At 47.7% G+C, this 70,817-nt stretch overlaps 6 protein-coding genes across 6 annotated transcripts in view; 2 read left to right on the top strand and 4 right to left on the bottom strand.

Moving 5' to 3' along the window:
* Positions 1-7,169, top strand: part of LOC102449304 (olfactory receptor 52E4-like) — a 13,709-nt gene extending 6,540 nt beyond the window's left edge. Inside the window, exons 2-3 of the mRNA XM_075939343.1 lie at positions 6,037-6,337; positions 6,653-7,169. Of these exons, the coding sequence (XP_075795458.1) occupies positions 6,037-6,337; positions 6,653-7,169 (818 nt within the window). The remainder of the gene's footprint in view (positions 1-6,036; positions 6,338-6,652) is intronic.
* A 16,931-nt stretch (positions 7,170-24,100) lies between these two features.
* LOC142830951 (olfactory receptor 52P1-like) lies at positions 24,101-24,739 on the bottom strand. The gene has a single exon (XM_075939259.1). The coding sequence runs from the start codon at positions 24,737-24,739 to the stop codon at positions 24,101-24,103; it is 639 nt and encodes a 212-aa protein (XP_075795374.1).
* Positions 24,740-31,432: 6,693 nt separating this feature from the next.
* LOC102449775 (olfactory receptor 52E4-like) lies at positions 31,433-32,341 on the top strand. Its single transcript, XM_075939153.1, has 2 exons — positions 31,433-31,689; positions 31,825-32,341. Exons 1-2 carry the CDS (start codon positions 31,433-31,435, stop codon positions 32,339-32,341), a joined length of 774 nt encoding a protein of 257 aa, XP_075795268.1.
* Positions 32,342-37,039: 4,698 nt separating this feature from the next.
* Positions 37,040-37,678, bottom strand: LOC102450029 (olfactory receptor 52B2-like). Its single transcript, XM_014575845.2, has one exon. It carries the CDS (start codon positions 37,676-37,678, stop codon positions 37,040-37,042), a length of 639 nt encoding a protein of 212 aa, XP_014431331.2.
* Positions 37,679-47,885: 10,207 nt separating this feature from the next.
* LOC102450268 (olfactory receptor 52E4-like) lies at positions 47,886-48,884 on the bottom strand. Its single transcript, XM_006127838.2, has one exon. It carries the CDS (start codon positions 48,882-48,884, stop codon positions 47,886-47,888), a length of 999 nt encoding a protein of 332 aa, XP_006127900.2.
* Positions 48,885-59,757: 10,873 nt separating this feature from the next.
* Positions 59,758-60,699, bottom strand: LOC102450500 (olfactory receptor 52L1-like). The gene has a single exon (XM_006127839.2). The coding sequence runs from the start codon at positions 60,595-60,597 to the stop codon at positions 59,758-59,760; it is 840 nt and encodes a 279-aa protein (XP_006127901.2). The 5' UTR covers positions 60,598-60,699.
* Between the last annotated feature and the right edge of the window lie 10,118 nt (positions 60,700-70,817).

Genomic DNA, 70,817 nt, shown 5'->3' with positions numbered 1-70,817 from the left:
GAGCAAATTGCTTCATGTAACCCATCAGTCCTCATGTCCAATCCACTGGGTCTGTTCATGTTACTTCAGTGCAGGTACCATCCTTGTGTGTAAAGATAGCTTTATGGAGTCTGGAATGGTTTGTGGTTTTAAATGTGCCTAGGCAAGCCACCAAAGGTTTTTCCCTCAAGGTCTGGTCAGCTGTAAATGGCCCATTTTGTCCTTCAAGTCTTAGCAGTGGTTGGTCCTAGGAAGTCATGTGATCTCCTTAACTAATAGGGGCTGGCCAGCTAACTTCCCACCGAAGGGTGGGATGTAGAAACAGAATTCCCACCCTAAGTGGAAATCTAGAAAACAATGGGAAACGAGCCGTTTCTTTGTCTTTGGCTGGTGTGGCACACCCAAGAAGATAACTGAAGATCCAGGTATCATGAACAGGGAGAGCACTGACTGGCATCCAGTGACTAAGGGGTTAACTCAGGTACCTAGCAAAGGTGTGGGCCAAGGGGCTGGGAGAGCCAATCAAGATAGGGGGTTCAAATTTGAATTGGATCTAGGTTCCCTGCCCACTTTCTTTGTGTGGGAGAGAGAAACCAGGAGTTGAGACACACAGAATGACTGAAACCCAGACAAGACTGCCAGGCCTCCATAGAATTCAAGGCATGGAAGTGGACTGAACAAAGAGAAAATCAGAAGTAAGTAGCAGGGGAAAGTGAATCCAGCCACGTTCAGGGTCATTTTTCTTTATTTTGGGGTTTGGTTTGAACTGTTCTGTGTGAAACTCTGCCTCCCCTCCCCCTTTGCCATCTAAGCATTATTCCAGAGTTTTTTTCTCTGTTTTCATTTGCTTTCCTTAGTTGCTTTGTAACATCTAGTAAGCAAGTCTGCTGCATCAAGTTTATCTTATCTTTTCTAATAAACATCTTTTCAGGTGATGATTTGATTCTTGTGTCCTGGAAGGTCTGTGTGTGTGTGTGTGTGTGTGTGTGTGTGTGTGTGTGTGTGTGTGTGTGTGTGTGTGTGTGTGTGTGTGTGTGTCTGCAGGCATCTGAGGCTACAGCTACACTGCTGTTTTTTTCTGAAAGAGGCTATTCAAATCATGCTCTCGTTTGCATATCTTTTTCCGATTCTTTTTGAGGAAGAGATTTTACCAGTATTTGGCCCCATATAGACAGGGCGAAATGTCAGAAACCCCTCCTTCTTTTGCAAGGTTTATAGGGTCTTGCGAAAGACGGGGGTTGTTTGACATTTGTCCCCATCTACACGGGGCCAAATACTGGAAAAACTTCTTCCACAGAAAGAATCAGAAGAAGATATGCAAATAAGAGCAGGATTTGAACATCTTCTTCCAGAAAAAAACCCAGCAGTGTAGCCACAGCCTGATGGAGGGGTCAGCTACCAGTCACTGCTGCTTGTTTTTCTCTTTTCTTTTTTCAAGTTCTTTTGGGGCAAAGACCTTGGGGTACCACTGGGGGGTGGGCTCAAGTGACCACCCCTAGTTTTAGGGATAAAAAGAACATGGAGAAGGCAGCAATTCCCCAAAATCTGTGTATTAGGATTCTGAGGGGAAGTTTTTGTAACCGGAGCCTGTAGAGGCAAAGGTTTGAGCTCTTTGCGGGACCCCAGCTTCTGCACTCGGAGGGCAAGTCGACATTGCCCATGGCTTTCGAAAGAAGATATGCAAGTTTAGTGCGAATTTGCATCTCTTCTTCTGATCCCTTTCTCAGAAGAGTATTTTTCGAAAAAAAACCAGAGTAGATCGGGGTTTTCAAAAAAAGCCCCCCTTTTTTCGAAAGAACACTTCTCTCTGAAAAAATGAAGTTTACAGGGTTCTTTTGAAACCCCCTGTCTAGACTGCTTTTTCTTTTTGAAAAAAACTCTTCCAAAAAAGGGATCAGGAGAAGCGATGCAAATTTGTGCGGAGGAAAAAGGAGACTTCCCTGGTTTTTGAGGCTTAGCTGGAACAAGAACCATTTTTGTGGGGCTTTGTAACAAGCAAAAGTGTATGTTAGAATTATCTACGTGGTTTTTGTTATTTAAAACTAGCTGGAGTTACCCGGCGTTGCCCGAGAAACCGGAGGAACGAAATTTAGAAAAACAATAGTCCATTTTCTTTTTTTGAATGGTAGAAAAGGTGCACTGATTTCTATAGGGTTTACAATATATAGACAAAAAATTATGAAACAACCAATTTTACATGTTATCATCAAAAACTTTATCGTAAACTATAGTTGTTGTTCCATTATTCTTAACAAACTAGATAATTAGCCCGTCATAAGATGGGATTTTCAGGTCTCTCCTCCATGTCGGTCTTCTCTCCTGAGCCTCTAGTCTCTCACTCCTTCTCTCTCTCTCTCTTTCTCTTTCCACCTCCTACTGCCTCCCTCCCTCTCTCAGCTCTCCTCCGCCTTCTGCCTCTCTCTCCATCTATCTCTTTCTCTTCTCCCCCTCCTGCCTCTCACACTCCCTTTCTCGTCTCCTCCTCCTCCTGCCTCTCACTCTCTCTCCGCTCCGTCTCTCTCTTTCTCTTCTCCCCCTCCTGCCTCTCACTCTCTCTCTCCGCTCCGTCTCTCTCTTTCTCTTCTCCTCCTCCTGCCTCTCACTCTCTCTCCGCTCTCCTCTGTCTCTGTCGGGGATGCACGCTCATCCAGGCCCCACCCTCTGGGCGTGTACGTTACCACCCTTCCCCCCTTCGCCTCACGCTGTGGTGCTTGGCTGAGTTCTGCGCTGCTCAGTCAGGCCGCCGCAGGGGAGCAAGCGGCCATTTGGGCTCCCCCACGGCAGCCCGGCTCAGTGGCGCAGAAGTCAGCCGAGTGCCACGGCAAGAGGCAACAGTACCCCCCAGAGGCAAAATGTAATGCTACAGCATTACAGAGTCACCGACATTGGGCTACTGTATATATTATGTACAAATTTTTTCCACTTCCCACTCGTGAACACGCAACATAGAAAACTAAGGTGTCTCCAAATCAACTCCAGCTACTTTAAGTGACTGTCCTTGCACTTTGTTTATGGACATTGCAAAGGCGAGTCGTATTGGGAACTGAAGCTGTTTAAATTCGAAGGGCGTATCTGTAGGGATGATTGGTATGCGTAGTATAAATATGTCCTCACCTTTCGCATAAACTGTTAAAATTGTTGCTTCTATTACGTGGGGCATTAATTTTTTGTACACAATCTCGTCCCATTGCATAATCGTGTTGCATCCAGATTCCTTAGAAGAATAATCGCAGAACCAGTTTTAAGCACTAAATTGTGAGGCGGCATCCCAGTAGGTTCAAGAGAGTTTACCTGGCACTACTGTTTTTCTAAATTTTGTTCTTCCGGTTTCCCGGGTAACTCTTGGGGCAGGAAGAGACGTGCCCTGCAGGCTCACGCAGCCACGTGAAGGCATTGCTCAGGGTGACAACCGCTGGGGTGCCTCAAGCCTCCTCCCACTCCTCCTGCCAAGCCTCCCCCCATACACACACACACCCCCCGCCGGGACCTTGCCCACCCCCTCACCTTGCTTGCTGGACCACCCCGCTGCCCTGTCCCTGGGGCTCCCCCACTTCTCCTTGTGTGGCTTGGCCCCGGCAGGGTGGCCGGGCTCAGAGTCCGCAGCCAGGCGGTGGCGGTGGTGATGGTGCTGCTCCTGGTGCGGAGGCTCCTGTGGCAGGCTGAGAGGAGAGACGGTGAAGAGCCCCGCGGCTGCAGCCAGGGGCAGGCCGGGCAGGGCGAATGGAGGCATTGGCCCCACCTGGATGGGCCTCACCAGGAAGGGCTGGCTCAGCTTGATCCATTTGCCTTGGACAGGCTCTCCAACTGGTGCCCACTGCCTCCTGCCGCTCCCCCAGGGATGTCCAGGCCGCTCCCCCGAGGGCAGCAGGGGCGACTCCTCTGGGCCCCAGGATACGGCACGACCTGCAGCAACCTCAGCAGCCATTTCACAGTCTCCCTCACACACATTGAAATGGACCAAACACCAGGCATTAACACATAGTTGCCCCGCGATGCCTCATGGGAAATGTAGTTCCATCAGGTACAGCGAGCCCCCTATAGCACGGCGGGTTAGTTTTTTATTTTTACAGCTTGAGATCAGGCTCGATCGGGTCCAAAAGTACCTTCAAACCTTCTCCTGGAGGAAAGGTTATCCATGCAAAGTTTGGTTGCGATAGCTCTTAGGGTATGTCTACACTGCCACCCTAGTTCGAACTAGGGAGGCTAATGTAGGCATTCAAACTTGCAAATGAAGTTCGGGATTAAAATATCCTGAGCTTCATTTGCATGTTCTTCCTGGGCGCCACCATTTTTAAATGCCCGTAGTTCGAACTACCTGCCCGCGGCTACACGCGGCATGGGCTAGATAGTTCGAACTAAAGCCCCTAATTTGGACTACTGTTACTCCTCATTGCGGCGCCCAGGAACATGCAAATAATGCCCGGGATATTTTAATCCCGGGCTTGATTTGCAAGTTCGAATGCCTACATTAGCCATCCTAGTTCGAACTAAGGTGGCAGTGTAGACATACCCTTATAGTGTCCAAGTTATTAGTGAACAAACATACAAACATTCTCCTTTATATGTTAGGTTTGTAATCTTCTTTGCTCTGCCTGTTTTCACTCACAACCACTTAAATCCTGCTGCCTGTACTTAGTAAATGATCGTTACCTGGAGGAGCAACCAGTGTGCACATTCCCATTTCATTGCCTAACGGACATTGCCTAAATCATTCCTTAGGGGTTCTGATGCCAGTTGGGGAAAGGTGTCGTTGGAAGCTGGGCCCTACACTATAATTTCCTTGGACCTAAAGGGCTCGTCTACACTGGCCCCTTTTCCGGAAGGGGCATGTAAATTTCACCTATCGTAGTAGGGAAATCCGCGGGGGATTTAAATATGCCCCGCGGCATTTAAATAAAAATGTCCGCCGCTTTTTTCCGGCTTTTAAAAAAGCCGGAAAAGAGCGTCTACACTGGCCCCGATCCTCCGGAAAAAGCGCCCTTTTCCGGAGGCTCTTATTCCTACTTCAAAGGAGGAATAAGAGCCTCCGGAAAAGGGCGCTTTTTCCGGAGGATCGGGGCCAGTGTAGACGCTCTTTTCTGGCTTTTTTAAAAGCCGGAAAAAAGCGGCGGACATTTTTATTTAAATGCCGCGGGGGATATTTAAATCCCCCGCGGATTTCCCTACTACGATAGGTGAAATTTACATGCCCCTTCCGGAAAAGGGGCCAGTGTAGACGTAGCCAAAGAGTTTCAGTGTCTCAACTGCGCTTGGGGGCGTAGGGAGTGAGCTCTGCTCGGAGCCAGCCCACAACATTTTGGCACCGGAGGCGAGAAGCTCAAAAGACACACCCATGGCCCCTTGCTTGGACCAAAACTTTGAGAGGTCTCAATGCTGCCTTCTTCCTGTTCTACTCCTCTCATGGTATTGCTCTGATACCTACATATGCACCACCAGCACAAACAATTTTCTACACTCTGGGCCCTAGTGGCACCTCCCCCGCCCCCCACAGTCTGGCACCTGAGGAGGCTGCCTCAGTTCGACTCATGTTAGGGATAGCCCTGGCTCTGCTCTGTGCATTGGCTGGAGGAGACCAGGGAGCTGGCCCAGCAGGATTGGGCAGTGAGAAGCCCCAGAGAGCAAGAAAGTGAGTGTTGGTGAATGTCAGCACTCCAGGAAGCACCTCAAAGGCTCTTCTGTGACCACCTCTGCATCACAACCCCCATTCACTGACAAAGGCCTATTGATAGGACTTTCTGACCGTTGGTCGTTAGCCCGTGTTCAGTGCCTCACAAGGACGATACAGTTGATTGTTCCTTTTGTAGCTGAATGTTTTCTCTGATTCACTGAAATGCCTCAGCTCTGTTGACACCTGTTTTCTCTGTATTGTTCCCTTGGCAAAGCTTTGGTTTCTGTTGTTTTTTTCTTTCTCTCAGATGCTGAGCAATGGGGAGAATGCAGGAGTCCATACAGCTAGTGTGTTTCAGTGTGTGAAGAGCGATCAACCCACTTACTTCACGAGAACAGCCAACACCAGTGCGTGTTGTTTCTCATAGTAACACTCTCTCCATCTTCCAGGCATTTGTGCTTCGAGGATTGCACTAGAACCTGCACATAAAGGAAGTCAGGGTAACGTACGGTACATACTGGAGACACCGTTCTGCTTCAGAGTTGAGTACCTTCTCCACTACGTCATGTCAGATCCCAACACAACCCACTTCACCAACCCCTCCACCTTCATCCTGCTGGGCATTCCCGGCCTGGAGGCGGCTCATGTGTGGATCTCCATCCCCTTCTGCACCATGTACGTCATAGCCCTCCTAGGGAACTTCACCATCCCATGCATCGTGCTGACAGAGCCAAAACTCCATGAGCCCATGTACTATTTCCTCTGCATGCTGGCTGTCACCGACCTGGTCCTGGTGACATCCATCCTGCCAAAAACACTGAGCATCTTCTGGTTCAATTCCAGAGAGATCGAATTCAATGCCTGCCTCATCCAGATGTTTTTCATAAAAGGCTTCTTCATGACTGAATCAGGGCTCTTCGTGGCCATGGCATTGGATCGCTACGTGGCCATCTGCCATCCCCTGAGACATTCCACCATCCTGACAAATCATGTTGTGATCAAGCTCGGTCTGGCCATGCTGCTGCGTGGCAGCATAATTGTCCTGCCCTATCTCCTGTTGGCCAGGCAGTGGTCATATTGCAAAAAAAACATCATCCCCCACACGCACTGTGAGCATGTGGCCATATTGAATCTGGCCTGTGCCGACATCAGCATCAGTAACTACTATGGACTTTTTGTTGTCTTTTTTGTGACCGGTCTGGATGTGGTTTTTATCATTCTGTCCTATTTCCAGATCCTCTGGACCATCTTCAACCTCCCCACGAAAGACGCCCGGCTCAAGACCTTTGGGACGTGCGGCACCCACCTGTGCGCCATCTTAGCCTTTTACATCCCACGTCTCTTCTCCTCACTTGCATCCCGCTTTGGAGAGAACATGCCCCTGTATTTTCATATTCTGAGTGCCAACATGTACCTCCTGCTGCCCCCCACGCTGAACCCCATCATCTACGGGGTGAAGATCAAGCAGATCCGGGACAGGCTGTTCCGCCTCGTCACTCATTGTGGGGGGAATGTTTTCTCCTGGTGCTGTGGCTCTCAGGCAGAGCTGAAAGCTGACAGGGTGCCAGGCCCACTTCCCTGAGACACAGACTGGCCATGGAGACATCAAATCCTTTCCGGACCACACTGTTCTGTGCCAGCAAGAGAAACTCATTAACTCCTAAGGCTGCCAGACTTCCTGTTGCTGGTAACCAAAGCCCTTAGGCCCAGCCTCTTCTCCTCCACTAAGGCTCTGCAATGGTCCATGTCTTCCCTCCATGCACCACTGGCTGGTGGCCTTTTTTCCCAAGGCCCTGCCCCTGTCACTGTCTCCACTTCCGGCCTCCACCATCACTATCTTCATCATCTCTACCATTCCTTTTGTTACCATTTGGCAATGAAATCTACGAAGGGGCTGGAGCGCAGGACTTAGGAGGAGGGAGTTCTGCTGGGCTACACGTGGGTCTGCATTTACATTGTTGAAGTCAAAATCAGGGTGCTCCACCAGGCTGGGGGACAAATACAGGGGGATTTCATCTGTTGCTCTGTCACCAATGCACCATTGCTTGGAATGACCAGACCCGGGGATTCTGTGATTCTATGAGGTCTCTGCCAGCCCTGGGATTCTATGATCCTATGAGATCCCTTTAAGACTGTCATGCAATGTGAGGAAATACTAGTGCGTCTGCCTGCCTGCCCTTCGGGATGCTCCCCCACCCTGTTCTGCTCAGCCGGGCCCTCTGATCTATCCCTGCATTGGTACAGATTTGGGATTACAGCAGACAATGAGATTAGATGAGCTCTGGGAAGACTCAGTTAAAGGGACATGACTCAGTGCCCAGGTTCACGGTCCCAGTGGGTCTAGAAGCCCAGATAAATCCTGTTTACTTTGCTTTAAGTTTAATTCAGAGCAAATTCATAATATGTCCACTCCCTTGATGAGTGAAAGAGGGAGATGCACAGGTACTTGCTCCTCCGTTAACGATTATTTACACTGGATGTGTTGATAAATAAAATTGATTGTAGTAAGTACAAAATGTTGGATTCAAGTGGTTGCAAGTAATAGCAGACACATCAAAGTAAGTCACTAAGCAAAATCAAACCAACCACCCCAGCTAAGTTTAATATTCTAAGACACTTAATACATGTAATTTCTTGCCCTCATGGTATTTCTAAACACCTTTCTTCACAAGCCTCCCAGTCTGTACCTGATTCTCCGCTGGCCCTTGCCACCCCATTCTGTATTAGATGTTTCCAGCAGCCATCTTGGTTGGTTAGCGGAGTTGTCCTTGTATCTGGTAGCTGGCCCTATGGTTCGGTTTCAGACCTTTCTATTCCGAGTGACAAAAGGGGAAATCCTTTCTGTTCAGCTTCAACTTTTCACTCGTTGAGCTGAAAAGTACAATGTCCAAAATGGGTTTGAGTATTAGGCGACCTGGATACATGCCTTGTCAGGACCAACCATATTCAAAGCTTACGGGACAAAACAAGACTATTCACAGGCCAGAGTATCAGGGAATTTAGTTCCTGAGCACAACTAATGGCCCTCAGGTAACACATCTATTTTAATAAAGAAGGTTTTATTGCTGATTTTTTCTACCTTCACATACAGAAATGCGACATGTGCGCAAACAGACATTCAGCAGATAATAAAGTTTCAAACGTTGTGTGACAAGACGTGTTTTGCCTAGAGCATATTCAAGTTCTGTCATAGTCGCACGTGCATATCCATAAAGAGCGTGAGGCGCAGAGAAACACGCGGGATGTCCTGCCAGGTGTCCATAGGAAGGCTGGATTATGGGGGTTGTGCACGTTTCTGGGTATAAAGATTATTGGTGACAGTCTGGTATTATGGGGCAGATCCAGTTAGGGGACGGAGCACTGGTGTGCAGCGTCAGGACACCTTGTTTCCAGCTCATTTGGGGCTTGGAATAAATCGAGTTACCTCTGCGCGGCTCACTCTGTTCATGGGGGAGGAGCGGTAACTCGGCCCAGGGGCCTAGTGACAGAGATCCCAGTCATGACAGATAGCACGATGAAGAGTATACGTTAGATTCAGCTTCACTTCTCAGATTCAACCCCTGGGCAGTGGGTGCCTTGAAGCTCCAGAGAAGGTCCTGTGTGTGGGTATAAATCGCCGGCTCAGGGAGGCTGTGCCATTCATCTCCCACCCTGTGAAATCCTGAATCCACTCCCAGCCTCTGCCCAACATCCCTAACACTGACACTTCTCCTATTGCCTCTCTCATCTGCTGTGCACTTAGCACAAATGCTGATCCCCAAGGCCTGGCTCAAGGCAAAGAGCTCCCAGTCCAAACCGTTTACAGCAATCCTGCCTCCTACAGGCCTCAGCCAGGGGGCACAGATGGAAACTGGAAGCTAAAGACAAATGGGATATGACAGAGTGGAATGAAATCACGAGTGGTGTAGAGAAAATGAATAAGGAAAAGTTATTTACTTATTCCCATAAGAACTAGAAGCCACCAAATGAAATTAATGGGCAACAGGTTTAAAACAAATAAAAGGAAACTCGTTTTACAACAGCGCACACTCAACCTGTGGAACTCCTTGCTGTTAGCCAGGATGAGTAAGGAATGGTGTCCCTAGTCTCTGTTTGTCAGAGGATGGAAATGGTGGCAGGAGAAAGATTGCTTGATGGTGGCAGGAGAAAGACCTGTTTGGTTCATCCCCTCCGGGGCACCTGGCATTGACCACTGTGGGCAGACAGGACACTGGGTTGGATGGATCTTTGTTCTGACCCTGTCTGGCCATTCTTATGTTGAAGACACCCAATAGACTCTTCCCTCAGGAATTCGTAGCTCAGTGTGAGGACTGCAGGGAGCCTGGACTACCCTGCCTGGACAATAAAAGGTGATGTCGGCCTTGGCCACAGGCCACATAAGTAAGAAGCAAAACCCAGGCCTGTCTCAAGTCTGGTGCACATAAGCACGTAGGCGAGGCCGAGGGAGAACCCGTGAGGAAGGAATGTTTTGAATAACAGTGCAGGTTAAGCCTGGTCCGCGAGACCATGTCAGGAACGCAGGACAAGCAGCCCTGTACGGGTACTTCTGTTCCTGATAAGCAATAATTACAGAGGCAGCTGTGAAAGTGTCAACTCCGCACCTAGCAGCAACATCCTGAGTGGGATGTATCCAAACAGGGGCATTGGGTGTACGCTGCACAGTACGTCGTCAATTGGTAAATATTATTGGAACGACCAAGGCTCGCTTTGCTAAAAAATGGACTTAGTAAGGTCAGTCGATGGGAGGGAATGGTCAGGAATGACCCACCCGTCCTACTCGATGTCACTAGAAGTAAATAGGCCCTTCACACTGGCGCCACAGTGCCTGGCGTTCCATCGCGTGGGAAGAAAAGCAACCACAGCCTCCTGCCTGCACTGTGGGTAGCATACGGGTAAAGTGAAAGCAAACTAGGCTTTATTATTGTATCATAGTAGATCTTCTACTCATTGCTTTGGCAGAGCTTGGTATGGTTGTGTCCCACAGATTTTCCTCACTCCACCAGTTTTCAGTGATGCCTATTATGTCAATCTCATCCTTTAATGCGAGGTACTCCAGTTCACCCATCTTGTTAGTCAGACTCCTAGCATTTGTGTACAAGCACTTTAAAAATTTGCCACTGGTTATTTGTCTGCCCTTCCCTGATGCATTGGATTCCTTTGGATGCGGTTGTTTGTCTGCTCTGGCCCATGGTTTGCCCTCTCCCCTCCTCTCTATCCGACTACAGCTTAGAGAATCTCTATCAATGGATTCTCCTCTAAGAGAAGTCTCCCTCCGATTTATGTGCATCTCTGCACCAATCGGCTTTCCCCCATCTCTTTGTTTAAAAACTGCTCTACGGCCTTATTAATGTTTAGTGCCAGCAACCTGGTTCCACCCTGGTTTAGGTGGAGCCCATCCTTCCTGTATAGGCTCCCCCTCTCCCAGAAGTGTCCCCAGTTCCTAATAAATGTAAACCCCTCTTCCCTACACCATCGTCTCATCCACGCATTGAGACTCTGAAGCTCTGCCTGCCTACCTGGCCCTGCGCGTGAAACTGGAAGCATTTCTGAGAATGCCACCATAGAGGTCCTGGATTTCAGTCTCTTTCCTAGCAGCCTAAATTTGGCCTCCAGGACATCTCTCCTACCCTTTTCTACATCATTGGTACCTACATGTACCACGACCACCGGCTCCTCCCCAGCACTACACATAAGTCTATCTAGATGCCTCAAGAAAGCCACCTCGAGAGATGCCTCAAGAGATCTAGCTGCCTCGAGAGATCTAGAGATGATTTAGAAAGTGATGGTGTGGTGCCTTGGAGAACAGGTGCAGAAGTGGGTGAGGCCCCTAGGGAAGACATGTCCCATGGCGGATACTTGGAGGAAGAGAAGAGGCTGGGTGCGGGGGCTTTAGTTACCACCAATAGGAAACATGGCCACCTTAGGCATTAATGACTTTGTCAAGCAGACACAGAACAGTGTGGTCAGGAAAGGATGTAATGTCTTTAACAAGAATGGTTAAAGGTCGAGAGAACATGAAAGAATTGGGTTTATGTGGTTTGAAAAAGCGAAAAATTAAAGACTCAGGGTATGTCTACCCTACCCCGCTAGTTCGAACTAGCGGGGTAATGTAGGCATACCGCACTTGCAAATGAAGCCCGGGATTTGAATTTCCCGGGCTTCATTTGCATAAGCCGGCCGGCACCATTTTTAAATGCCGGCTTGTTCGAACCCCGTGCCGCGTGTAGCCACGCGGCACGGGCTAGATAGTTCGAACTAGCAAGCCATTCCGAACTATCTGTACACCTCGTTCAAACAAGCCGGCTTTTAAAAATGGCGGCGCCGGCTTTATGCTAATGAAGCCCGGGAAATTCAAATCCCGGGCTTCATTAGCAAGTTCGGTATGCATACATTACCCCCCTAGTTCAAACTAGGGGGGTAGTGTAGACATACCCATAGACTTTAAGGTCAGAAGGGACCATTATGATAATCTAGTCTGGCCCCCTGCACAGTGCAGGCCACAAAATCTCACCCACCCCTCCCAGAATAATCCTTTCACCTAGATCTCAGATATTGAAGCCTTCAAATATTTTGAAGACCCCAAGAAGCAGAGAATCCTCTAGCTGTGATCTGTGCCCCATGCTACAGAGGAAGGCGAAAAACCTCCAGGGCCTCTGCCAATCTACCCTGGAGGAAAATTCCTTCCTGACCCCAAATATGGCGATCAGCTAAACCCTGAGCATGTGGGCAAGACTCACCAGCCAGACACCCAGAAAGTTCTCTATAGTAACTCCTATCATCCCTCCATTGACCTATTTCCCACTGGTAGTGAAAGGTCAATTAGTTACCAAGATCCTGTTATCTCATCAAACCATCCCCTTCAGAAACCCATCTAGTTTAATCTTGAAGCCAGATAGATCTTTTGCCCCCACTACTTCCCTTGGAAGGCCGTTCCAGAACCTCACTCCTCTGATGGTTAGAAACCTTCGTCTAATCTCAAATCTAAACTTCCTACTAGCCAGCTTATATCCATTTGTTCTTGTGTCCACATTGGTATTAAGCTTAAATAATTCCTCTCCCTCCCTGGTATTTATCCCTCTAATATATTTAAAAAGTACAATCATGTCCCCCCTCAGCCTTCTTTTGGTTAAAGTAAACAAGCCAAGCTCCTTGAGGACAGCTTTCAAGTAACTAAAAGGGTGTGACAACGAGGAGGGAGAAAAGCTTAAACAAATTGGTCAAAGGCCTAGAAAACATGAGCTAGGAGGGAAAACTGAAAGAATTGTGCTTGGTTAGTTTGGAAAGGAAAAGACGGAGAGGGAACATGAGAGCACTTTTCAGGTATCCAAGGAGGTTTGGGTTGGACATTAGGGAAAACTTCCTACCTGTCAGGGTGGTTGAGCACTGGAATAAGTTGCCCAGGGAGGTTGTGGAATCTCCATCACTGGAGATATTTCAAAGCATGTTGGACGGACACCTGTCAGGAACGGTGCTTGGCCCTGCCGTGAGGCCAGGGAACTGGACGTCGTGATCTCTCCCTGGGAGGTCCCTTGCAGATGTGTGTTTCTGTGATCTATCTTGTGAGTGGCACAGTCACTGGCATATTTCCAACCTCGGTGTAAGCAGATCCCCACAGAACGGAGCCAGCCAGGGAATTCCCACACCCACCATCTGCTGCTGAACACCCTGCTCCCCGAATCCTCCAGCTAATTCACTCCTGTCAAATTGCACAAAACTGATGCTCACCGCACACATTCATGACAAGTGCAGGTTACACAATCATTTGGCAACTTCCTAAAAGCTAGAGGAAAGCTCTGTCTAAACCCCCAGGTGCTCCGCAGAGATGAAATACCCCCAAAGAGCCAGAGGGGAGGCTGAGAGTCCAACGCTGGGGATCCAAGCTCCCTCCAGCCAGGGCACAGCTGGGAAGTCTGACTCAGCCCGGCACATCCCATTCCAGTTCCCCTGGGAGACACGGGGAGGGAATGGACCGAGAGGAAGAGAACAAACCCAACGCCTATGCCCATCTGGCCTCTGGCCATGGGTCTCCCACTTATTCCAGGGCAGCTTTCAGGGCACAGCGAGATCTCTGTCCCCATCCACAGGAGCAGTTGTGTGCGGAGGGTAGGGGGGGTATTTTACTGAGTTTCTTTCCCCTTAAGTGACCCCAAAGACTGTGCTGGGTGGGCAGGTCGCTGAGCAGGAGGCGAAGGGGAGTCTCGGAGTTCACCTCTCCCGGGGGTGGGGAGCTCCCACACTCCAGCTAGTTCTGAGACCCTCGGATTCACCCGGAGAGGATGGGGAAGGCTCAGCCTCCCTCCCCCAGCCTTTCCTCTGCCTCCTGATAATGAGCAGCCCCTGCCGGAGCAGGAGTCCACGTCCCTCTCAGTGTCACAGACCAACAGAGGTTTCTGCCGGGAAGCCCAGGTTCCTGGATCACTCCGTCATCCTGACACTCCTCTGTCTGACCTTGGCCAAATCACGTCTCCCTGTGCCTCAGTTTACCCATGTGTGCCATGGAGATACATGCAGAGTGACTGTCCTGTGCTAGGTGCTTTTACGATCCCTCACTGCAAAGTGCTTCCCAGAGCGATGGTTGTTCCTGAGGAGAATTATTGATCTGTGTTCCCTAAGCCACAGCCTGTGCGCCTGCAGAAGGAATTCCTGTCCCCCCACGGTCAGCTCTCTCCAGAGCTGTCTGTCACTGTCTGCCCATCCCCCTGGGCAGTGACAGGCCGCAGACGCTGTGGAGACCTGGGCATTGTCCCTCGTTTTCTTCCCAATCAACCACACTTTTTAGTTGCACACAAACACCCAGATCCGCCAGTTCCTCCCTGACTCAGCCCAGAGCCCAGGAGTTCTCCTCGCCCTCTGGGAAGAGCCCTTAATTACTGTTTACTACTTACTGCTCTCCAGCCTGTTTACATGCAGATGCTGCTTCTCTGCTAGGGCCTGAGGGAACCCCTCTGGGACGTCCCAGAGCTATATTACACTGCCCAGCCCTGTGCCGGCTCTTGGCACTGGACGGTGCTGCAGACGCTGGGCTGAGAAAGGTGAGGGGCACGGTTGCCTGAGGCGGGTTCCCAGGGAAGATTCGAACATCTGAGCATTCACAGGTACCAGCTCTGGCTGAGATCTGACTTGCCCAACAACTGCAGAGGTTTGTAGCCATGCTGAGATAGAGCAGGTTTTCCACTGATGTGTGTGCCGGTCGTATGCGCCTGCACTTCAGCAGTCGCTGTTTGCTCAGGCCCCTGTGAGGGAAACCTGAGCCAGGAGTGTTCATAGTATCATAGAGCACTTGAGAGGTCCTTAATTCAGCCCCCTGCCCTCATGGCAGGACCAAGCACCGTCTAGATCATCCCTCACAGGTGTCTGTCCAACCTGCTCTTACATATCTCCAGAAATGGAGATTCCACAACCTCCCTGGGCAACTTAGTCCAGTGTTTCACCATCCTGATAGTTAGGAACGTTTTCCTGATGTCCAGCCTAAACCTCCCTTGCTGCCATTTAAGCCCATTGCTTCTTGTTCTATCCTCAGAGGCCAAGGAGAACAATTTGTCTCCCTTCCTCCTTGTAACCCCTTTTGGATACTTGAAAACCGCAGTCGTATCCGTAATGTTGTACTTTAAAGAACTGTGCAGGATCTTCTGTGGGGGGACAAGGGAAGATGCCACCTATATTGGCAATACCTCACTATTGCATGATACACATACAAATAACAGACCCATGTACGCACGCCCACACGGACACACGCTCCGTCAAGTCACGGCTTAGTTACAACTGTGTTACTCTTCATCATGCCCTGGCCAGGAGAGCAAGGTGGAGGGGCTGAGTGAGGACTGTCCGGCCCGATGTGCCCATATTGACTGGTCATGTAATTTTGCTCCCATGCTTTTTGTATGTGTCAGTTCATAGATCTTGTGCCGTCCCATGACCCCAGGACACTGTAGGGCCATGAGTGCTCAGGTACCAACAGATGGGACTCGGATCTTCTCTTGATGGAGCTGGGGTTCTTCTCTTTCTTGGGCGGGTTCTGTCGCAGAGCTCAGTGGCATTGTTCTCCCACCATGAAGGTGATGCTGCCAGGAGGTCTCTAGCCTGGTTGGCTCCAGCGGCTGATCCCTTGACCCACCCCCCCCCCACACACACACATTCACACTTTTACACAGACACACACCTAGCTTTAAACAGAGTTATGGCCGTGCAAAGGGTAAAAAATAGGGTTTCCGTAGCTATCGATTAAAAAAAGTTCCCCCAAAAAGCCAGATTCTCCAAAGGCAATTCTTAAAAGGTCACCAATGAATTAATTCAAATCACATTCATAAAAAATTAGAAACAATTCATGAGGTTACACACATACTGTCACATTGGTCAATATCGTTATTCAAAAAGGCGATTTTATGCACAGCCCTTCAGTGAGATATAATCATAGAATACTAGGACTTGAAGGGACCTCGAGAGGTCATCGAGTCCAGCCTAGTCCCCTGCCCTCATGGCAGGAACAAATACTGTCCAAACCATCTCTGATAGACATTTCTCTAACCTACTCTTAAATATCTCCAGAGATGGGGATTCCACAACCTCCCTGGGCAATTTATTCCAGTGTTTAACCACCCTGACAGTTAGGAACTTTTTCCTAACGTCCAACCTAAACCTCCCTCTTTTCAGTTTAAGCCCATTGCTTCTTGTTGTAGCCTCAGAGGCCAAGACGAACAAGTTTTCTCCCTCCTCCTTATGACACCCTTTTAGATACCAGAAAACGGCTCTCATGTCCCCCCTCAATCTTCTCTTTTCTAAACTAAACAAACACAATTCCTTCAGCCTTCCCTTATACGTCATGTTCTCTAGACCTTTCATCATTCTCGTTGCTCTTCTCTGGACCCTCTCCAATTTCTCCACATCTTTCTTGAAATGTGGTGCCCAGAACTGAACACAATCCTCCAACTGAGGCCTAACCAGTGCAGAGTAGAGCGGAAGAATGACTTCTCGTGTCTTGCTCACAACACACCTGTTAATGCATCCCAGAATCAGATTTGCTTTTTTTGCAACAGCATCACATTGCTGACTCATATTCAGCTTGTGGTCCACTATAACCGCTAGATCCCTTTCTGCAGTACTCCTTCCCAGACAGTCGCTTCCCATTCTGTATGTACGAAACTGATTGTTCCTTCCTAAGTGGAGCACATTTCATTTGTCTTTATTAAACTTCATCCTGTTTACCTCAGACCATTTCTCCAATTTGTCCAGATCATTTTGAATTATGACCCTATCCTCCAGAGCAATTGCAACCCCTCCCAGCTTGGTATCATCTGCAAACTTAATAAGTGTACTTTCTATACCAATATCTAAATCGTTGATGAAGATAGTGGTCAGAGCCAGTCTCAAAACAGACCCCATGCGGAACCTCACTTTTTGTGCCTTTCCAGCAGGATTGTGAACCATTAATAACTACTCTCTTAGTATGGTTATCCAGCCAGTTATGCTCCCACCATATAATACCCCCATCTAAGTTGTATATGCCTAGCTTATTGATAAGAATATCATGCAAGATAGTATCAAACACCTTACTAAAATCTAGGTATACCACATCCACCACTTCTCCCTTATCCACAAGGCTCATTATCCTATCAAAGAAAACTATCAGATTGTTTTGACATGATTTGTTCTTTACAAATCCATGCTGGCTGTTCCCTATCACCTTGCCAGTTTCCAAGCGTTTACAGATGATTTCCTTAATTACTTGCTCCATTATCTTCCCTGGCGCAGAAATTAATTAACTGGTCTGTAGTTTCCTCGGTTGTTCTTATTTCCCTTTTTATAGATGGGCACTAGATTTGCCCTTTTCCAGTCTTCTGGAATCTCTCCTGTCTCCCATGATTTTCAAAAGGTGATAGCTAGAGGTTCAGATCTGAGGAAAACCCAAAGCACCCAGCTGTGTGTGAATACCCAGATACTGTCACTCCCCCCGGCAACTCAGGATGCTGGCTGGTAATGGTGGGGAGGGGTCTGACCTGACTTGAGGCTGCTGGAAAACATGGAGGTACTAAGACTCCACACTGGAACAATTGCACTGATGTTTTTTACCCTAGACAGGACATCTGGCCTCACGTCAGTCGAGACGTCTACCGCACGGTGATATCTCAGATTTTCACAAACCAGTCTCACCAGATGCAGACACCCAGGTCTGGAAATTTCAGTCCAAATGTGTAAAGCTGGGCAAACTGAGATGCCTTTGTGAATGGGCCCGACTAATTGAAGGTGTCAGATTTGCTTAACGAGCAGTGCTATTAAGAGTAATGGCCAATCATGTGTGAATCCCATTCAGATAAGCTCTTGGCTGCAGTAATTCCTGTGGCATGGAGTTTCAGTGTCTATTCTCCTCTTTGCGGGGAGGAGGGTGTGTGAACTCTGCTCAGGGCCAGCCCACAACATTTTGGCACCGGAGGCAGGGAGCTCAAATGACACCCCAATACCCCCTCGCTTCAGCCAAAACTTTGAAAGGTCTCCTGTGCTCTCCTTCCTCCAGCACAGCACTCCCTCATCTCTGTGCATCTAGAGCAGAGAGAATACATAGGAACCAGCAGCAGACACAATTTTCTATACTCTAGGTCCTAGTGGCGTGCCCCACCACCCAAGTCTGGCACCTAAGGGGGCTGCCTCAGTTTGCCTCATGGTAGGAATGGCCCTGGCTCTGCTCTGTGTGTTGGCTAGAGGAGACCAGGGAGCTGGCCCTGAAGGATCGGGCAGTGCGGAGCCCCAGAGAGTAAGAAAGTGAGTGTTAGTGGCATTGTCAGCACTCTAGGAAGCACCTCAAAGGGTCTTCTGTGACCACCCCTGCATCACAACCCCCATTCACTGACAAAAGCCTATTGATAGGACTTTCTGCCCGTTGGTCGTTAGCCCGTGTTCAGTGCCTCACAAGGACGATACGGTTGATTGTTCCTTTTGTAGCTGAATGTTTTCTCTGATTCACTGAAATGCCTCAGCTTTGTTGACACATGCTTTCTCTGCATTGTTCCCTTGGCAAAGCTTTGTGTGTTTCAGTGTGTGAAGAGTGATCAACCCACTTATTCACGAGAACAGCCACCAGTAGCGTGTGTCGTCTCTCGTAGTAACACTCTCTCTATCTTCCAGGCATCTGTGCTTCGACAACTGCACTAGAACCTGCACACACGGGAAGTCAGGGTAAACTACGGTACATGCTGGAGACACTGCTCTGCTTCACAGTTGGGCACCTTCTCCACTACGCCATGTCAGATCCCAACACAACCCACTTCACCAACCCCTCCACCTTCATCCTGCTGGGCATCCCTGGCCTGGAGGCGGCTCATGTGTGGATCTCCATCCCCTTCTGCGCCATGTACGTCGTAGCCCTCTTGGGGAACTTCACCATCCCATATATTGTGCTGACAGAGCCAAGACTCCATGAGCCCATGTACTATTTCCTCTGCATGCTGGCCGTCACCGACCTGGTCCTGGTGACATCCATCCTGCCAAAAACACTGAGCATCTTCTGGTTCAATTCCAGAGAGATCGAATTCAATGCCTGCCTCACCCAGATGTTCTTCATAAAAGGCTTCTTCATGACTGAATCAGGGCTCTTCGTGGCCATGGCGTTTGATCGCTACGTGGCCATCTGCCATCCCCTGAGACATTCCACCATCCTGACAAACCATGTTGTGGTCAAGCTCGGTCTGGCCATGCTGCTGCGTGGCAGCATAATCGTCCTGCCCTATTTCCTGCTGGCCAGGCAGTGGCCATATTGCAGAACCAACATCATCCACCATACGCACTGTGAGCACATGGCCATATTGCATTTGGCCTGTGCTGACATCCGTGTTGATAGCTACTATGGGCTTTTTGTTGTCTTTTTTGTGACCGGTCTGGACGTGGTTTTTATCATTCTGTCCTATTTTCAGATCCTCAGGACCATCTTCAAACTTCCCACCAAGGATGCCCGGCTCAAGACCTTTGGGACGTGCAGCACCCACCTGGGGGCCATCTTAGCCTTTTACATCCCACGTCTATTCTCCTCGCTCGCGTCCCGCTTTGGCGAGAACATGCCCCTGTATTTTCATATTCTGAGTGCCAACATGTACCTCCTGCTGCCCCCCACGCTGAACCCCATCATCTACGGGGTGAAGATCAAGCAGATCCGGGACAGGCTGTTCCGCCTCGTCACTCACTGTGGGGGGAAAGTTTTCTCCTGGTGCTTTGGCTCTCAGGCAGAGCTGAAAGCTGACAGGGTGCCAGGCCTGCTTCCCTGAGACAGATTGGCCAAGAAGATATCAAATCCTTTCTTGGCCATGTTATTTTGTGTCAGGAAGAGAAACTCATTGACGCCTAAGGCCGCTGCACTCCCTGTTGCTGGTAACCAAAGCCCTCCGGCCTAGCCTCTTCTCCTCCACCAAGATTCCACCATGGTCCGTGTCTTCCCTCCATGCCCCGCTGACTAGTGACCTTTTTTCCCAAGGCCTTGCTCCTTTCACTGTCTCCGATTCCTCCCACCACCGTCACTTTCTTGATCATCTCTACCATCCATTTTATTTCCATTTGGCAATGACATTGTTGTGGGGGTTGGAGTGCAGGACTTAGTAAGAGAGAGGTCTACTGTGCTACACCAGGGTCTGGCGGGACAATGGAGGAGATCCATGATCCTGGGTATTGTGTACAATCAAACTCTGAGGCTTCCTTTACCTTGTGGAAGTCAAAATCAGGGCTCTCCACTAGGCTGGGGGACAAATACAGGGGGATGGCATCTGTTGCTCCTTCACCACTGCACCATTGCTTGGACTTGACTGATCAGCCACGACAATGGTGGGAACTGAGGGGTCTCCCTTGGATTCTTTGTCCAGGGTCAGGACGCCATGTTGTCTGGCTGCGAGTGGTGTAGAAGTAGTGTGTCTAGCCTTCTGTGAGAACCTGGCTTGTCTCTGTGGTTCAGTCACTAGTGTGTCAACCATAACAGGGATCTGAGGGCCTAGGGCCAGCTTGGGAGAAGACAGGGGAACCAGCCATCCCCATCAAGGCATGAAGAGTTCTCCTGCTTCCTCTCTTCACTGGTCTGGTTGATAAACACCATCTGTGACCAGTTGCACATGGACCTGTCCCACAAGGGCCCTGACAACGAGCAGGGAGCGGCAACCTCTCTGAGGCCTGGAGCACTCAGTCTCAGGGTTCAAACCTGAGGTTGGGCAAAGCCGTGGCGCTTGGCTGTCTTTATATGCCCATGCCCGCATGGGAGCCAGGTTCACAGATGGCCCCCTGCCATTTGTCCCGGACTTTTTCCTCCTCCGTAGGAGGGACAGGATCTTCTAGAGTTCCAGCCACTTTCCCTGCTAGTGCCCAGGCTGCTGTCACATGAGATGAAAGAAGTGAAATTCTACAAGTGAAACATTCACACTGGCTTTAGTCCTAGAGATTGTCCCCAGATTTGAAAGCAGACTTCAGTGACCTGCAGTGGTCTCAAATTGCAGTGGGGGAGGTCTAGGTGGGATATTAGGAAAAACTATTTCCCTAGGAGGGTGGGGAAGCACTGGAATTAGTTCCCTAGGGAAAGGGTAGAATCTCCATCCCTAGAGATGTTTATGTCCAGACTAGACAAAGCCCTGGCTGGGATGATTGAGTTGGGATTGGTCCTGCTTTGGGCAGGGGGCTGGACTCAATGACTCCTGAGGTCTCTGCCAGCTCTGGGATTCTAGGATTCTATGAGATCCCCTTAAGACTGTCATCCAATGTGTGGAAATACCACTGTGTCTGCCAGCCTGCCCTTTGGGATGCTCCACCACCTTGTCCTGCTCAGCTGGGCCCTCTGATCTCTCCCTGCATTGGCACAGATTTGGGGTTACAGCAGACAGGGGAGTAACAGAGACAATGAGATTAGATCAGCTCTGGGAAGACTCTGTTAAAGGGATATAACTCAGTTCCCAGGTGCACAGTCTCTGTGGGTCTAGAAGCTTTGCTTACTTTGCTTAAAATTTAATTCAGATCTAATTCATAAAATGCCCACTTCCTTGATGAGTGAAAGAGGGAGATGCACAGGTACTTGCTCCTCCGTTAACGATTATTTACACTGGATGTGTTGATAAATAAAATTGATTGTAGTAAGTACAAAATGTTGAATTCCAGTGGTTGCAAATAGTAGCAGACATATCAAAGTAAGTCATCCTGGATGGTTAGCAGGCTTGTCCTTGTATCTGGTAGCTGCCCCCATGCTTTGGTTTCACACTTTTCTATTCCTGGTGCCAAAGGTGGGAATCCTTTGTGTTCAGCTTCAACTTTTCACTCGTCAAGCAGAAAAGTACAACGTCCAAAATGGGTTCCAGTATTAGGCAACCTGGCAACATGCCTTGGCCGCACCAACCATAGTAAAAAATTACATGATAAAACAAGACTATTCACAGACCTGAGTATCAGGGAATTTAGTTCCTGATCACAACTAATGGCCCTCATGTAACACATCTAATTTAATAAAGAAGGTTTTTGCTGCTTTTTTCGACCCTCACATAGGGTATGTCTGCACTACCACCCTAGTTCGAACTAGGGTGGTTAATATAGGCAACCGAAGTTGCAAATGAAGCCCGGGATTTGAATTTCCCGGGCTTCATTTGCATCTTGCCGGGCACCGCCATTTTTAAATGTCCGCTAGTGCGGTCTCCGTGCCCCGTGGCTACACGCAGCACGAACTAGGGAGTTCGGATTAGGCTTCCTATTCCGAACTACCGTTACTCCTCATGGAACTACCTGGTCCCTTCAGCTGTCCCATGTATGTGGCATTCCACCCATGGAACGAGGAGTAACGGTAGTTCGGAATAGGAAAACTAATCCGAACTACCTAGTCCGTGCCGCGTGTAGCCACGGGCACGGAGTCCGAACTAGCCGGCATTTAAAAATGGCGGCGCCCGGCTAACACAGATGCTTCTCCTATCGCCTTTCACAACTGTTGTGCACTTTGCACGATCGTTAATCCCTTGTCCTGCTCCCGAGGCCTGGCTCAGGGCCAAGAGCTCCCAGTCCAAACCCTTTTGAGCCATCCTGTCTCCTACAGGCCTCAGCCAGGAAGAACAGAAGGAAATTGGAAGCTAAAGACAAATGGGATATGACAGAGTTGTATGAAATCACGAGTGGTGTGGAGAAAGTGAATAAGGAAAAGTTATTTACTTGTTCCCATAAGAACTAGAGGCCACCAAATGAAATTAATGGGCAACAGGTTTAAAACAAATAAAAGGAAGTTCTTCTTCACACAGCGCACACTCAACCTGTGGAACTCCTTGCCTGAGGAGATTGTGAAGGCTAGGGCTATGACAGGGTTGAAAAGAGAACTAGGTCAATTCATGGAGGTTAAGTCCATTAGTGGCTATTAGCCAGGCTGGGTAGGCATGGTGTCCCCAGCCTCTGTTTGTCAGAGGATGGAGATGGTGGCAGGAGAAAGATTGTTTGATCATTACCTGTTTGGTTCATTCCCTTCGGGGCACCTGGCATTGGCCGCTCTTGGCAGACAGGACACTGGGTTGGATGGACCTTTGTTCTGACCCCGTCTGGCCATTCTTATAAGAACATAAGAACATAAGAACGGCCGTACTGGATCAGACCAAAGGTCCATCTAGCCCAGTAGCCCGTCTACCGACAGTGGCCAGCACCAGGTGCCCCAGAGAGGGTGGACCGAAGACAATGATCAAGCAATTTGTCTCCTGCCATCCCTCTCTAGCCTCTGACACCCAATAGACTCTTCCCTCAGGAATTTGTAGCTCAGTTTGAGGATTGCAGGGGTGTCTGGACTACCCTGCCTGGACAATAAAAGTGATGTTGGCCTTGTCCACAGGGCACATAAGTAAGAAGCAAAACCCAGGCCTGTCTCAAGTCTGGTGCACATAAGCACGTAGACGAGGCCGAGGGAGAACCCATGAGGAAGGAATGTTTTGAATAACAGTGCAGGTTAAGCCCGGTCCGCGAGACCACGTCAAGAACGCAGGACAAGCAGCCCTGTACAGGTACTTCTGTTCCTGATCAGCAAAAATTGCAGAGGCAGCTCTGAAAGTGTCAACTCTGCACCTAGCAGCAACATTCTGAGTGGGATGTACCAAATACAGGCACTGATGCCTTTCTACGGCTTCCAGGCTTCCCTCTCCACTCATCGACCTTCCAGTCCCAGAGCTACTCCCCTGCTCTCACCGGAGGCTCCTTGTCAGGCTGGAGCAGGGAAAAGGGGAGGAGGAGATGATCTAGATAGTGATGGGGGTGCCTTGGAGAACGGATGCCAAAGTGGGTGAGGCCCTGAGGGGAGACATGTCCCATGCTGGAGCCTTGGAGGAAGAGAAGAGGCTGGGCTCGGGGGCTTTCGTTACCAGCAATAGGAAACATGGCCACCTGAGGCGTTAGTGTCTTTGTCAAGCTAACACAGTACAGTGAGGTCAGGAAAGGAATTAATGTCTTCTTGCCTACTCAGTGATGCAGGGAAGAGGGCCCGGCGCCATGTCACCAGGCAGCTCTGCACAAAGCTTGGTCTGAGCGCCACAGCACCAGGAGAAAACTTTAAGGCCTATTCTGATTAAAAAGCCGAGGCAGCCGGCTCCTGATTTGTTTGGTGCTCACCCCGTAGATGATAGGGTTTAGTAGGGGGGGCACCATGAGGTACATGTTGGAAATGAGAACGTGGACATGCAGGGGCACATTCTGGCCGAACTGATGTGTGAGGAAGGAGAAGAGTCGTGGGCTGTAAAAGGCTAAGATGGTGCAGAGGTGGGAACCACACGTCCCAAAAGTCTTCAGCCGGTTGTCCTTTGTGGGGAGACGTAAAATGGCCCTGAGGATCTGGGTGTAGGACACGGTAATAAAAACCACATCCAGACCAGTCACACCAAATACCACCAAGAGCGCGTAGTAGCTACTGACGCGGATGTCGGCGCAGGCCAGCTTCACCACGGCCATGTGCTCGCAGTGCGTGTTGGGGATGATGTTGGTTCTGCAATAAGGTCGCTGACTCGCCAGTAGGATACAGGGCAGGACAATTATGCAGCCACGGAGCAACACTGCCAGGCTGATCATGGTCACAAAACGGTTAGTCAGGATGGTAGCATGTCTGAGTGGATCGCAGATGGCGACGTAGCGATCAAACGCCATGGCCACGAAGATCCCAGACTCAGTCATGAAGAAGCCATGAATAAAGTACATCTGGGTGAGACAGGCACTGAAATCAATCTCTCTGGTATTGAACTAGAAGATGCTCAGCGATTTGGGCAAGTCAAGAAGGATGTGCAGAGAACCAGGTCGGTGATGACCAACATGCAGCAATTCTGGTGCCCTGAGCAGACAGTTTACTTGCACCCTGGGTTGGGGGAGGGTGCATGTATGTCCCCGCCCCTGCGCCGGCTCATGAGGGAGGGTGCATACACAGTCCCTCCCCCTGCGCGTGGGGGAGGTCACACAGAGCTGGCGGCGGCAGGACACATGTGCCCAGCATGGCCCAGCCCGGCTACAGCCGCTGGTGCGCAGTCCTGGGCCACCCGGGGCTGGCCAAGCCTGGCCATGCAGGGCCTCACAGCCGCCGGGGTAAGGGTTAACATGGCCTGTGGTGGTTAACACGGGCCCCTCCCCCGGCGGCCGCTGCAGGGTGGCCACTGGGAGCTGCAGTAGCCTGCGATCTGGGAGCTGGGTGCATGGCGCCTGAAGGCAGCTCTAAGGGGCTCCACACGCCCGGCTGCAAAACGCCCATTACAGCTGCCATTAGGTGCCCCCCCCATAGGTTGGCACCCTGGGCAGCTGCCCGTCCAGCCCATGACTTAATCTGGCCCTGGGAGGCTCGGCTCCATCTTCACGACATAGTGGGTAATGAGGTTCCCCAAGAGGGCTATGAGGTACATGGCACGGAAGGGGATGGAGATCCAGGCATGAGGTGCCTCCAGGCCAGGAATGCCCAGCAGGATGAAGGTGGAGGGGTTGGTGAAGTCGGTCGTGTTGGTGTCTGACATAAGGTAGGGGATAAGCTGCCCCACTTCAAGGCAGAATGGAGTCTCCTGCGTGTGCAGTCAATTTCCCTGAGTTCCTGTGTTTGCCTGAGCTCTAGGGTGACGGTCGCGATGCAGATACCTGGAGGGAGAGACAATGTTAGTATGAGACACGACATGCGCTACTGGAGGCTCTTCCCATGAATTACACAGAGGGGTCGTTCTCCCCACACTGGGAAATGACATTTTCATTATTCAGCATCACCTGCCCCCTGCTCAGGGTCCCACCTCTCCGCTGACCTCTGCTCCTGCCCCCTACCTCCTGGCCAGACACCTGCCCCCAGCTTGTCCCTGGAGCCTATTTTCCACCCATATTCTGCATCCCATCCTGATCCCATGGACTGGCAGCCCTGTCCCACACAGCAGATTCCTTATTTTTGGCCTCACCTCAGAGTGTAGAGGGGCCCACAATTTCCACATACTCTGGAACCCCAGAAGAGTTAATCTGGCCAGAGGCCTTGAACCTCAGTCCTACCTACCATGCCTCCATGGGACTACGGTGCCAGGGGAGGTAGGAATCTCAGTTGGGGCCCCATCAGTGAGGTTTGGGGGTGCTAGGAGGATTTGGGGGTTTTTTTTGCATCTCAGTTTTGTGGTCCCTGACTTATTATTATGTGGGTCAGTGACCCCTGACCCAAAACAGGTTCTCCACCCGTCCCATAAATAAAGACAACACTGAAACGTTTGTGCTGGACATATTGTATTGAAAAAGGAAGCCTGGCCCACAAGGCCCCAATCGGGGCCAAGCCCCCATCTGGCCACAGCATCATAACACTCTGGGTACGTCTAAACTACATGTCTCCGTCGATGGAGCCATGTAGATTTGTTTGTTTGGCAAAGGGAAATGAAGCTGCGATTTAAATAATCGCGGCTTCGTTTAAATTTACATGGCTGCCGCGCTGAGCCGACAAACAGCTGATCAGATGTTTGTCGGCTCAGCGCGGCAGCCATGTAAATTTAAATGAAGCCGCGATTATTTAAATTGCGGCTTCATTTCCCTTCGCCGATCAGCCTAATCTACATGGCTCCGTCGATGGAGGCATGTAGTCTAGACACACCCTCCTGCGCCCCCCAGACCTCCAACCCTGAGTCTATGGAACCCCCTGTCCTGAGCCTCTCACATCCCCAGTCTTCTGCCACTACACTGCAAATCTGTGTCATGAGCCCATCATACTCCCAACCCCCCTGCCCTGAGCCCCTCATACACCCCATAGAATCATAGAATACTAGGACTGGAAGGGACCTCATGAGTCATCGAGTCCAGTCCCCTGCCCTCATGGCAGGACCAAATACTGTCTAGACCATCCCTGATAGACATTTATCTAACCTACCCTTAAATATCTCCAGAGATGGGGATTCCACAACCTCCCTGGGCAATTTATTTCAGTGTCTGGCCACCCTGACAGTTAGGAACATTTTCCTAATGTCCAACCTAAACCTCCCTTGCTGCAGTTTAAGCCCATTGCTTCTTGGTCTATCCTCAGAGTCTAAGATGAACAAGTTTTCTTCCTCCTCCTTATGACACCCTTTTAGATACGGGAAAATGGCTCTCATGTGCCCCCTTCTCCTCCGCTCTCCAGTCTTCTCTTTTCGAAACTAAACAAACCCAATTCTTTCAGCCTTCCCTCATAGGTCATGTTCTCTAGGCCTTTCATCATTCTCGTTGCTCTTCTCTGGACCTCTCTAATTTCTCCATATCTTTCTTGAAATGCGGTGCCCAGAACTGAACACAATACTCCAATTGAGGCCTAACCAGCGCAGAGCAGAGCGGAAGAATGACTTCACGTGTCTTGTTCACAACACAGCTGTTAATGCATCCCAGAATCATGTTTGCTTTCTTTGCAACAGCATCACACTGCTGACTCATATTCAGCTTGTGGTCTACTATAACCCCTAGATCCCTTTCTGCCATGCTCCTTCCTAGACAGTCACTTCCCATTCTGTATGTGTGAATCGGATTGTTCCTTCCTAAGTGGAGCACTTTGCATTTGTCTTTATTAAACTTCATCCTATTTACCTCAGACCATTTCTCCAATTTGTCCAGGTCATTTTGAATTATGACCCTATCCTCCAGAGCAGTCGCAACCCCTCCCAGAAGTTGGGATCTCCCACACTCCAGCTAGTTCTGAGACCCTCGGATTCACCTGGGGAGGATGAGGAAGGCTCAGCCTCCCTCCCCCAGCCTTCCCTCTGCCTCCTGCGCAATGAGCAGCCCCTGTCCAAGCGGGAGGCCACGTCCCTCTCGGTGTCACAGACCAACAGAGGTTTCTGCCGGGATGCCCAGGCTCCCAGGTCGCTCCGTCATCCTGACACTCCTTCTCTGTCTGACCTTGGCCAAATCACATTTCCCTGTGCCTCAGTTTACCCATGTGTACCATGTGACTTTCCTGTGCTAGGTGCTTTTACGATCCCTCAATGGAAAGTGCTGCCCAGAGCGATGGTCCTTGCTGAGGAGAATGACTGATCTGTGTTCCCATAGCAACAGCCTGTGCTCCTGCAGAAGGAATTCCTGTCCCCCCATGGTCAACTCCCTCCAGAGCTGTCTGTCACTGTCTGCCCATCCCCCTGGGAAGTGACGGGCCTCAGACGCTAGAAAGACCTGGGCATTGTCCCTCGTTTTCTTCCTAATCAACAGCACTTTTTAGATGCACAGAAACACCCAGAGCAGCCAATTCCTCTCTGACTCAGGCCAGAGCCCAGGAGTTCTCCTCATCCTCTGGGAAGGGCCTTAATTGCTGTTTACTAGTTACTGCTAAAGAGCCCCGGAGCAGAGGCAGGCTGGTCTCCGGCCTGTTAACATTCAGATGCCGCTTCTCCACTAGGGCCTGAGGGAACCCCCCCGGGACTGCCCAGAGCTATATTACACTGCACAGCCCTGTGCCGGCTTTCGGCGTGGGACACTGCTGCAGACGCTGGGCTGAGACAGGTGCGGGACGCGGCTGTCTGAGGGGGGTTCCAGGGAAGACTCGTCCCTGTCAGCACTCACAGGTACCAGCTCTGTCTGAGAACCGACTTGTCCACGAACCGCAGGGCTTTGTGGCCGTGCTGAGGTTGAGCACGTGTCTACAACCCTTTGCACTCTGAGCAGCTTTTCTGCTGATGCTGCGTGTGCACTGTGTTATGCACCTGCATTTCAGTGGCCGCTGTTTGCTCAGGGCCCTCTGAGGGAAACGTGCCCTGGGAGTGCTCATCGAATCATAGAGCACTAGAAATGGAAGGGACCTTTGAGAGGTCATCGAGTCCCGTCCCCTGCCCACATGGCAGGACCAAACACCATCTAGATCATCCCCAACAGGTCTCTGTCCGACCTGCTCTTAAATATTTCCAGGGATGGAGATTCCACAACCCCCCTAGGCAATTTATTCCAGTGTTTGTTCACCCTGACAGGTGGGAACTTTTTCCTTATGTCCAACCTCAACCTCCCTTGCTGCCGTTTAAGCCCATTGCTTCTTGTCCTGTCCTCAGAGGCCAAGGAGAACAATTTGTCTCCCTTCCTCCTTGTAACCCCCTTTTGGATACTTGAGAACCGCAGTCATATCTGTAATGTTGTACTTTAAAGAACTGTGCAGGATCTTCTGCGGGGGGGCAAGGGAAGATGCCACCTACATTGGCAATACCTCACTATTGCATGATACGAGTATAATATACCAGACCCGTGTACTCACACCCACCCAGACACACATGCTGTCGAGTCAGGGCTTAGTTACAACTGTGTTGCTCCCCGTCGCGCCCTGGCCAGGTGAGTGCGAGGGAGGGGCTGAGTGAGGAATGTCCGGACCGATGCACCCATGCCGACAAGACAGGACCCAACGCTGTACTTTTGCTCCCATGCTTTTTGTATGTTTTAGCTCATAGACCTTGTGCTGTCCCATGTCCCCAGGACACTGTAGGGCCGTGAGTGTTCAGGTTCTAGCAAACGGGACTCAGATCTTCTTCTCTTGATGGAGCTGGGGTTGTTCTCTTGCTTGGGAGGGTTCTGCCGCAGGGCTCACTCGCATTGTTCTTTCCCCCTCAAGGTGGTGCTGGCAGCTGGTCTCGAGCCAGGCTGGCTGCAGCAGCTGATCCCTTGAACCCCTTCTACACACACATTCACACTTTTGCACAGACACACACCTAGCTTTAAACAGACTTAATGCCGTGCAACAGGGGAAAACGAGGTTTCCGCGGCAATAGATTAAAAAAGTGACCAAAAAAACAGATTCTCTGAAGGCAATTCTTAAAAGGTTACCAATGAATTAATTCAAATCCCATTCATAAAAATGGGCCACAATTCCGGAGGTTACACACATACTGTCACATTGGTCCATATCGTTATTGAAAAGGGCGATTTTATACGCAGCCCTACAGTGAGATCTGAGGGAAACCCTCAGCACCCAGGTGTGTGGGAATGTCCAGACACTGTCACTCCGCCCGGCATCTCTGGGTGCTGGCTGGAAAAGTTGGGGAGGGGTCTGATCTGTCTTGAAGCTGCTGGAAAACATGGAGGTGCTAAGGCTCCTCTCTGGAACAATTGAACCATTGTTTTTTATCCTAGACAGGACATCTGGACTTGCATCAGTCAGGAAATCTCTCCAACGGTGATATCTGAGATTTACAAAAACCAGTCCCACCAGATGCAGACACCCAGGTTTGGAAATTTTAGTCCAAATGTGTAAACCCGGGCAAAATGAGATGCCTCTGAAAATGGGCCCCGCTAATGGAAGGTGTCAGATTTGCTTAAAGAGCAGTGCTATTAAGAGTAATAGCCAATCCCAGTCAGATAAGCTCTTAGCTGCAGTAATTCATGTGGCAAGGTGTTTCAGTGTCTATACTGCTCTTCGGAGGGAGGGGGTCCGTGAGTTCTGCTCAGGGCCGGCCCACAGCATTGGGGCACCTGAGGCAGGGAGCTCAAATGATGCCCCCATACGCCCTCGCTTGGGCCAAAACTTTGAAAGTTCTCCTGTGCTCTCCTTCCTCCAGCACAGCACTCCCCCGTCTCTGTGCATCTAGAGCAGAGAAAATACATAGGAACCAACAGCAGACACAATTTTCTACGCTCTTGGTCCTATTGGTGCCCCCAACCCCACAGTCTGATGCCTGAAGAGGCTGCCTCAGTTTACCTCAAGGTAGGGCCAGCCCAGGCTCTGCTCTGTGCATTGGCTGGAGGAGACCAGGGAGCTGGCCCAGCAAGATCGGGCAGTGAGGAGCCCCAGAGAGCAAGAAAGTGAGTGTTAGTGGCATTGTCAGCACTCCAGGAAGCACCTCAAAGGGTCTTCTGTGACCACCCCCGCATCACAACCCCCATTCACTGACAAAGGCCTATCAATAGGACTTTCAGCCCGTTGGTCGTTAGCCCGTGTTCAGTGCCTCACAAGGACGATACGGTTGATTGTTCCTTCTGTAGCTGGATGTTTTCTCTGATTCACTGAAATGCCTCAGCTTTGTTGACACCTGTTTTCTCTGCATTGTTCCCTTGGCAAAGCTTTGGTTTCTGTTGTGTTTTTCTCGCTCTCAGTTGCTGAGCAATAGGAGGAATATGGGAGTCCGGAGAGCTAATATGTTTCAGCGTGTGAAAAGCGATCAACCCAATTACTTCACGAGAACAGCCACCAGTAGCGCGTGTTGTCTCTCGTAGTAACACTCTCTCTATCTTTCAGGCATTTGTGCTTCGACGATTGCACAAGAACCTGCACACACGGGAATTCAGGGTAACGTACGGTACATGCCGGAGAAACCGTTCTGCTTCAGAGTTGGGCACCTTCTCCGCTACGCCATGTCAGATTCCAACACAACCCACTACACCCTCCCCTCCACCTTCATCCTGCTGGGCATCCCTGGATTGGAGGAAGCTCATGTGTGGATCGCCATCCCCTTCTGCGCCATGTATGTCATAGCCCTCTTAGGGAACTTCACCATCCCATATATTGTGATGACAGAGCCAAGACTCCATGAGCCCATGTACTATTTCCTCTGCATGCTGGCTGCCACTGACCTGGTCCTCGTGACATCCATCCTGCCCAAAACACTGAGCATCTTCTGGTTCAATTCCAGGGAGATCGAATTCAATGCCTGCCTCATCCAGATGTTCTTCATAAAAAGCTTCTTCATGACTGAGTCAGGGCTCTTCGTGGCCATGGCGTTTGATCGCTACGTGGCCATCTGCCATCCCCTGAGACATTCCACCATCCTGACAAACCATGTTGTGGCTAAGCTCGGTCTGGGCATGTTGCTGCGCGGGGGAATAATCATCCTGCCCTATCTCCTGCTGGCCAGGCAGAGGCCATATTGCAAAACCAACATCATCCCCCACACTCACTGTGAGCACACGGCCGTATTGAATCTGGCCTGTGCCGACGTCCACATTGGTAACTACTATGGACTTTTTGTTGTCTTTTTTGTGACCGGTCTGGACGTGGTTTTTATCATTCTGTCCTATTTCCAGATCCTCAGGACCATCTTTAAACTTCCCACCAAGGACGCCCGGCTCAAGACCTTTGGGACGTGCGGCACCCACCTGGGGGCCATCTTAGCCTTTTACATCCCACGTCTCTTCTCCTCGCTCGCGTCCCGCTTTGGCGAGAACATGCCCCTGTATTTTCATATTCTGAGTGCCAACATGTACCTCCTGCTGCCCCCCACGCTGAACCCCATCATCTACGGGGTAAAGATCAAGCAGATCCGGGACAGGCTGTTCCACCTCGTCACTCATTGTGGGGGGAATGTTTTCTCCTGGTGCTGTGGCTCTCAGGCAGAGCTGAAAGCTGACAGGGTGCCAGGCCCGCTTCCCTGAGACACAGGCTGAGATGACTGAGTTGGGATTGGTCCTGCTCTTGCCAGGGGGCTGGATTCAGTGACTCCTGAGGTCTCTGCCAGCCCTGGGATTCTAGGATTCTATGACATCCCCTTAAGACTGTCATCAAGTGTGAGGAAATACCACTTGGTCTGCCAGCCTGCCCTTTGGGATGCTCCACCACCTTGTCCTGCTCAGCCGGGCCCTCTGATCTCTCCCTGCATTGGCACAGATTTGGGGTTACAGCAGACAGGGGAGTAACAGAGACAATGAGATTAGATGAGCCCTGGGAAGACTCAGTTAAAGGGACATGACTCAGTGCCCAGGTGCACGGTCCCAATGGGTCTAGAAGCCCAGATAAATCCTGTTTACTTTGCTTTAAGTTTAATTCAGGGGAAATTCATAAAATGCCTACCCGCTTGTTGAGTGAAAGAGAGAAATGCACAGGTACTTGCTCCTCTGTAAACGATGATTTACACTGGATGTGTTGATAAATAAAATTGTAGAAAGTACAAAATGTTGGATTCAAGTGGTTGCAAGTAATAGCAGACACATCAAAGTAAGTCACGCAGGGTGGTTAAGTAAGTCATCTTGGGTGGTTAGCAGGATTGTCCTTGTATCTGGTTGCTGCCCCTATGGTTTGGTTTCACACTTTTCTATTCCTTGTTCCAAAGATGGGAATCCTTTGTGTTCAGCTTCAACTTTTCACTCGTAGAGTGGAAAAGTACAATGTCCAAAATGGGTTCGAGTATTAGGTGACCTGGCTACATGCCTTGTCAGGACCAACTATTGTCAAAGCTTACGGGATAAAACAAGGAGTTTTTTGCTGCTTTTTTCTACTTTCACATACAGGAATGCGACATGGGCACAAACAGACATTCAGCAGATAATAAAAGACAGGACTATGTAGCACTTTAAAGACTAACAAGATGGTTTATTAGGTGATGAGCTTTCGTGGGCCAGACCCACTTCCTCAGATCAAATAGTGGAATAAAATAGTCACAACCATATATACCAAAGGATACAATTAAAAAAAATAAACACATATGAAAGGGACAAATCAAAATTCAGAACAGAAGGAGGACTAATAAACCATCTTGTTAGTCTTTAAAGTGCTACATAGTCCTGTATTTTGTTTCAGCTACACCAGACTAACACGGCTACATTTCTATCACTATTCTACAGCAGATAATAAAGTTTCTAATGTTGTGTCACAAGACACGCTTTGCATATGCGAGTTATGTCATAGTCACATGCGTATTTCAATAAAGTGTGTGGGGCGCACAGCGACATGCAGGATGTCCTGTCAGGTGTCCATGGGAAGGCTGGATTATGGGGGTTGTGCACGTTTCTTGGTATAAAGATTATTGGTGACAGTCTGGTATTACGAGGCAGATCCAGTTAGGGGCCAGAGCAGTGGTGTTGGGGTCAGGACACCTCGTTTCCATTCCCAGCTCATTTGAGGTTTGGGGTAAATCGCGTTATCTCTCTGTGGCTCACTCTGTCCTTGGGGGGTGGGGCGGGGTAACTTGGCCCACTCAATCTAATGACAGAGATTCCAGCCGTGACAAATAGCACCATGAAGAGCGCAAGTTAGATTCAGCTTCACTTCTCAGTTTTAATCCCTGGGTAGTGGCTGCCCTGGAGCCTCAGAGAAGGTGCCATGCGTGGGTATAAAGTGCCAGCTCATGGAGGCTGTGCCATTCATCTCCCGCCCTGTGACATTCTGAATCCACCCCCAGCCTCTGCCCAACATCCCTAACACTGACGCTTCTCCTATCGCCTCTATCAATTGCTGTGCACTTAGCACAAATGCTGATCCCTAAGGCCTGGCTCAGGGCAAAGAGCTCCCAGTCCGAACCCTTTACAGCCATCCTGCCTCCTACAGGCCTCAGCCAGGGGGCACAGAAGGAAATTGGAAGCTAATAGACCTATACGGGATATGATAGTAGTCTATACAATCATGAGTGGTGTGCAGAAAGTGAATAAGGAAAAGTTATTTACTTGTCCCTATAACATAAGAACTAGGGGCCATCTCATGAAATTAATGGGCAGCAGATTTTAAACAAATAAAAGGAAGTTCTTCTTCACACAGCACACACTCAACCTGTGGAACTCCTTGCCTGAGGAGATTGTGAAGGCTAGGGCTATAACAGGGTTGAAAAGAGAACTAGATCAGTTCATGGAGGTTAAGTCCATTACTGGCTACTAGCCAGTATGGGTAAAGAATGGTGTCCCTAGCCTCTGTTTGTCAGAGGATGGAGATGAATGTCAGGAAAGAGATCACTTGATCATTACCTGTTTGGTTCATTCCTTCTGGGGCACGTGGCATTGGCCACTGTTGGCAGACAGGACACTGGGCTGGATGGACCTGTGGTCTGACCCCGTCTGGCCGTTCTTATGTTGAAGACACCCAATAGACTCTTCCCTCAGGAATTCGTAGCTCAGTGTGAGGACTGCAGGGGATCCTGGACTACCCTGCCTGGACCATAAAAGGTGATGTCAGCCTTGTCCACAGGGCACATAAGTAAGAAGCAAAACCCAGGCCTGTCTCAAGTCTGGTGCACATAAGCACGTAGGCGAGGCCGAGGGAGAACCCATGAGGAAGGAATGTTTTGAATAACAGTGTAGGAATAAGAGATCCTCTGGAAAAGAGCTTATTTTCCGGAGGATCGCGTCCAGACTGGCGCTTTTTTCCGGCTTATCTCCAAGCTGGAAAAAAGCGGCGCCCATGAAAATGCAAATCCCGCGGGGGATATTTAAATCCCCCGCGGATTTGCCTCTTCCAATGTGCTACATTAGCATCCCTTTTATGGAAAAGGGGCCAGTGTAGACACAGCCCATCTGTATGATCTGCTTAACGCTTGCAATACATAAGAAAGTGGTTAAGTAGCCCTGCATTGTCCTGGTTTCCCTTGGATCTAAAATCAATCAAGCCACACCATAAGGACCCAACCAGGCATCTGATGCGCAATCATGTGCATCTGTCACACAACACTGCTCCCAACTCACAGATGCGTTTCTATAACTTCTGGGCTTTCTTCTCTACTTATCGAACCGCCAGTCCAAGAGCTAACCCTCCTCCTCCCCCACTCTCAGCGGACGCTCCTTGTCACCCTGGAGCAGGGCCTGTCCCACCCGGGAGCTGAGGGAACTCTGCTGTGAGGAGGTTGGAGGTTGAGATGATCTAGTGTAGCCAGACAGGCCCCCCCCCCCCCCGATTACATCAATCTTGCTTGCCCCGCTGAGGTGCCTGTATACAGGGCAGAGAAGGAGCAATAAAAGTCAGCATAGCCATTAAGCTTCAATGTGAGATCAGAATATGCGGGCTCCTCTGAGCCTGAGCAAGCTGAAAACATAGATATGAGAAGAGAACGATTAAGGCAATAGCTGACCTCAAGACTGCGAGAACTGCCCTGGCTGGCACCTATATTGATAAGATCACACACAGTCCCTGGGAGAGGAATCTCCCGCTGAGAAAAGAATGCCCAGTACTTCCAAATTAGTTTTCTCTCTTACAAGTGTAAATTAAGTTCACAACTCCCTTGTAAGAACTGGCATCACAAAAGACAGACCAGTACAATTTGGCATCACAGATAAGAAAGAGAAATATGTGACCCCATGGGTTTAAAGATGGGTCCAGCAGCACACTCACTTTGAATGTCAATCTACCATCTACCTACTGGTCGGGGTAGGTTATTGACCGCCCAAGGTTCCACGGGGCGCCCACCTCGTATTGGTCTTTCCTAGGAATTGAGGGACCGGGCCTGGCTTGACCCACTGGAGTAGAGAGGCACAGAAGGGGGTAAAAATTGTACCTGAATGTGGTCCTTTGTCTCAAGTGTACACATAGAGTTAGAGCTCTTTAAAGATTAAGCTGTTACTTGGTACCATTATTTCCTTCTATCTTTATTTTCTTTGTAACCATTTTTAAGATGTATATTTGCTAGCAGTTAAGAAATAGAGCAATAGCCATTGTAACCATATGATTTATAAGCTTCTTTAATAAACCTGTAACAGTTTAAGCTTTAACCTGACTCCTTCAGTTGCTGTAACAGAACCAAGCACAATTTAAAAGAACTTCAGCCGGTCATAAGGGACAGGTATAGGAAGAGCTTGGGCGTTTGGATCGTGTCACTCCCAGGTGACAGATCCGTTGGGGCATATCTCAGTCTTCCCTAGACTGCCCACTGCACAGGGATCTTGTATCCAAGCAGTTGAAATCTGAGTTGAAATAAGCTCTTCCTATAAACTCTGGGGCGTCTGTCAGCCTGTTGGCTGCCCTCTGCGACGAGACCCTGGTCCTAGCGGTAAAGACACAGACGTTAAACCTTTTCTTGGTAACACACACACACACACACACACTGCCCTTACCGTCGGCTGACATCTAGATAGTGAGAGGAGCTGCCTTGGAGAATGGATGCAGAAGTGGGTGAGGCCCCGAGGGAAGATACATCCCATGCTGGAGCCTTGGAGGAAGAGAAGAGGCTGGGCCCGGGGGCTTTTGTTACCAGCAATAGGAAACATGGCCACCTAAGGCGTTAATGTCTTTGTCAAGCTGACACAGTACAGTGTGGTGAGGAAAGGATTTAACGTCTTCTTGCCTACTCAGTGATTCAGGGAAGAGGGCTCAGTGCAATGTCACCAGGTAGCTCTGCACAAAGCTCGGTCTGAGAGCCACAGCGCCAGGAGAAAATTTTAAGGCATGTCCTTAATAAAAAGCCGAAACAGATGGCTCCTGATTTGTTTGGTGCTCACCCCGTAGATGATGGGGTTTAGTAGGGGGGGCACGACGAGGTACATGTTAGAAATGAGAACATGGACATGCAGGGGCACATTCTGGCCGAACTGATGTGTGAGGAAGGAGAAGAGTCGTGGGATGTAAAAGGCTAAGATAGCGCAGAGGTGGGAACCACATGTCCCAAAAGTCTTGAGCCGGGCGGCCTTTGTGGGGAGACGTAAAATGGCCCTGAGGATCCGGGTGTAGGACACGGTAATAAAAACCACATCCAGACCAGTCACACCAAATACCACAAAGAGCGCGTAGTAGCTACTGACGCGGATGTCGGCGCAGGCCAGCTTCACCACGGCCATGTGCTCGCAGTGCGTGTTGGGGACGAAGTTGGTTCTGCAATAAGGTCGCTGACTCGCCAGTAGGATATAGGGCAGGACAATTATGCAGCCACGGAGCAAGACAGCCAGGCTGATCATGGCCACTAAACGGTTTGTCAGGATGGTAGCATGTCTGAGCGGATTGCAGATGGCGATGTAGCGATCAAACGCCATGGCCACAAAGATCCCAGACTCGGTCATGAAGAAGCCATGAATAAAGTACATCTGGGTGAGGCAGGCACTGAAATTGATCTCCCTGGAATTGAACCAGAAGATGCTCAGCGATTTGGGCAGGAGGGACGTGCAGAGGACCAGGTCGGCAATGGCCAACATGCAGAGGAAATAGTACATGGGCTCATGGAGGCTTGGCTCCATCTTCACGACATATAGGATAAGGAGGTTCCCGAAGAGGGCTATGAGGTACATGGCACAGAAGGGGATGGAGATCCAGGCATGAGCCGCCTCCAGGCCAGGAATGCCCAGCAGGATGAAGGTGGAGGGGTTGGTGAAGTCAGTTGTGTTGGTGTCTGACATAAGGTAGGGGATAAGCTGCCCCACTTCAAGGCAGAATGGAGTCTCCTGCGTGTGCAGTCAATTTCCCTGAGTTCCTGTGTTTGCCTGTGCTCCAGGGTGACGGTCGAGGGACAAATACCTGGAGGGAGAGACAATGTTAGTATGAGACACGACATGCGCTACTGGAGGCTCTTCCCATGAATTACACAGAAGGGTCGTTCTCCCCACACTGGGAAATGACATTTTCATTTTTCAGCATCACAGATTGTGAGGAACAGAGCCTTGTAACACCAACCCCATGTGTTATGTTGCTCCATTCACTGTAATTACCACAAGAAAACTGTGATCATCACCCGCAGGAAATGCAAATGTGGATACTGAATCTCAACTAGGCCACACCCCAGGGAAAGGAGAAGAGGATCGTTAAAGTTATTGTAATTGGGAAATTTATTTTTATAGATTTTTTTAAATTAATATATTATGGCTGCGATTAAGAAAAGGAAATATGATGAAGACTACATTAAGTATGGCATGGAAAAAAATGGGATCGATCATCTTCAATGCGTAATATGCCACACGGTTCTTAGCAATGACGCCTTGAGATCTAGTCATCTTGAGTGATACTTGACGATGCTCCACAGCATTTTGACAGATGAACCAAAAGTTTTTTGCTGCTAAACTTCAAAATTTGAAACGCATGAAGCTGGACACGACTGGAGCTTTTCATCAAGCATCAGCCAAAGCACTAGAAGCATCTTATGAACTGTCATTGCTTATCGCTAAAGCCCAGAAAGTGCACATAATTGGAGAAATGCTTGGGAAGCCTTGCTTGTTGAAAGCAGCTGATATTGTGCTTTGTGTCAAAAGCAAGAAAAAATGCGCTTTCTGACAATTCCGTGAAACGTCACATCGATGAGCTGACGAAAGATAATGAACTTCAAGTTGTGGAGGCAGTGTTGGCTTCTCGTTTTTTTGCAGTTCTGTGCGATGAGACCACTGATGTAGCACAATGCTGTCCGTTGCATGTCTACGTTCGATTAGTTAACAATGGAACTGTGAAGGAAGAACTACTTTTTTCGAAGGAATTGATGACCACATCAAAGGCTTTTGATATTATGAAAATGATTTCTGACTTTTTTGAAGAAAATAGACTTTCATGGGGAAAACTGGTTGGTGTGTGCACAGAGAGTGCTCCAGTGATGCTTGGCTCTCACTCTGGATTTGTGACGTTGGTGAAAGAAAAAAAATCCAGCCGTAACTACAACTCACTGCGTCATACATAGACAAGAGTTGGCTGCTAAAACTCTTCCAGATAACCTATGTGACTCATTGAATTTAGCCATCAAAGTTGTCAATTTTGTGAAGAACACTGCTTTAAATACAGATTTTGTTATGCTCTTTGCATGCCCAGTGTAGACACAGCCCAGGTGATGAAACGCTAGCCCGTCCTTTAGCGGAAGGAGGATATTAGTAGAACCGTAGAATCACAAGTAGACAAGTTATGAATTGACTGATTAACCACACCTGATCAGAACCACAGTATGTACTTGGGTAGCAAGAGAGTGAAAGAAAGAACGAAAGAAAGGGCACAGTGTCAGACAGAAATTTCTGATGTATTTGAAAAAAAATTGCTTCAGAAATAACTTTTTGAATTTTTGGCTAGCTATTCTTAAAATTCCTTTTTAACCTTCCTAATGATATTTTTACACTTCCTTTGACAGAGTTTATGCTCCTTTCTATTTTCCTGTCTTGGATGTAACTTCCACTTCTTCTACTTCATTGTTGTGTCATGGTGGCACTTTTTGGGTCTCTTACTGCGTGGCTGTGTCTACACTGGGCCACTTATTCCGGAAAAGCAGCCGCTTTTCCGGAATAAGCTGTGAGCTGTCTACACTGTCCCCTTGAATTTCCGGAAAAGCAGTGACATCTACTGTAAGAAATCAACTGCTTTTCCGGAAAAACTATGCTGCTCCCGCTCCGGCAAAAGTCCTTTTTCCGGAAAAATGTTCCAGAAAAGGGCCAGTGTAGACAGCAGAGATTTCTTTTCTGCAAAAAAGCCCCGATCGCGAAAATGACAATCGGGGCTTTTTTCCGGAAAAGCATCCTGCCAATGTAGACGCTCTTTTTCTGGAAATACTTATAACGGAAAACTGTTCCGTTTTAAGCATTTCAGGAAAAAGGTGCTAGTGTAGACACTGCCTGTAGGTTTTTCTTTTTCTTTGGGGGATACATTTAGGTTGAGCCTCAGTTGTGGTGTCCTGGAAAGTTTCCATGCAGCTTGCAGGGATTTTACTTTTGTCACTGTGCCTTTTGTGCTTTTTCATTTCTGTTCAACTAACCTCCTCATTTTTGTGTAGTTCTCTTTTCTGAAATTAAATACCACAGTGTTGGGTGCTGTGGTGTTTTTTTCCCACCACAGGGATGTTAAATTGAATTATATTATGGTCACTCTTTCCCAGCAGTCCAGCTATACTAACCTCTTGGACAAGATCCTACACTTTACTTCGGATTAAATCTCACGTTCTAATGGTTCAGAAGCAAGAAGCCCTGCATATTGGCAGGGGGATAGAATAGCTGACCCTACTCATCACCTGCTGGTTCTATCATTCTATGATGCACAATCCTAGTGAAGGCAGGTCTTAGTCACACCCAAGTCATTGGGCTGAGTTAAGGGTAAATGGGTAACATTTGAAGCCCCAAATTTTACAAGAGGTGAGCCTGGATGTTCTAATGATCCCTTCTGACCTCAAAACCTATGACATTATCAAAAAACAAACAGAGCTGTCCTTCACTGTTACTGTGTCTTAAAACACACAGGTACAAGGGGACATTGAATTATATTGAAACTCTGAACATGATTCTGTGAAATTAAAGTGATTTACATGACACATATTTGGCCACTGGAACTCCTTGCTACAGATAATATTCCCGCTAAAAGCTTAGGTGAATGGGATTCACTAATTCACAGGGCCGTTAATGCCACTTTTACTGATGCGACGTCCGGCACCTTCCGTGAAAAAGAGCTCATTATCTGATGGATATCAGTTTGCCCAGCTTTTCGCATTTGAACGGGTATTTCCCACCCTGGGTGTCTGCTTCTGGCTGAATTGTTTTCTGTCTGTTTCTGTCTGATTGTTAAATCTGAGACATCACAGCTCAGGAGACCTCGCCATGAAGCAAGGAGAGAAGGTGTCTCGCCCACATTGAAACATTCTTACAGTTGTTCCAGGGAAGAGCTCTAGTTCCTCCCTGCTCTCCAGCAGACAAACGTCAGGTAACAACCCCCTGTTAACAGCCAGCGCGCTGAGATGCAAGGGGTGGAGGTGACCGTGTCTGGGCAGTGACACACAGCTGGCTCCTGAGGGCTTTACTCAGTTCTTCCTCCATGGGGAGTGTTGCCTGAGCAAGCAATGGGCCAGTGAAATGCAGCTGTGATGGGGGTGGTCATAGATGACCCCTTGCAGGGGGGGGGGGCTCCCAGAGTGCTGACATGCCCTCTACCACTCGCTTTCCCGCTTTCTGGGGCTCCTCACCGCCCAGTCCCACTGGCACAACTCTGCTGGTCTCCCCAGCCAAGACAGTGAGCTGAGATCGAGTCCACCCCATCACCCGAGCAGACACTGAACCTCTTCATATCCAAGGCCAGTGCAGCGTAGGGCCCAGCTTCCTGGGGTACCACTCCCCACAAGGGATCAACCCCCAACGAATTAGGCAAGCCCCCATTAGCAATGAAAGGGGGTGTGTGCACACTGGTTGCCCTGCACGTAACAATTATTTACGCTGGGTTTGACAGAAAATAAAAGTGATTTTATGAAGTACCAGCAGTAGGACTGAAGTGGTGATAAGTGAGAACAGACTGAGCCAAGCCGGTTACAAATCAAGAGAAACAAAACCGCTTGGCTAGTTCTCCACTGACACCTCGGCACAAACTCTTCACACTCACCCTCGAACCTCTTCTCCAGCTGCCCCTCCAAACCAGGCTGTCTCCCCGACCCTGGGGTCTTTGGCTCCTTCCTTCAGCTGCAGCCCGGCCAAAAGACCCAGACCTCTGCTTCCCTATTCTTTGTTAAGGAATTGAGGCCACTTCCTACCAACCCCTGCTCAGATATAAGGACAAAAGAGATCGTTTAACAGTGGCTCATCAAGACCTTGAGGGTAACACCATCCGGCTGTGTCTACACTGGCAGGTTCTTGCACAAGAACGGCCATTCTTCCGCAGAGCATCCACACTGCCCGCCCACTCTTGCACAAGAAGTTTTACAGTAAAGTGTGGGAAGGGAGGACTTCTTGTGCAAGAGCTACACTCTTTTCTAGCAAGTGTAAGCCCTCTTGGACACACAACAGGGGTTTCTTACACAAGAAAGCCCCATGGCTAAAGTGGCCATCAGAGCTTTCTTGCACAAGAGAGCGTCCACATGGCCATGGATGCTCTTGCACAAAAGCACATGGCCATGTGGATGTGTTCTTGCACAAGAACCTGACAGTGTAGACATAACCTCCATGTCTTTCATTCACACATTTAACCCCACAAAGTATCCCCCTCTCCACGGCTGTGTCTACACTGGCCACTTATTCCGGAAAATCAGCCACTTTTCCGGAATAACTTGCCACCTGTCTACACTGGCCCCTTGAATTTCCGGAAAAGCACTGACGATCTAATGTAAAATCATCAGTGCTTTTCCGGAAAAACTATGCTGCTCCCGTTCGGGCAAAAGTCCTTTTCCGGAAAACTTTTCCGGAAAAGGGCCAGTGTAGACAGCAGAGATTTCTTTTCCGCAAAAAAGCCCCAATCGCGAAAATGACAATCGGGGCTTTTTTGCGCAAAAGCGCATCTAGATTGACCATGGACGCTTTTCCTTAAAAAGTGTTTTTCCAGAAAAGCATCCTGCCAATGTAGATGCGCTTTTTCCAAAAATGCTTTTAACAGAAAACTTTTCCGTTATAAGCATTTCTGGAAAATCATGCCAGTGTAGATGTAGCCCACATGTTTACTTTTACACACACAGTAAAGAAACAGAATCAGCAGATTATAACATGGAGATATACCTATATCATAGTACAGGAAGGGACCTTTGAGAGGCCATCAAGTCCAGCCTACTGCAGGACCAAGTACCTTCCCTGACAGATTTTCTCTAGATGTCCCCTTCAAGGATGGGGCTCACAACCCTAGGCCTAGCAGACCAACACACAAGCCACTGAGCTATCCCTCCCTCCAGGAGTGATGGGTTATACAAAATCATTTGTTCAAAGCACCTTTGCGTTATGTATATTCATGTCTGGAGAGGGCGTTGGTCCATCACAGCAGCAAATTTGGAGGTGAAGGCAATCGAAAAGGGATGGAACTTAAAAGTAGGAAATTTTGGCTCATAATATTGGAGTCCATGCATCATCCAGGCTATGAAGGAGAGAAAGAGTCACCGACAGTTTCTCTCCCTCATCACACCCACGCTGCCCTGGGGCTGTGGAGCAGGGAAGCCCCTCAGCTAGAGCTGGTACCTGTGAGTGCTGAGAGGGACGTGTCTTCCCTGGGAACCCCCTCAGGCAGCTGCATCCCGCACCTCTCTCAGCCCAGCGTCTGCAGCAGCGTCCCGCACCAGAGCAACGCAGGGGTTGCACTGTGAATAATATAGATCTGGGCCGTCCTAGAGGCAATTGCACCACCCCTAAGGGAGAAGCAGCATCCGAATGTAAAGAGGCTGGAGACCAGCCTGTCTGGTCTTCTGAGCTGTTTGTTCAGTTTTAGAAGCAAACAGCAATTAAGGGCCTTTCCCAAAGGACGAGGAGAACTCCTGGGCTCTGGGCTGAGTCAGGGAGGAATTGGCTGCTCTGTGCACTTGTGTAAAAATTATAGTTGATTTGGAAGAAAATTAGAGTGAATGTTTATTTCTCCATTGAGTCAGGTACTCTGGAAATGCCCAGCATAGATTAGTGGATCTACAGATGTGGACTGAAATGCAAAGCAATAAATGCTGGAAAACATAATCCCTATGATGTGTAATGGAGACTAAGGATACATCTACACAGCAAAATTATTTTGGAATCACTAGCATTATTTCAGAGTAACTTAGTCCACGTCTACACAGCAGGCATTATTTTGAAATAATGTTGAAATAGTCAAGCTGGAGGACTTCGTATTCCAACTCCTTTAACCCTCATTGAACGAGGAGTAAAGGAAGTTGGAGGAAGAGTGCTCGAGTTTGAAATAAGTGTTGTGTAGATCCTCCCAATTTCATAGAATCATAGAACTGGAAGAGACCTCAGAAGGTCAAGTCCAGCCCTCTGCTCTAGGCAGGACCAATTCCAACTAAATCAACCCGGCCAGGGCTTTGTCAAGCCAAGACTTAAACACCTCTAAGGATGGAGACTCCACTACTTCCCTAGGGAACCCATTCCAGTGCTTCACCACCCTCCTAGTGAAATAGTTTTTCCTAATATCCAATCTGGACCTCTCCCACCACAACTTGAGCCCATTGCTCCTTGTTCTGCCATCCCTCACTACTGAGACCAGCCTCTCTCCATCCTCTTTGGAACCCCCCTTCAGGAAGTTGAAGGCTGCTATCAAATCCCCCCTCACTCTTCGCTTCGAAATAAGCTATTTTGAAATAAGCTACGCAATTGACGTAGCTCAATTTGCATAGCTTATTTCGAGTTAAGCCCTGCAGTGTAGACTCACCCTAAATCAGCAGATATCGTTCAAGAATTTTCGCGATCGGGGCTTTTTTGCGGAAAAGACTACTGTGCTGTCTACACTGGCCCTTTTCTGGAAAAAGGACTTTTGCCTGAACGGGAGCAGCAGAGTTTTTCTGGAAAAACACTGACAATTTTACAGTAGATCGTCAGTGCTTTTCCAGAAATTCAAGGGGCCAGTGTAGACAAAGCCATTAGGTTTGGAAAAAGTGAATAATCAAAAGTTATTTACTTGTTTCCATAATATAAGAACTAGGAGGTCACCAAATGAAATTAATAGGAAGCAAGTTTAGAAAAAACAAAAGGAAAGGTTTTTTAACGTAGTGCACAGTTAACCTGTGGAACTCCTTGCCAGAGGATGCTGTGAAGATCAGGACTTTAACAGGGTTCAAAAAAGAACTAGATATATTCTAGTTAGGCTAGGTCCATCAATGGCTCTTAGCCAGGATGGGCAGGGATGATGTCCCTAGCCTCTGTTTGTCAGAGGATAGAAATAGATGATAGGAGAGGGATAACTTGATGATTCCTCCTTCTGGGGCCACCTGGCATTGGCCACTGTCGGCAGACAGGGTTTTGGACTGGATGGATCTTCGGTCTGACCCCATCTGGCCATTCTTACGTTCTTAAGTAATTTTTCACTGTTGGTATTCTCAGCGTCCTGTCCTCACGCACCCTGATGTTGCTCTTTCTCTCTGTATCCCTCTACCTGTTTCTTTCTCTTTCTCTTTCTCTTCGTGCATCTGACAAAGTGATTTGCATCTTCTGCAATGTGTCAATCGATGCGCCGTCTTTTTCCCCCCAAGAGAACACAGAGACCACATGACCAGTGGGTTTGGCACAAACGGACAGGGGCAACATGACTCCTCGGGAAGTCCTCCTGCTTGGCGCGCGAGTGATTGATGGCGGGGTGAGCCTATGTGACCTGTGTTTATAGCTTCGTGTTGCTTCATGCTGAGTTCAGCTCTGGCCGCTACAGTTCCACGCTGACCAGAGTGAAAATCACTTGCTTTGGTGTTGGTGTCTCTAGGAACTCATACCAACCAAGGGCCGTGACACTCATCAGTAGAAGGCCTAGTCTACTGTCTACGTCTTATTGAAGTTACAGTTACCCAAGTATATACAATTTCTGTACAGACCTGCGACCCCATTACAAATACAGTCATACTCACACTTTGATAACAGTGTCAGGGTCCAAAGTGTCACCCATGGCTTGATCTCCAGTAGACGAGGGGTTCCTGCTGGAGTCTCCCCTAGAGCGAGTTCAATTTTTCGAGTCTGGACACCCCCTTTTTATACGGTGAGTCTGCCTATTCTCAGCATGTCCATAACAGTGTCCAACCTCTTTTATCTCATTGGTCTCTGTCCTCTGGAAATGGAAGGGACTCCAATTTCCCTCAAAAATAATGAGTCCGGTAGCACCTTAAAGACTAACATGTTTCTTTAGGCATATGCTTTCATTGACTGGAGCCCACTTCGTCATAAGAACATAGGAACAGCCAGACTGGGTCAGACCAAAGGTCCATCTAGCCCAGTGTCCTGTCTGCCCACAGTGGCCAATGCCAAATACCCGGGAGGGAGTGAACAGAACAGGGAATTGTCAAGTGATCCCTTCCCTGTAACTCATTTCCAACCTGACAGAGGCTAGGGATACCGTTCCTACCCATCCTGGTTAATGAGTAGCGATAGATCTAACCTCCAGGGCTACGTCTAAACTGGCATGATTTTCCACACATGCTTTTAACGGAAAAGTCAACCTGTGGAACTCCTTGCCAGAGGATGTGGTGAAGACTAGGACTTTAACAGCATTCAGAAAAGAGCTAGATAGATTCATGGAGGTTAGGTCCACCGCTGGCTATTAACCAGGATGGGTAGGATTGGTGTCCCTAGCCTCTATTCGTCTGGAAATGGATGACAGGAGAGGGATCATGTAACAATTACCTGTTGTGTTCCCTCCCTCTGGGGCACCTGGCATTGGACACTGGGCTGGATGGACCTTTGCTCTGACCCAGTGTGGCTGTTCTTATGTTCTTATGTAATTTCAGGATTCACTGGTGTGGTGTCCTCACAGGTTTCCTGCTCCATCAGTGATGATAAACGTTCATCTGAGTGCATGTTCGTAGGCTCTCTCAGTATATCGTGCCAGCTCTGTGCAGGTAACTAGCACAATAGGTTTAAAGGAAGCCCCCAAAGTCCACAGACTCAGATAAGATACGAAGGCACCCGAGTCAGGTGTGTTGTGAAGCAACATTTGTCAGTAATCAGACATCCCCTGAGCCCCTATGCATTTGGACCCGTGACAATGGATTCTGCTCAGTCATTAGTATGGATCCTTATTACCTTCTAGGCCAGACTAAGCGTTAATCTGAGGTAGCCCAACATTTACAGATGCATGTTATCATTTGGGTGTCCATTTGTCTCAGGGTGTCCTTCTCCTGTCCTGCTGGAATGTACTTACATATTTCATGTGCTATCACAGTGCCGAGTTCATGCCCTGGACACTGACTTGCAGGCAAACATCTGCTTTTGACAAGGCCTGTCTATCACTCTTGCTGACTTTGGTTCAGGTCTCAGGCCTTCCACCAGGCCCATGACTCAGGCTCTTCCTTTCTCCTTCACCTGCCTTCCATCAGGAGGAACCAACGGGAAATGGGAGCTAACGAAATGAGCCACACAAAGGTCTCCTCCTTCAGGACTTTGGAGCTGTGTGTTAGGCCCATACACTGTATCATGCTCAGCCTCTCCACCTGCCACACAGCCCCAACCCCCTGTTGCCTGTCTTCCTCCTCCGCTCCTTACTGACTTCTTGGCCTCAGAACTGCATTTTCCCTGCCCTCACAGCAGTCTCCTTGTCAGGCTGCACCAGCCCCCAGTCCCTCCCCGGAGCCAGGGAGCCCAGGTGAGGGGGAAGAAGGTGGTAAATCATCCAGGGAATGGTGGGGGAAGGAAGGACAGTAGAAAGTGGCAGGGGCCTTGAAGGAAGAGGCAGGACAGGGGGCAGGATCTCAGGGGTTCAGAGATGAGGGATTATGGAGGGGAAATCCATATCAATGAGTGAGCTGTACACAATAGGATTACCCAGGTGGCCACGCTGACACAGCACAGTGCAGTCAGGAAAGGGTTGAATAGATTTTTGATGGCCCAGTCAGGGATTCAGAGAAGAGGGCCCTCCACCCTGTTGCTACCCAACTCTGCAAAGAGCTCTGTTGGAGAGGCAGAGCTCCTGGAGAAGAAATTAGGTTTCTTTATGAGTAAAAAGGCGGAGCAGGCTGTCCCGGATCTGTTTGGTCCGCACCCCATAGATGATGGGGTTTAGTGTTGGGGGCACCAGCAGGTACACATTGGAAAGGAGAACGTGGAAATGTGGAGCCACGTTATTGCCAAAGTGGTAAATGAGGGAGGAGAAAAGAGCTGAGATGTAAAAGGCTAACATAACACAGAGGTGGGAGCCGCAGGTCCCAAAAGTCTTGAGCCGGGCATCCTTGGTGGGGAGGCGGAAGATGGCCCTGAGGATCTGCGCATAGGACAGAGCGATAAAAAACACGTCCAAACCAATCACAGAGAATACCACAAAGAGCCCATAGTATCTGTTGATGCGGATGTCGGCACAAGCCAGCTTCACCACGGCCATGTGCTCACAGTGGGTGTTGGGGATGATGTTGGTTGTACAATACGGCCACATCCTTGTCAAGAGGAGATATGGAAGTACGAGGATGCCACCCCGCAGCACCACAGCCAAGCCAATCTTGGCCACGACTGGATTTGTGAGGATGGTGGAATGTCTCAGGGGATCACAGATGGCCACGTAGCGATCAAACGCCATGGCCACGAAGATTCCCGACTCTGTCACTAAAAAGCAGTGAACAAAGTACAACTGGGTGAGGCAGGCACTGAAATTTATCTCCTGGGAACTGAACCAGAAAATGCTCAGTGTTTTGGGCACAATGGATGTGCATAGGATCAGGTCGGTGATGGCCAGCATGCAGAGGAAATAATACATGGGCTCATGGAGTCTTGGCTCTGTCTTCACAATGTATAGGATGGTGAAGTTCCCCAAGGTGGCGATAATGTACATGATGCAGAAGGGGATGGAGATCCAGACATGGGCTGTCTCCAGGCCAGGGATGCCCTGCAGGATGAAGACGGAGGGGTTGGTGAAGTCGGTTGTGTTGGAATCTGCCATGGAGAAGAGGAGAAGGTGTCCAACTCTGAGGCAAAACGATGGCTTCTTCATGAACCGTGCATTGACCTGACTTCCTGTAGGTTGTCAGTGTCTAAGCTGAAGAACACATTGCATATACCTGGATGGAGACACAATGTTACTACATGTTACTACATGCACAATTGGAGTCTTTCCTCATGGTCTCGTTTCACAGACTGTAAAATGACTGTTACTTTATTTGGAGAAATTAATTATAAACAATTGACCCTGCTAATGCCACATCCATATTTGATGGTGGTCTGTGCATCAAAGGGTATGTCTAGACTACAGGCTTTTGTTGATGGAAGTTCTGTCAACAGATACTGTCGACAAAGCTTCTGTCAACAAAGAGCATCTAGACTACATCCAGTTCTGTCGACAAAGCAAGCCACTTTGTCGACATGAGAGTGTAGATGAAAAGGACAGTGTAGATTCAATAATGCCTTCTGTCGACAGAACTCTGTCGACAGAAGGCGTTATTCCTCGTAGAATGAGGTTTACAGCCGTCAACAAAACTGCTGAGTTCTGTCGACGTTATGTCGACAGAACTCAGCGGCAGTGTAGATGCAGGTATAGTTTTGTCAACAAAAGTCCACTTTTGTCGACAAAACCCTGTAGTCTAGACACACCCAAAAAGTTCTACACGTCATGGTATGGTGAACCCTTCCTATACCTGTAGGAAACACAAGTAGGAATTGCAATTGAATCTTGGGTTAAGGAATCTGTGCTCTAGGGTGTTCCACATTCACCCCATTGCTCAAAATCTGAGAGTGGAAAAATAATCTTTGCCATGATATGTACCAGAGGGAAACTTCCCAACCAGAACTCATCTCAGGAAAAAGACCTGGGTGTCTCCTAGCAGTTGAATGGAAACACCTCTTTCTATGCACTAGAAAGCAAAATATAATCTTGGGATACCTAAGGATTGCGGTGGGGAAAAATCTGCTCTGGGCACATGGTGATTTTGGTCACCCAGTCCCTATAAAGGATATAACAGATAGAAAGAAAGACGGTCGGTAGGAATAGGGAAGGCTGCCATATGCAGACAGTTTGAAATGTCTGGGGCTGTCCAGTTCAGAGAAGAGACACAGAAGAGGACATATGACAGAGGAAGGGAGAATAAAGAATGGAATTAATTGCCTAAGGTAGACTGAGAACAATTCCCAACTGGTAACATTTATAGACACTTGGGTTACGTCGACATTGGCAAGTTTTAGTGCAAATACTTTTAACGCAAGAGTTTTTGCATTAAAGTATCTGCTCAGAGAGCACTGGAATGTGTTTTTGCACAAGAGATGTGCTTTTGCGCAAAAGCATCTGTGCCAGTGTAGACACTCTCTTGCACAAGAAAGCTCCGATGGCCATTTTAGCCACCGGGCTTTCTTGTGCAAGAAATTCATGTTTCCTGTCTACACTGGCCTCTTGCGCAAGAACAGTTGCGCAAAAAGGCTTTTTCCTGAGCAGGAGCATCATGGTTCTGGTGCAAGAAGCACTGATTTCACACATTAGAACATCAGTGTTCTTGCGCACGAACTCCCCGGCAGTGTAGACAGGCAGCAAGTTTTTGCGCAAAAGCGGCCGATTTTGTGCAAAATCATGCCAATGTAGACACAGCCTTAGTGCTTCAAAAGGGACTGGTTCCGCATATCTGAAGTAAAAAAAAAAATAGACCAAAAAACCAGGAATGAAATTTGGAAGTTCTTGAAAAAGAGTTTATTAAACAGCACAAAAGATCACCTTTCACAGTCAAGATAGTGGACAGTTTTGGGTGAAAACCTGTATTATTGCTAAAGTTGAGGTGTAACCCGCACATATTCTGGGTGTTGTACAGTATCCCATTTAGTGACATTTAAACCACTTACAGAGACAATAATGAGTCTGCTTTACTGCCTTTGCTGGAAGCCAGCTGGCTTTTAGTTCATGCTGTAGAGCAGTGGTTCCCAAACTTTTCGGTATCACACCCCATTTTTGATTTTTGAGACATCCTTGCTCTCCCCCACCCCAGTAACAGCAAAACTTGTTGAGTAACAAAAAACGGAACTGACCGGGGCCAAAAAAACAAAAATAGCAGCAAAACTTAGGGTGGGGATTGATGGCGGGGAAGGAGTCTGGGTCACCTCCTGCCCCCCCTGGAATTTCTTCATGCCCCCCAGTTTGGAAACCCATGATGTAGAGGTTCATGAACTAAATCCAGAGGTCTTAGGTTCGATTCTGCCTGTCAACATTACTGAAGCAGAAATTTTAAAGAAAAAATATAGATCAAAAGGGAAAATAGTAAGCAACATAACTAGGAAGTTATGAAACTTGATAAGGCATGTTAAAGATACTGAGGAAATTCCATGCTTCGCAGGACTACGTATCACAAAAAAGAAGTTATTTAGTAAATTAAGAACAAAGGAATCCTAGAAAAGGGGTTAGGTCAGCTTCTAGAGGGTGAAAGGAATCTTGTTAATCTGTCTGAAAAGATAGACGTGTTCAAGAAATGCATTTTTCTTCATTGGCAAATATGCAGAGTAAGGTACACATATCACAGTGACAGAATGCGTTTAAGTCTATTAAGTATGAAAGAGTAGAACCTTAAACTGACATACACCAGAGTTACCGACTGTCCACACAACTGCACATCTCATTCAGAACCGGAAGGGTGCAATGAGGCAGCAAAGCAAAAAAATAAAATAAAATAAAAAAAAATGAAAAGGCAAATATAGGAATCATAGAACCATAGAGCTGGAAGAGACCTCAGAAGGTCATCAAGTCCAGCCCCCTGCCCAAAGCAGGACCAATCCCAGCTCAATCATCCCAGCCAGGGCTTTGTCAATCCAAGACTTTAAAACCTCTAGGGATGGAGATTCTACCACCACCCTAGGTAAACCATCCAGTACTTCACCTCCCTTCTAGGGCAGTACTGTGTTAAAGAGAAAACTAAATAAAGATGAAAGGAATTTAAGAAAAATTATGTTACGAGATTATGAAACAGTGGAAAAGCTGGCATAGGTTTTGTTCAAAAAAGATAGGAATGTTATTGATGGCAGTCAACAACATGGATTGTGGGAAAAAGCTTGCCAGTTTCATCCATACGTTAGAGAACATGTTTAGTTCACCAGGGAAATGGTAAACATGCAATAGACTTTGATTTCTCGGAGGCATTCCATTTAGTAACAGAAAACATCCCTATTAAAAATTAAACACTATAAAATATGGTTTGAGCACATTTTAAATGGCCCAAAAAAGTGGCTAACTTAAGAGACCTTGGAAAACAGCTGTAAAAAGGCCGGTGTCTGCGAATGGGGCTGTTTCTAGGGGGAGTCTACATGGATCAGTTCTAGACCTGATGCTAGCCAATGTTTTCATCTGTGATTTATCAGCAGGAATGAAATCAGCACAGATACAATTCACGGAGGACCCAGAGATTGGAGGATTGGTTAAAATAAGGAGGCCAGGGCAGCCATGCCAATTGATGGGGAAGATTTGGGGAGCTGGGCCCATGCAAATAAAATATTCTAACGCAGTCACATGCAAATTATGCTCTCAGAAGAAGGAATTCAGGGCCAGCCCACAGACTAGGGCACTGTGTTATGGAACCCAGGGACCCTGAAAAGTATTTGGGGGTCACTGTGGACAATCAGCTCATCATAAGCTTGCAATGTGATGACGTGTCCAAAAGGAAGGAGGGATCTCAGGGTGGATGAGTAGAGCAGTGGTGAGTTGGAGCAGGGGAAGGATTCTCTCTGCACATGGCACTGGTGAAACTAACGTATGATACACCTCATCCATGAGAAGTAACGGTAGTTCGAATTAGAGATCCTAATTCGAACTACTTACTCCATGTCGCATGTAGCCACGGGCACAGAGTTCAGACTAAGGGGGATTTAAAAATGGCGGCTCCCGAGAAGATGCAAATGAAGCCTGGGATATTTAAATCCCGGGCTTCATTTGCAACCCCGGTTGCCCTCATTTGCCTACCTAGCTTGAACTAACGAGCTAGTGTAGACATACCCTAAGAGACCCCCTTAAAGGAAAACATTCCTTTTCTCTCACATAGTTTTCCCTTTCTTTACTTCTAACTATTTGATGAACTATTTTTAAGAGAAACAACTCCAGCAAAATAAGTACCTTAGGGTATGTCTACACTACCCTGCTAGTTCGAACTAGCGGGGTAATGTATGCATACTGAACTTGCTAATGAAGCCCGGGATTTGAATTTCCCGGGCTTCGTTAGCATAAAGCCGGCGCCGCCTTTTTTAAAAGCCGGCTAGTGCGAACCCCGTGCCGCGCGGCTACACGCGGCACGGGCTAGATAGTTCGAACTAGCTAGCTATTCCGAACTATCTGTACACCTCATGGATAATTCGAACTATCTAGCCCGTGCCACGTGTAGCCGCGCGGCACGGGGTTCGCACTAGCCGGCTTTTAAAAATGGCGGCGCCGGCTTTATGCTAACGAAGCCCGGGAAATTCAAATCCCGGGCTTCATTAGCAAGTTCGGTATGCATACATTACCCCGCTAGTTCGAACTAGCGGGGTAGTGTAGACATACTCTCAGTAAGATAAAATCCTTTGTGTTGCCTAAAATCTTTGACCACATATTTTTTTTTAAAGTTGCAGAAATGTTATAAGCATGTCTATTGTTATGGAGATCAGACAAAGTAAACTAAAAGTGTTCCTTTTTTTTCTAAAAAGCAATGAACATCTTTATGAATACACTAATCCTCTGTGACTGATCAATTTAGAATTATGTCTGTGTTCCACCAAGTTTAAAATATGTCGTAATCCAGAATGGGTGTTTCATGAAGGTTTAAGAGTACATTTAAAATATAAAATCAGCTTAGAAATACCAATTAACAACAATAAAACAGCGAAGAGCTGCATCATGTATTCTGTAACATTTAATGTTGTGTTCAGCAGCACAGATGACTTGCCCTTACCTTACGTAGTTCTTGCAAATAAATCTCGGACAAACTTTAGGGTGCATCAAAAAACCTGTGATAGGCATTTTTATGCTCAAGTTTAGTGCTTTCAATTATGCACTTTTCTTCACCATCTGGTATATTCTGGAAAATAAGCTCTTTTTTAAAATGAAATTGTAGAAGAGGGTTATTTTTTCAAATGTTGTTTGTTTCATTTGGACTCAGGGAGTTGACTCGAGGGTAGTACAGGCCGGACCACTGGCAGAGAAGGTGGGTTGGGGAGCTTGTGATGTGTGTTACCACATTTGACAAATGACGATGAAAAATGGGAGAGAGAGCAGAAAGGAGCCACATTTATTCCAAGCTGGAGAAAATGACGGAGAGTGAGAGAGTTCCGGGTTGACGGTATTTACATGGATGGCAGAGGTCTTCCTGTCTGCACAGATAATCCATCTCCCTGAGAGATGGTAGCTAGGTCAATGAAATAATTCTCAACTCCATCGAATGTTGCCTTGAACAGAGTCCATGCTAATGGGAATGGATCTTTGCCCTTGCCAAAAATTTAAATAAAAATGCAATTCTGGTTTGCATGAGTGGAGGCAGAGCATACAAGCCATGGGAGATGGAAGAATCCCTCTTCTCTCACCCTCAGCTGGAGCACTGTGTCCAGTTTTGCTCACCAGTGTCTAGAAAGGATGCAGTGAAATGGGAAAGGATCCAGAGGTGAGTAACAGAAACGATCCGAAGGACGGAACGCCAGCCATGCGAGCAAAGGCTGGAGAAACGGCGTATGTTTCGTTTGCAAAAGAGAAGATTAAGAGGAGACTCAAACACTTTTAAGGTCGCCATCAAGAGACAGAGACAAGTTATTCTCTCTTGCCACACAGGGCAGGAAAATAGGCAATGGGTTCACAGCACGGCAGATTTAGATTGCAACTCAGGATCAATTTCCTAATGATAAGAGGAGAATAACAATAGAACAGAGGCCTGGGGGAGATATGGAAGCTCCTTCACTGAAGGATTTCCAAAGGAGCCTGACTAACCAACAATCCTGGATGACTAAAACCAAACACAACCTGTATCTTGGCAGCAGATTAGACCAGCTGGCCCGTGTGCCCTGTAGCTGTATGGTGCTCTGATATAAAAACCTAGTGCAGACCAGACCTTACGCACACACAAAGTGGACTCAGTACAGAGATAAGTGGGTGAAATTTAGAAGCCTGCTCGATAGAGGAGGTCAGGCTCGGTGATCTGATGACCCCGTCTAATAGTCCCTATGAATCCATCGATAGACAGTATAGATCAGATATTTATTTGTACGGGCGCATCACACACAAACAAGGGAACATTCAGCCATACTGAGCATATAAAACAGATCAAAGAAATTGGCATGAGAACTCCTTACCACAAGCACCATGGAGCAAAGAGTTGGGCTGAATGCCAATCAGAAACTGACTGGCTATGGTAGGTGGTGCTGGCGGCATGACCGTTAGTTTAGGCTGGCGGACGGCTTCCATGAGAATGTCTCATTTTCAGCTGCTTGTCAGTTTGCTGAGCGTTAATCATTTGGCCTGAAATTTCCCGAACTCTCAGCCCAGAATCTGCAGCAGCGTCCCACGCCGAGAGCCGGCACGGGGCTGTGCACTGGTTATAACCCAGCTCTGGGCCGTCCCAGTGGGGTTCGCTCAGCCTCTAATGGAGAAGCAGCATCTGAATGTAAACAGGCTGTAGAGAGGAGACTCCCTAGACAATGTCTCTCTTTCCATGTCTGCTCTTCTGGGCTCTTTATCCAGCTCTAGGAATAACCAGCAATGAAGAGCCTTTCCCAAAGGGAGATGGGAACTCTCGGGGTTTGTGCTGGGTCAGAGAGGAGTTGGCTGCTCTGTGCATTTCTGTCTATTGAAATAGTATCATTATTTAGTAAGAAAATATAGGATAATGCCTTCCTCTCCGCAGGGTCTGATATGTGGTGAGTGCCCAGGGTGGCTGGATAGATCATAGCAAGAAACATCTGGAGAAATATGAGTGAGGGGAATCATGAGCTTTCTCTGCAGATACGTGGGTCTGTAGCTAAGGCATCAGAGATCAGTAGTTCTCATCAATCACTAGCATCCTACTCTGCGAGCACTGTCTCGAGAGACGTGTGTGAGCATGTCAAGGAGAAACTGGACTCACTGTCTAGCAGGACTGTTTGTTAGGCGGGTGAGATGGACGGCCTCAGGGTGCAACCTGTGACAAGGATATCGCTGAGCTCTCTAACATACCAAATTGGCTCCCACTTACACTGTGAGTCTGTGGCAAGCCGTGATCTTTTTCAGGTCTTGCACTTACACAGCCATACACAGAGTGGGACTTTCAAGTGCCAACAATAGAGAAGATCCAGCCAATTCCACAGAGTTTTCCAACCTAGGATGCCAGAGCTATGTAATGTTGCCCTTATCAGAAGCTGGATCAGTATCCATTTATTACCCATCCCGTCCCTCCCTCAATGTGGAGGGGACAATGCACCATTACCTGTTCCTGAGCAAAATCCCCCTTTGCATTTCCAACAACACACTGTTCTAGGTAAAAGAAATAGAAACAGAATTATTTCGTACAGAAAGATTGATTTTAATAGTGATAAGCAACATTGTACAGATCAAAGTTGGTTCTCTAAGAAATAAACAACATTGAAATCCAAGTTGGTACACAGGAAGGAATTTGAAAAAAAAGTAATATTTCATCCTCGTTATGCAAACAGTCAACTTCCCACCCTATGATTCTATGATTCTAAGTAATGACTTCAGTACCACCTTTTATTCTTTTGCCATGTGGGGGAAGCTTCATTCTCAAAGCAATAGCACCCAGTACAATTATTAGAAATGTACAGACACAAGATGGACTACAGTGTCACATGAGCTGGTGACAGGCCTTTGCACGCTTCAGTGAGTCATAGACGGTGACATTACACATATCCTGGTTAGAATGGTCACAGGAGTCCCCATCTGGAGTATTGCGTCCAATTCTGCTTCTCTCCCCCCATTACTAACAGATGGTTGATGCCTTTGAGAGAGACTCGCAGAGGGCAACACAAACGATTAGGGGTTGGAGCACATGACCTATGAAGAGAGGCTGAGGGATTTTGGCTTATTCAGTCTGCAGAAGAGAAGAGTGAGGGGGGATTCAATAGCAGTCATCAACTTCCTGAAGGGGGGTTCCAAAGAGAATGGAGCGAGGCTGTTCTCAGTAGTGACGGATGGCAGAACAAGGAGCAATGGTCTCAAGTTGCAGTGGGGGAGGTCTAGGTTGGATATTAGGAAAAACTATTTCACAAGGAGGATGGGGAAGCACTGGGATGGGTTCCCTAGGGAGGGGGTGGAATCTCCATCCCTAGTGGTTTTTAAGTCCAGGCTTGACAAAGCCCTGGCTGGGATGATTGACTTGGGTTGGTCCTGCTTTGGGCAGGGGGCTGGACTCCATGACTCCTGAGGTCTCTTCCAGCCCTCAGATTCTAGGATTCTATTAAACAATCCCTCTGCTTTTCAGAGCACAATAGATACCCAGATCCAGGTAGACACAAAACAACACCTACATGTCACTCCCTACCTTAGTGTCCCCACCATTCTGGAGAAATTCTGAAGTTTGGTCTCAGTATGTTAAGATGTCCAACGCCAACCTCCTGCAAGTCCTAGCTTGTCCTCCAGCTGGAGTGTGACTCTCTGCCACAGCCACAGCCCTGCAACCAAAATGTCCCCTCTGCCATCTTAGTGCCACGCTCTTGCCCCAGCTTCTTCTAGTACAGCAAGCCTCTGTGTTTTTCAAGGGGTGGACCAACCCCTCCTCCCTCTAGTCCCTCTTCTGGGGAGGTTCCATCCCTTCTACACCCACTTCTCAACAAAGGAGAGGAAGAAAACTGGATTTATGTTGTTACTCCTTGCTTCTGTTCGGGCCATTCTCATTGGGTACTGATCATCTTTAATGATGATGTCCTTGTTGAGAGATACCTCCACCCTGTCTCCTTCCTCTTAGTACAAGAAGCATGAGGAACAAATACAGTAAAATCCCAAAGGCGTGAGAATAGTGATTGTTCATGCAATCAAACATGAGTTAAGAGTGCGACACAGTATATTCATGTCCATGAGTCCATTTCATAAAGCATGGGGGACATACATTTGAATGGACTAACAGAAAATAGCTCCCCAACAGCAATATCTATAGATACTTAGTCCTTCAAAAGGGCTAATTCCCGCAAAACGGAAGGAAATGATCAGTATAGGAGTTCCTTAAGAAGACTTTATTGGATATGTAAACCGCTATAATTCCACAGTCCAAGAAGTGGGCCACTTTGGCTAAAAATCTGGTTTAATGGTAAAGTGAAGACAGCAATATGGGTGGGGGAAAAGGGGAGCACAAGGCCAAGGAAGGGTTAAGCATCCTGCAGGATAAAAAACCCAAATTTATCCTTTAGGAACGTACTTGTAGATAGTGCATACATATCATTACATGTTAACTAGATAAATATAGGGTTCCTCTCTATGCTGTGATTATCGCTCCTTGACATGTATCTACAGATGATGGGACATTGTCTTACATTAATTGTTTTACCTAATTAAGAACATAAGAACATAAGAACATAAGAACGGCCGTACTGGGTCAGACCAAAGGTCCTTCTAGCCCAGTATCCTGTCTGCCGACAGTGGCCAGCACCAGGTGCCCCAGAGAGGGTGGACCGAAGACAATGATCAAGAGATTTGTCTCCTGCCATCTCTCTCCAGCCTCTGACAAACAGAGGCCAAGGACACCATTTTATCCCCTGGCAAATAGCCTTTTATGGACCTAACCTCCATGAAATTATCTAGCTTCTCTTTAAACTCTATTATAGTCCCAGCCTTCACAGCTTCTTCTGGTAAGGAGTTCCACAGCTTGACTACACACTGTGTGAAGAAGAACTTTCTTTTATTAGTTTTAAACCTGCTCCCCATTAATTTCATTTGGTGTCCTCTGGTTCTTCTATTTAGGGAACTAATAAATAACTTTTCTTTATCGGCCCTCTCCACACCACTCATGATTTTATAGACCTCTATCATATCCCCCCTCAGTCTCCTCTTTTCATTATGAGTGATGCCTTGGAAACAGAACTATATGGCAGATTACAGGATTACAGGATTGCCTGTTGTTCAGCCAAAGGCTCTGACTTTAACAGGGTTCACAAAAGAGCTAGATCAATTGTGGATCAATTGGGGGAGAGGTATAGCTCAGTGGTGTGAGCATTGGATTGTGAATTCAATCCTTGAGGGGGCCATTTAGAGATCTGGAGCAAATCTGTCAGGGATGGTACTTGGTCCTGCTATGAGGGCAGGGTGGAGGACTGGACTTGATGACCTCTCCTCTTCCAGCTCTATGAGATAAGTGTATCTCTACATATTACATTAATTCCTGGAGGTTAGGTCCATCAGTAGCTATTAGCCAGCCTGGGTAAAAATAGGGTCCGTAGCCTCTGTTTGTTACAAGCTGGGAATAGGTGACACTGGAGGAACTACTTAATGTTTCCCTGTTCTGTTCATTCCCTCTGGGGCATCTGGCATTGGCCACTGCTGGCAGACAGGACCCTGGGCTACATGAACCAGTATAGCCATTCTTATGTTCTTAAAAGAAGCCTGCATCGGTATAAAAGGCCCATTGGAACTGATCCTTTTTATCTCAGATCTGCTTAATGTTTCATACAGAGTCAGCCTAAGCTGTAAGCACTGAAATCCCAGCCTTCAGATAAACCGCCCTGAGCATGACGTTGGATACTGGACAGTAAACTACGGACTAAACTCTGCAGCTACAAAGCTCACAATCTACACTCACCTGTATTTATGTCTACATATATTGATCTTTTAACCAATGTTCTGTCTCGTTTATTATTTAATAAATGTTATTTTAAATAATAAGGATTCCAGTAAAGAAGGCCCAGTGCCACTTCACCAGCCCGCTCTCCCAGAGCTCAGTCTGAGACCCAGAGAGACAGGAGGAACTTTAAGATCCTTTATAAGTACAGATTAGAAGAAATCTGTCCCGGATCTGCCTGGTCCTCACCCCGTAGATGATCGGGTTGAGCAGGGGGGGCACCAGGACATGCACACTGGCGATGAGAATGATGAAATGCAGGGGCACATTGTGACCAAACCGGTGTGTGAGGGCGGAGAAGACAATTGGGATGTAAAAGGCTAAGATGACACAGACATGGGAGGTGCAGGTCCCAAACGTCTTGAGCCGGGCGTCCTTGGTGGGGAGGCGGAAGATGGCTCTGAGGATTTGGATGTAGGACATGACGATAAGAAACACATCCATGCCAATCACAGACAGTGCTTCAGAGAGGCCGTAGTAACTACTGATGCGGTTGTCGGCACAGGCCAGCTTCACCACGGCAATGTGGTCACAGTATATGTGGGGGATGAGGTTGGTTCTACTGTATGGCCACTGCCTGGCCAACAGGGGAAAAGGCAGTATGAGCATGGTGCTACGAAGCACTATGGCCAGGCCAATCTTGGTCACATTGTTGTTTGTTAGGGTGGTAGAATGCCTCAGGGGATGGCAGATGGCCATGTAGCGATCATAAGCCATGCCCACGAAGATCCCAGACTCCATCGTTGAGAACCAGTGAATGAAGTACATCTGGATGAGGCAGGCACTGAAATCAATCTCCCGGGAATTGAACCAGAAGATACTGAGGATTTTGGGCAGGATACATGTAGACGGGACCAGGTCGGTGACAGCCAGCATGCAGAGGAAATAGTACATGGGTTCATGGAGGCTCGGCACTGTCTTCACAATAAACAGGATGGTGAAGTTCCCCAAGATGGTTATGACATACATGGCACAGAAGGGGATGGAGATCCAGACATAGGCCGCTTCGAGGCCAGGAATGCCCAGCAGGATGAAGGTGGAGGAGTTGATTAAATCAGTGGTGTTGAAATCTGAAATAGAGCACATTAGGGAAGAAGGTGTCCGAATCTGAGGCAGAAAGGTATCCCCTGCATGTGTCTTCCTTTCCCCTGACTTCCTGTACGTGCCTTGAATCTAGGGTGATAATCCCAGTACAAGTACCTGAATGGAGAGATAATGTTAATATTAGACATGATGTGCACTAGAGGAGGCTGTTCTCATGGGTGAAACCGATTATTTGCTCTTCACGCAGTGCAAGTGACATTTTCATTATTTAGAGAAATGAATTATGAACAACTGATCCTACCAGTGCCAGATGAATATTGAAAAGTGCTCCAGGCCCTAATAATTCCTGCATGTCTTTGTGTGGGAAACTGTCAGAGGCACCTGTGACAGACACGGGTATGGATATTATGGATTATCCCTTATTTTCTGTTAATGCAATGAAAGCCAGGTTAGGGAGTCCAAACTGTAGGAGGTTCTTCTTTCACTTGCTTGCTCGTGAACTGAGATTGAAAAAAAAAGAAATTTGTCAGGGCACGTACCAGGGAACCATCCTAATGAGAACATACTTCAGGGAAAAGACCCAGGAGACATTGATAGCGGTTCCACAGGACAAACTGTGCTTTTCCCAGTAGTACCCAAAGACAATATTTACATGCTTACATAAGAACGGCCAGACCGGGTCAGATAAAATGTCCATCCAGTCCAGGGTCCTGTCTGCTGACAGTGGCCAATGCCAGATACCCCGGAGAGAGTGAACAGAATAGGGAACCGTCTCGTGATTCCCTCTCCTGTCATCCATTTCCAGCCTCTGACAAACAGGGACTAGGGACACCTTTCCTACCCATCCTGGCTATTGAGGGACCTCTCCTCCATTAGTTGCTCCCTCTCCTGTCATCCATGCTTAAAGAATGAGATGGAGAATATCATGTAGGTGGCCACTGACCTGCAGAGAAATCAGTCAGGGGCCGCACACAAGTGCTAAGCAAAACTAACTAACTAACTAACTAACTAACTAACTAACTAAAACTCTATTCGTGTGGCCCTCACACATCAGAGTCTAGGGAGCCCAGGCTGGTAGATTTTGTGTGCTTCAGCCTCACATCCGTCCCCAGGCCTGGGGTTCGTTTCCCCTCCTCTACAGCATGAGCTATAAAGCCAGCTGGCTCCCAGCTAAGGCTAAAGAGCAAACTCATTCTCGCTCTCTGTACGTGGTCTAAGTGCCACCACATGGGACCATGACCCACACCCCAGAAGTGTGTGGGTGACATATGCACTCATTTGCACATAGCTAGCATTGAAGACATTTTTGAGACGGGCTATGACAATGAGGATTCTGTCCTATTTGGACATACTGAAAATCTTAGACTGTCTAGCTTTCAGAAGACACAAAGAAGGAGCCATATGATGGAGATCAGAATCCATAATGGAGCTGAATCCATTCAAATGAGCAGACAGAGACGAGTTCCCAATTAGTAAGAGCTTCAGATACTTGGTGCTTCCAAAGACCTAGTTCCTCAAAGTCTAGGCAAATTATCAGTAAATCGGATTGGAAGGAAAAATTCAGAGAAACAAATGGGAATGAAAATTGGGTGTTCCTTAAGTAGAGTTGATGAGACAGGATTCCATGGTCAAGGAGTTGGACAACTTTGGCTCAAAAACCGATTCGGTGAGAAATGGAAGGTAGCAAATTGGTGTGTAAGTAATCTATAATAAATGGAAAGAAAGAGTGAAGAGAGAGCAAGCGATACACATTGAAAGTGGTGAAAGTTGATACAGGACATTAAATATATGAGGAAACAATCTATGCTTGGCAGGGCGGGAAGACTTCTTACTCTGATTCCTGTAACCCTGATTATACAAGGAATAAGAGAAGTCGTAGGAAGAGTGCTCTGTTCTGAAATAAAAGCTGTGTAGACGCTCCCTATTTTGAATAAGCAATTTCAAAAAAAGCTATGCTATTTACATAGTTCAATTTGCATTGCTTATTTAGAGTTAAGCCCTGCTGTGTAGACACACCCTTAGAAAAAAATAAAAGGAACAGTTTAAAAAAAGAGTTGATAATGTTAGGAAGAAATGCAAAATTTGGAATAGTCTTCTTGAACAAAAGATTGCTGGGTTATTATTAATGCCAGTAAACAGCATGGTTTATGAGGAGCAGGTCTTGTAAAATAAAACCATTTACATTCTTTAATGAGAGTAAATATTTGATGGATCAAGAGAACCATGCAGATGCATCCAACTTTGATTTCTCTGATGGAGTTGATTTAGTAGGGGAGAACATTCAGATAAAAAAAATGAACAGCATGCAATATCAATCGACCACACTATAAATTAAGTAAAAGCTGGCTAACCGGTAAATCTCAGAAAGGTTTTGTAAGTGGGATTCATGCAGATAAGATGTTTCAATACAATCAAATGGAAAATTTCCCTCTCAGATGCAGGTCTGACTCACAACCCATGACACTGTATTTTGGAGCACACAGACCTTGAAAAAGATTTAATGGTTGCTCTGGACAAACAACTCATCTAGAGCTCCCAGTGCAATGTTGTGTCCCAAAAGACTGCTGGGATCCTTGGATGCATAAACAGAAGTGGTGAGATGGAGCAAGAGAAGGTCTGTATCTCTGCACGTAGCATTGATGAAACTGACAGGCTACGTCTAGACTGGCAGGATTGTCCACAAATGCTTTTAACGGAAACGTTTTTCCATTAAAAGCATTTGCAGAAAAGAGCGTCTAGATTGGCACGGATGCTTTTGCGCAAAAGCACTTTTCGCGGAAAAGCATCTGTGCCAATCTAGATGCGGTTTTGCGCAAGAAAGCCCCGATCGCCATTTTCACCATCGGGGCTTTTTTGTGCAAAACAGTCCTGAGCTGTCTACACTGTCCCTCTTGCGCAAATACATTTGCGCAAGAGGGCTTTTTCCCGAACAGGAGCATCATAGTATTTGTGGAAGAACACTGACAATCTTACATTAGATCGTCAGTGTTCTTGCGCAAATTCAAACGGCCAGTGTAGACAGCTGGCAAGTTTTTCTGCAAAAGCGTCCGCTTTTGCGGAAAACTTACTCTTCTAGATGCAGCCACAGTGTATTGCCCCAGGGTCCAAAGTAAAAAATAATGTGAATCGGATTTCAATTGTGCAAGAACTTTTATACGAACATCATGGGGCAACACTTTGCAAGTATTTATCACTTTATCTCTTGAACTGTTCATAGTGTGAGACTCTAAGTTCAGTTTAGAGAAACAAAGATCCCCTGAGGTAAGTGGTTCTGTGCACTTGGGTTTAATTGAGAAAATTCCCATGAATGGGTAGCTGATTAGCCCAAAATTGCAATGTTATTTGCTCTCTCCTTCAGAACTTAAATGCTTTGACTCTATCCATGAAGAAAGGGTGTCATAAGAGGAGGGAGAAAACTTGTTCATCTTGGCCTCCGAGGATAGAACAAGAAGCAATGGGCTTAAACTGCAGCAAGAGAGGTTTAGGTTAGACATTAGGAAAAAGTTCCTACCTGTCAGGGTGATCAAACACTGGAATAAATTGCCCAGGGAGGTTGTGGAATCCCCATCTCTGGAGATATTTAAGGGTAGGTTAGATAAATGTCTGTCAGGCATGGTCTAGACAGTATTTGGTCCTGCCATGAGGGCAGGGGACTGGACTCGAAGACCTCTCGAGGCCCCTTCCAGTCCCAGTATTCTATGATTCTATGATTCTAGGAAAGTAGATCATATATGTATAATTACTGTGTCTCACAACCCACAAACAGGAGAACCTTAAATTCCATGGAAAGTCTGAACAAATAACACCGACGGGAAAAATGTGCATATATGTCCCATGGAACTCCGGGCCACAGACATTATTGGAGCAAAGGGAGTAGCATAGTGGGATTCGGGAATGGATTGGTCATTGTAGATGGACCTAGAGGTCCTAAGATCGTTGGCACCTTCAACTGGGAGACAAGCTTTTCAGTTGCTTACAAGTCTGCATAGTGTAAGCATTGGGACTGAAAATTCCCATGCAGGGGGTCTCCATTGACTTTCAAAGATTGTTTTGAATGTTTCAAAATGCAGGACAATGTAGCACTTTAAAGACTAACAAGATGGTTTATTAGATGATGAGCTTTCGTGGGCCAGACCCACTTCCTCAGATCAAATAGTGGAAGAAAGTAGTCACAACCATATATACCAAAGGATACAATTAAAAAAAATGAACAAATATGAAAAGGACAAATCACATTGCAGAACAGAAGGGGGATGCGGGGGGGTGGGAAGGGGGAGGAAGGACATTGGACAAACATCTCAGACACTTCGCCAAAGGATTAATGCCCACAAAACAGATATCAGACAAGATCACAAAGAGAAAACAGTTTCTTGCCACTTTAACCAGAAAGGACACTCTCTAAATGACTTAGCCACCTGCATTCTGCTACAAAGACCTTTTACATCTGCACTTGAAAGGGAATCCTCTGAACTGTCATTCATGTTAAAATTCGACACTTGCCAACAAGGACTTAACAAGACTTTGAACTATCTCACCCATTACCAAGACAGTTTCCCCAATTATCACCTGTAATACCATTAACTCACAAACATCCCACTCTCCCTACCTTTAATATCAGCAATTCACAGACACTTACCTTCCTTCCTTCCCCTTCCCACCCCCCCGCATCCCCCTTCTGTTCTGCAATGTGATTTGTCCTTTTCATATTTGTTCATTTTTTTTATTGTATCCTTTGGTATATATGGTTGTGACTACTTTCTTCCACTATTTGATCTGAGGAAGTGGGTCTGGCCCACGAAAGCTCATCATCTAATAAACCATCTTGTTAGTCTTTAAAGTGCTACATTGTCCTGCATTTTGCTTCAACTATCCCAGACTAACACGGCTACATTTCTATCACTATTCTTGAATGTTTCAGACACGCGAATTTGGCCAATTTCTCGAATGAGGATGGGTGAAGCCTTGCCGAGGATGAAAAATTCTTACAGCTATTCCAGTGAGAAGGCCAAAAGCATCCCCTGTTTCCAGCAGATAAAAGTCAAGTAACCCCACCCCTTTCCCCTGCAAGTAGCCAGATCCCTGGAATGCATAGGGAGGAAGTGACCATGTCTGTGCATTCATACACAGTTGGCCCTTGAGGTCTTTTCTCAAGTCTCACTCCAAGGGGAGTTTTCCCTTAATGGCGTCTGAGCAAAGTAACGGCCAGCGCCTCAGAATCTAGCCTTGCATTGTACATTGACTAACATCCTTTGTACTGAAAGAGTTACCAGCCACTGAAAGGCAGCTGCCTTAGAGCTGGAGGCCAGTTGCTGGGGTGGGGTAAGAGGAGAATCAGCCAGGAGGGACATTTTGCCCGTAATACTGGAGATTCATTCCCCAACTGACTTCCTCACTCATCCACCCCCCCCCCCCACCTTGCACTGGGTTTGTGGGGTAGAGGAGCTCCTCAGCTAGAGCTGGTACCTGTGAGTGCTGAGAGGGACGTGTCTTCCCTGGGAACCCCCCTCAGGCAGCCGCGTCCCGCACCTCTCTCAGCCCAGTGTCTGCAGCAGCGTCCCGCGCCGAGAGCTGGCACAGGGCTGTGCACCATTCTTAATATAGCTCTGTGCACTCCCAGTGGGATTGGCTCAGCCTTTAGAGGAGAAGCAGCTACTGGATGCAAACAGGCTGGACATCGGAGACACTCTTGTTATTGTCTTGTTCCATGTCAGTGCTTCTGTGCTATTTATACAGTTTTAGTAGTAAACAGCAATTAAGGGACCCTACCAAAGGAAGATGAGAACTCTTGGGCTCTCCTCTGAGGTACAGAGAAATTAGCTGCCCTGTGTATACTTAAAAATTATAGTTGGTTAATAAAAAAAAACAAGGGATAATAACTAGGTCTCCATAGCCTCTGATATCCTGTAAATGCCAAGGGCTGCTGAGTAAATAGTAGATGGAAAAAGCCAGAAAAAGATGCCAGAGGAAAGACATGGACACTTTCTGTAGACACATAGTGAGGTGGCTATAAGACCAGAGATCAGTAATTCCCAGCAGTAACTATTATCAGACTGTGGAGAACATTTTAATCCAGGATCCTCAAAATATCTAGCAAAGGAAATTCACTATAAACTTATCATCATTATATGGATAATAAACTTAGTCATAGAGAGTTGACGTGGCCAAGGTCACACAGAAAACAACAGAGCAAACTCAGGCTATGTCTGCACTATAAAGTTTTTCCGGGATAGCAGAGATATCCCGGAAAAACTCCACCGCATCCAGGGAACGTGTCTGCTCTTCCACTTTTTTTTTTTTTTGTGGAAGAGCAGACACGATCTTTCAGAAGTCCTGCCTCCCTCATTCCATGAGGAAGAGGGCTCTTCCAAAAGACGAGGTTTTTCCATAATTTGGCCCATTGTTGAAAGGCCAAATTTTGGAACAGGCTCTTCTGACAAAACCATCAAAAAATGTATGCAAATTGTGGAGCACAATTTACGTACCTTTTTTCAATAAATCATTGTACTCTAGACATAGCCTCAGTAATCTGACTTCTTTATTGTAACCATGATCCCTCTGTAAGTAACTGTGTGCATGACCAGAGGCAAATGGATTCATGGTCTATCAGGGCTTGTTCATTGGGTTTCAAAATTTTAGGTAAAAAAATGGGAGCAAGTATATTCAGCAAACCATCCTCTTGCCATTGATACCTTGCATGTCATACTTTGTATCAAATTCGTCATCAAGGTACATATGGGTGTTGCTTTGGGGCACCAAATGACACACCTGCCTTCTTAGTTTACTTCCCATGTGTCTATCACTGGTTAACCTAAGTCCTTGTTACTTTTTGACTATACAACTCCCATGTGTTGGAAACATTACAGGGTTGCCTACAGGTATTCTTGCAAGGTTCTTTGTCCAATTTCTCATTTTGTAAAGCATACTAGTGATCTCACAAGTCAGGGAGTCTTAGTGTCCAAAACTCTCACCTCTTCCTATCCCTGTTCTGACCCTTCTGGCCAGCTCCCACAGCTGCCTGCTGCCTGGAGAGTCTTCAGTCTGGTAATTAAACAGTGAAAAAATGTTCCATCTCATCAGCCCTATTAGGAGAACATAATTTTGTTAACAAGCCATCCAAGTAATAATGGAGCCATTTAACACACATTTGCCATCACCCAGGTATCTACTGTCAGTCTCTGAATTTGCTGACAAAGGGTATGTCTACACTACAGTGTTATTTCAAAATATCTAATTTTGAAATAGTTATTTCAAAATAGCTTATTTTGAAATAACTTATCTGCACACAAAATGCATTTCGAAATAGCGTTTTGCTATTTCAAAATAGGTATCCACACTGAGTGGACACTGAATCATATTTAAGGCCAGTCGGAACCAGGTCTAGCAGGGCATCAGGTTGGGAGTTACTTTGTGTGGCTACTGCCTGAGGCTATGTGAGGCCTGTGCTTAAAGGGACCCCCCCCTCCCGACAGCCAGTTCTCAGGTTTCCCTGATTGCTTGCCTACCTCGATGAGGGACAGCAAAGCATTTTGTCTCTGCGTGCTCTGGTTGCCCTCACTTGGGACACCACAGCACTCTGCAACATGGAGCCAGAGCCGCCCCTGGACACTCTGGTGCGTCTCTTGGACACATTACTGTGAGCCTGGCTGCACTTTCTGCAGGTTGCTATCCGAGAGGTCCATCGGGGGGCTGTCAGCATCCAGGAGGCCCTGCAGGAGAGCTTCCACCCTGAGGAGCACTAAAAGCCACCCTGGTCTGCCCCACTGGGGGCTTGTGCCTCATTCCTCCCTCAAGTCCTTCCTCTTACCCCTCCCCAACCCCCCTTCCTGATGTCAAATAAAATACATGTATTTTCATGAACACAAACTCTCTTTATTTAACAAAACTGGGGGGAGGGGGAATGAAACTCTGGTGAGATTGGGGAAAGGAGGCAGGAAAGGGGAAGAGAGAGGGTGGGAGAGGGGAGGGGGAAACCTGGGAGGAGGGAACTGGAAGGGAGAAGCAAGGGGAAGAAGCTCAGGGCTCACGGTTGAGAGTCTCACCAGACCAACTTGATTTTCATGCAAACCTGCTCCTGGGTTTGCATGTGGCCTTTGGTGGCCCGGCTGGCAGCTATCCTGCCATAGATGGCTGCGTTCCTCTGTCTAGTGCGGAGATCATGGATGTTGGAGACCCCCCCCCCGAAACCTGAATAAGGATCATGATCTCCACCCTGGACCAGGAAGGCGCCCGTCTTCTCCGGGCCCTGGCAGGCTCCTGGGAGCTGGCAGACTGCTCCTGGGGAGCGATGGAGGGCTGGGCTGCCAGTGGCTTGCTGGCTCATGTTTTGAGGCCACTGGAGCAGGGGCAGTGGCTGCTGGTTCTGGGATGGCAGGCTTGGAGCTGGCACAGGCACTGTGGCCAGAGTCAACCCCTTTAAGGGCTCTGGGGAGGGGGAGAAGAAGAGAAGTGTTCTTGATTGAGGCCAGAGTAGCCACCAAGACACCCTGAGAAGGCTGGAGGCCCCCTATTTCAAAATATGTGTCTACACAGCACTTATTTTGAAATAGCAGTTTCTAAATTGGTATTATTCCTCATGGAATGAGGTTTACCAAATTCGAAACAAGTGCTCCTCTATTTCGAATTAATTTAGAAATAACAGAATGGCTGGATAGAATAACGGCTGTTATTTCGAAATAACTTTACTGTGTAGACATACCCAAACTGTTATGCTCTACTGTAATATTGATTCAAAACATGTTAGTCTGCAGGACCATAGTTTAACATTTGCTTTCAAATATTTCATTAGCGTGTGGCTGAAGAGTATAGAATCATAGAACTCTAGAGCTGGAAGGGACCTTGAGAGGTCATCGAGTCCAATCACCTGCCCTCATGCAGGACCAAGCCCCTATAAAACCTGCTTTTGAATATCTCCAGTGATGGAGAGTCCACAATCTCCCTAGGCAATTTATTCCAGTGTTTAACCATCCTTGCTTCTAAAGTTTTTCTGGCTTCTCTATCCATCCCTGTAAATTTAATCTTCCTCCTTTTATCCTTCTACCTCTACCCCACCCCTTAAATGGAAACATTCCTTTTCTTCCAGATAGTTTCCCTTTCTTTACTTCTGACTATTTGATGAACTATTTTAAGAGAAACAACAACGGCAAAACCAGTACTTTAGCAAGATAAAATCTTTTGTGTCACCTGAAATCTTTCACTGCATATTTTTTAAAGTTGCAGAAATATTATAAACACATCTATAGTTATGACCAACAAGAAGTCCTGTGGCACCTTACAGACTAACAGATGTATTGGACCATAAGCTTTCATGGGCAAAGACTCACTTCCCCATGAATACTCATGCTCCAATAAATCTGTTAGTCTATAAGGTGCCACAGGACTTCCTCATTGTTTATGCAGATTCTTACTTACACAGACAGAGACGGTAGAGTAGGGGGGAGGGATAGCCTAGTGGTTTGAGCTTTGGCCTGTTAAACCCAGGGTTATGAGTTCAATCCTTGTGGAGGCCATTTGGGGCAAATATTTTTCAGGGATGGTACTTGGCCCTGCTGTGAAGGCAGGGGACTGGACTCAATGACCTTTCAAGGTCTCTTCCAGTTCTAGGAGGTAAGCAATCTCCATTAATTAAATCATTAGGTTGGGGAGCATGCCGTGTATGTTACCTAGCTGTAAGAAGTGAATAACAATGGAGCAGATACCAGGGAGAGTCATGGAAGCTCCTTTAATGAAGGTTTTCCAAAGGCACCTGGGGAATTGGAATAGGACCATGCACTGTTTATAATACAGCTCTGGGCAGTCCCAGTGGGGTTCCCTCTGCCTCTAATGGAGAAGCAGAACCTGAATATAAACAGGCTGCAGAAAGGAGACTGTATATCTGGGATTCTGGGCTCTTTATCCAGCTTTAGGAGTAAACAGCAATTAAGGGGCTTTCCCGAAGGGAGAGGAGATCTCCCAGAGTTTATGCTTGGTCAGAGAGGAGTTGGCAGCTCTGTGTATTTCTGTATATAGTTGTTTAGTAAGAAAATACAAGATAATGCCTTCATCTCCACAGGGCCTGATACTCGGTGAGTGCCCAGGGTGGCTGGATAGTTCACAGTGAGACACGTCTGGAGGAATATGATTGAGGGGAATCATGAGCTTTCTCTGCA

Source organism: Pelodiscus sinensis, chromosome 1 (genome assembly GCF_049634645.1).
Source record: "Pelodiscus sinensis isolate JC-2024 chromosome 1, ASM4963464v1, whole genome shotgun sequence".
In the NCBI taxonomy this organism is placed as follows: Eukaryota; Metazoa; Chordata; order Testudines; family Trionychidae; genus Pelodiscus; species Pelodiscus sinensis.
This window is presented reverse-complemented; position numbering and strand designations above follow the sequence as displayed.

What these genes read in the sequence shown, in the direction of transcription:
- LOC102450500 (XM_006127839.2), bottom strand. Translation starts at nt 60,597, where the DNA reads ATGTATGTCATAACCATCTTGGGGAACTTCACCATCCTGTTTATTGTG.
- LOC142830951 (XM_075939259.1), bottom strand. Translation starts at nt 24,739, where the DNA reads ATGTACTTTATTCATGGCTTCTTCATGACTGAGTCTGGGATCTTCGTG.
- LOC102450029 (XM_014575845.2), bottom strand. Translation starts at nt 37,678, where the DNA reads ATGTACTTTATTCATGGCTTCTTCATGACCGAGTCTGGGATCTTTGTG.
- LOC102449775 (XM_075939153.1), top strand. Translation starts at nt 31,433, where the DNA reads ATGTATGTCATAGCCCTCTTAGGGAACTTCACCATCCCATATATTGTG. An exon ending in GGGCTCTTCGTGGCCATGGC is followed by an intron (nt 31,690 to 31,824) that starts GTTTGATCGCTA and finishes CCTGCTGGCCAG; the next exon opens with GCAGAGGCCATATTGCAAAA.
- LOC102450268 (XM_006127838.2), bottom strand. Translation starts at nt 48,884, where the DNA reads ATGAAGAAGCCATCGTTTTGCCTCAGAGTTGGACACCTTCTCCTCTTC.